General features: G+C 41.4%; 1 protein-coding gene across 1 annotated transcript; it reads right to left on the minus strand.

Annotated features, from left to right (window-relative positions):
- Positions 1 to 1,462: 1,462 nt before the first annotated feature.
- LOC106564246 (reticulon-4 receptor) lies at positions 1,463 to 37,019 on the minus strand. The gene is made up of 2 exons (XM_014130296.3): positions 36,232 to 37,019; positions 1,463 to 3,664 (listed from the first exon to the last, which is right to left on the minus strand). Exons 1-2 carry the CDS (start codon positions 36,251 to 36,253, stop codon positions 2,274 to 2,276), a joined length of 1,413 nt encoding a protein of 470 aa, XP_013985771.1. The 5' UTR covers positions 36,254 to 37,019; the 3' UTR covers positions 1,463 to 2,273.
- Positions 37,020 to 72,089: the final 35,070 nt, after the last annotated feature.

Here is a 72,089-nt window from a genome sequence, read left to right on the forward strand (position 1 = left end):
CCTGACTAGTCTCCCAGTCCCTGCCACTGCAAAACTTCCCCACAGCATGATGCTTTCACCACCATACTTAACCGTAGAGATGGTGTCAGGTTCCCTCCAGACGTGATGCTTGGCATTCAGGTCAGAGAGTTCAATCATGGTTTCATCAGACCAGGGAATCTTGTTTCTCATGGTCTGAGAGTCTTTTAGATGTCTTTTGGCAAACTCCAAGCTGGATTTCATGTGTCTTTTACTGTGGAGTGGCTTCTGTCTGGCCACTCTACAATAAAGGCCTGATTGGTGGAGTACTGCAGAAAGATGGTTGTCCTTCTGGAAGGTTCTCCCATCTCCACAGAGGAACTCTGGGGCTCTGCCAGAGTGACCATTGGGTTCTTGGTCACCTCCCTGACGAAGGCCCTTCACCCTCCGATTGCTCAGTTTTGCCTGGCTGCCAGCTCTAGGAAGAGTCTTGGTGGTTCCAGACTTCTTCCATTTAAGAATGATGGAGGCTACTGTGTTCTTGGGGACCTTCAATGCTGGAGAAATGTTTTGGTACCCTTCCCCACATCTGTGCCTCAACACAATCCTGTCTTGGAGCTCTACGGACAATTCCTTCTACCTCATGGCTTGGTTTTTGCTCTGACATGCACTGTCAACTGTGGGACCTTATATAGACAGGTGTGCCTTTCCAAATTATGTCCAATCAATTGAATTGATGACAGGATGCACATGAGCTCAATTTTGAGTGTCATACTTATGTAAATAAGTTATTTCTGTTTATTTTTTTTATAAATTAGCAAAAATTTTGAAAAAACTGTTTTCGGTATGTCATTATGGTGTATTGTGTGTAGATTGATGATCACTTAAAAAAATGTTTAGAGTAAGGCTGTAACGTAAAAAGGGTCTGAATACTTTCCGAATGCACTGTATATTGGCTAGTACTACTGGGAGTGGTGGGATTCAATTAAATTAGTTTGAAATCCCGCAACAATTGGACGAACAATATGAATTTGAACGTCTTTTCATTTAAATGAAAGGAGTCAGTCACACCCTTCTATGACCTATTAGATATTCAGTGGCAGGAAAGCATTATTACACTTAATAAATTGCCAATATCCCTCCGATTGGCCTTGAATTCACAGGGTGGCGGTGCATCGGCAACCCCACATTGATTTATGTCTGTTTCAATGTTGTTTTCAGCAGGTCTCCACTCTTGGGTTTCGCAATAATTACATCTTCATGATACATTCCAGCGCAATCAAGAAAAAATTGTGGTTTCTCAGGAGGTTAAACATGGTATTTATCCAAATAGAAAATATTATTACGTTACTAAGCTGCCAGAGACAAGACAATCACTACTGACAATGCTTTCCTCTCTGTGACTTGATAACCAGCAACAGAGGCTATTTGTCCTACTCATACAAAGCAAGCTGGTGATTAACTATACATTATTCATTTGCTTGAATAGATAACATAACAAATGTAAGAAAGAGAATACTTTATTTGTAATATATTTATACTTTTACACAAGTAAAATCAAATGCATATGAATGAATAGAGAATGAATAGACAGCATTCTTTTGAGAATGCTAACTGTAACCACAGCATGACAAGAAAACAAAACATAGAAATATCAAGGTCTCGATTCAATCTGTAGTGCTGAATATCAGCATAACAACTTGTTTGAAACTTAAAGGCAATGTTCCTACGTTCGAGGAGACTGCATTCACGGTAAACGCTGCATATGTCAGCTCAATCTTGCTAAGGCTGAACTTCGGCGAGACGGATTGAATCGAGACCAAAGTGTTTGTGCGTTTACACTTATAAACATACAAATAGCATTTAAATCAATGTTTCACTCTAAAAAAAAGATTAACAAAAATACATGGAGTCATAAGATCTGTCACATCTTTGGGGTTGTTATGAAGGAAACCTCAAAAGGTTCTTGATTTTAAACAGTAGTGCTGTTTCATTGTCTTTGTAATAACCAGTCACCACCATTGGCAGAGTAAGCTTAGAGATGATAAGACCTCCCAGAAGAAGTCATTTTCATAGCTGAGCAAAACATACAGTATCAACTGGGCACAAATCCATGAAATATTTACATTTGGAATTGACATACTGTAGAAAGGCATCCATTTGTTGATGTGTGTTTTTTTAGCTCTTCCATTTCTCTTCTCGGATTCATATCTTTAGATCTATGAAAGATTTTCCCCTTCCCACCCCTGGCACTTAGCAGGGCCTCCTGTACTGGCCTTACCCTGGCCCATATTATCCCTCTGTGATTGTCATTACTAACAGAAGTCTAAGGATAGCCATAACACAGGAAGAATGATAAGCCTCCATGCTCCGATTGTAGATCCGTGGGACTTGAGACACAGAGAGTCTGACATGTTATCCTTTGTACACATTTTCTTTTTTTCAGGGTCATTGGAGGGATCTAGATCCTCTGATGAATGGTCCAGATTGTTAGATAACGTTCCTCCTGGCCCATCATTCAGACTCTCTTTGTTCTGGGGTTCGTTGGGGTCAGCTTCCATAAGCTTCGTTTTGGAGATGTTTTCCTTCTCCTTTAGAGGATTGTTGGTGATTTGTCTGCTGTTGTAGGAGGACTGATCTGGAAGACCCTTACTGGAGATGATGGAGGACTTGTCGTTGTCTGAGAGGCAGCACCTAGGAATACCAGCCCTAAGTGGACTCTCCGTCGTGAGTTTTCCAGAGCGCGTCTTAGAACTGAACACACTGATCCAAGTATGTTGAGAGCTCTCATAACAACCCTCCAGGTCAGGGCTCTTTAGCCGTTTCAGGTCTTTCCCAGCCAGTCTAGCTGGAACATGGCACTCAAGCTCTGAGCTAGAGCCTTTGAAGCCCTTGAACCAGTCCCACAGGGTCCTGGCCCTGCAGTCACAGATCCACTGGTTCCCATTCAGACGCAGGTACTGGAGGGACACCAATGGGTCCATGGTCTCCCCTGTCAACACTGTTAAATTATTGAAGAACAGAAACAAAGTGGTCAGCTTGCGCAGGTCATGAAATGCCTTGCGCTGGACAAAGGTCACTAGATTCTGATGGAGAAGCAAGCGATCCAGGCTTACCAAGCCGCGCAGCATGTGATCCGTCACAGTCTTTATCTTGTTGTTGTGGAGGAACAGGTAGGTCAGGTTAGCCAGGTCCAGAAACGTATCGTCATGGAGAGTCAGTAAACTGTTGTCCTGGAGATAGAGGTGCTGCAGGGAAAAGAGTCCCCTAAACACACCCACAGGCAGCTCAGACAAGCCACACCTGTGCAGATGCAGGGTGTGCAGTCTGGAGAGGCCTCTGAAAGCTGTGGGGCTGATGATCCTTAGATCATTGTCCCCTATGTCCAGCTCCTCCAGCCTCTCCAGACCGTAAAAGGCCCCGGCCTCAATGTGGCTGATGTTGTTGGAGTAGAGCCAGAGGACGGTGAGGTTCCTGCAGGGGCTGAAGCTGGTGGAGCGCACCACGGTTAGCTTGTTGTTCTGGAGGAAGATTCGCTGGCTGTGGACAGGGATCTCTGTGGGGATGGAGTAGAGGCCCTGCTGCTGGCAGGCCAGGGTGGGCCGTGGCTCGCTGTGGCATATGCATGGCGCTGGGCAGCCCTCCACTCGACCCTCTATCGGAGGCACCAATTGAAGCCAGAGGATCAGAATGTAGAGTTCGCCAACTGCAAATGAGAAAGACACAAGTGGGTAATGAGAGTTTGTTGGGGTTCACAGAAAAAAAAACTATCTGCTGTAAATCATCCAAAATAAATAAGGTGCTATCATTTAGCATACTGTAGCACATTTAAACAGTCCCTTAAAATTACTCATAGTTGCAATATAGCTATAAAAGCTAGAACCTAAAAATAATACAAGTAGAAGTGTGGAATTAATTTTATGCGAGAATTTTAGATTTTACATATTCAAATGTAGTGTTCTTTAGATTTTATGACTTTCTGGAATGAGGCAGCAACACACTACCTTCTATAAAATGGCCTTGGCCATATTTGCAAACCTTGAAATAAATCAGTTTTGCAATTCTTAACAGAGTAGAAGATCCTGGTTTAGTTTTCGCTGGCTGTGCCACAACATCTCATCTCTGTTCAGACATCTAACTGCATAAGAACGGTGACATTCTCTTTTCTTCATGTATTTTAATGAAAAACTGAATTCAAAGACATCAGGGCAAACGCCAATGGGATTATACAGCCCCACGGAAACCTATATTTATTAAGTGAAATGGATATAATGCACTTATGACACTCAGTCAATTCACATCAAAAACTCTGTATTTCCCCCTATGAGTAAAGCACACTTTACTAATCTAAAAGTGGAGAGCAGCTGGATTACAAACCAGCTGGAGATTTATCTCAAATTGGGTAGCTTTTTACCAGTTCAATTTCAATCCTCTTCTGGAAGGACAGACCAGAGAGAGGAAGAGGAAGGAAAAGGATGGAGGGAGGAAACGAGAGAGTGGGGGTGGGGGTTGGACTATTTCACAAATTAATAAAACATTGGTGGGTTGAGCAAAAAATCCTCCACACTAACAGAGCAAATGGAACTAATCACATATGAGGACACCTGGGAATTGCCACTCGGCCTGTTCTAGAGATCTCAGAGTGGATTTGCATGCTTGAAAGGGCAATTGACACAGGTCTCTCATGCCAGTGCTGACAGCACATGTAACCTTGTGGAGTACCTACTGCAGATGAGATCAGACAGAACTCGTCTCCAGTGCAGGATGTGCTTTCCTCGTACGATTACTACACCGTAAGTCTCTCTTATCGTAAAAGGATACCCCAATTTGATAGAACCAACATATTTGCTTTCATTGCCTATAGAATGTGCCATTATGCTCAAAGGTTTTACATTGCATTACTATGTGCTTCACCAACACATTATATGGACTACAGGTATTTGCCTGTTGATATGTGCAGTTAATTCATGGAAACAAGAGGAATATAATATGGTTGTAATAATGGCTATGAACAATTTAGAATTTGTGAGTCTTGTGAAGGTTGTCAGAGCGGCAACAGTGAGACTAGAGTCTAATAGGGCACAGTTTATTAAAAAAACAGGAGTGATAATTTGTAGAGACAAAGCATCTTCAAACCAGATGGCTTATAAATAACAGAGGAATTATGACTCCAAAGCCAAAGAACCAACAACCGAATGACACATAGACGAATAGAGAGAGAGCGAGAGAATGATGCTTGTGAACGAAACAATAGATAACGCAAATTCACACAATATAATCTATTTGTATTCCAGTCATTTCATCAGAGCAATTCCAACTAGACAGTCATATTATTAGCATTGCCCGATATGTTCTGGGATGTGGGCATTGCCCACCGGACTCAGAAGCAGGCCTTAGTCACCTAAATTAAATAATCCCCTGGCACAGATGCTAGTTTTGGGACTCTTAGACCTCTCCAAAGAAATGCTCACAGTTCCAGCATTATTTTCTCTATCGTAAAAGTCCCCAAGGCTAATTATTATGTAAATAAAGCCATCATAATTTCAGGCACTGAACGGTGGTTCCCAAATGAATACTGTATTTGGACACTGTAAGAACTAAACAGAATGTGTGCATTTTCCGACCATAAATTGAAAGCTAAAACTGTACAATGCACTCAAAGATGTAGGTAAGTATTGACATAAGAGTCATTTCATGTCATTTCAGCAAGCCATGACAACCACCATCTCAGATTGTTCTGAAAATCGTTTCTGTAGTTAGAAACAGGTAAGATTGGCATTCCTGATTTCTGAGAAATTAAGATATTGAGTGCACCCAAATTGGCAATTTTAAATGAAATTGATAGGATTTAGACAATATTCAATAAATATTCTGTAGTACCCAACATCCGATCTGGACAAAACATCTTCCTACCAATGAGTAAGACATTAGGAATAAAAAAGGCCAAAAGCCACCCACAGACCCCCCATACCACACAACAGTCCCATCCCAACAACCAGTATACTGTATAAATTATTTTTGTTTATGTAGTATAAGCGGTTTGGAGCATTGCTTCGTCAAACTATGTAATGTATTCCCTGTGAATCTGGTGATGTTTTTTCCCCCCACTGTTCAGAGAAATTAGTCATTGAAGTCGCTTGCATAGACTACCATCAAGTAGTGTGGAAGTACCAGATTTGGAGCACTAGCTGCTGCTGTTCCTGCTATACCGCCTCACTCTTTTCTTCATTTTGCTTGTCTCTTGTGTTTATTAAATAGATCACAACATTTCCTTTGCAACTTTGGAAAGAAAACCAATAGATTTTGCTCATGATGAAAACATGAGTGTGGCAGGTATCCTAGTGGTTAGAGTGTTGGACTAGTAACTGAAAGGTTGCAAGATCGAATCCCCGAGCTGACAATCTGTTGTTCTGCCCCTGAACAAGGCAGTTAATTAACCCACTGTTCCTAGGCTGTCATTGAAAATAAGAATTTATTCTTAACTGACTTGCCTAGTAAAATAAAGATTAAATAGAAATTGTGTGGTCATCCTCATAGTTCAAGCCAGTCCTCCATGAAAGCAATTCAGTTTGTCCTTCCCTTAGAAACATAATGCTTCCACCCAACAATCCTTGAATGGTCCACAAGTGACAGCTTTCTGAAAGGGCTATCCCCATGGTGCAATTGTAATATGAAGACTTTTCCTACAAGCCCAAAACTTTGATGGAGAAATGGGCTAGGGGACTAAAATGTTGTGACAACACTAACAAAATAATATATTGCATGGCACTCTTGTGTTTGTCAACAACAACAAAAATATCAGGAAACATCTCTATATGATTGTGATTAGTGGCATTGACCAACCAACCCAACCCAATACCATTTCAAAACACTATACTGTGTGTGTTTGGGACTTTTACCATTGAAGACCATAAGACTGAATCTAGTAGAACTGCTGTAGCCTAATCGTTTGCTTGTTCAATTGGAATGGTTGAACAGTAACTAATCTAGAACTTTTGTGAAGGGAATAAACCATACACAAAGGAGCCGTTTCTTGGACACAGATTAAGCGTAAGAGAAGACCTGAATTGCTTTCATGGAGGACTTGAATTGTGAGGCTGACCACACAATGTATTTTTTTAATGAGCCAAATCGATTGGTTTTCTACCCAAAGTTGCAAAGGAAATGTTGTGATCTGTTTAATAAACACAAGAGACCAGCAAAGAGGATGAAATAGTGAGGCGGTATAGCAGGAACAGCAGCATCTAATGGTCAAAACACTACTTCATGGTAAACGATGTAAGCAACTTCAATGACTAATATCTCTGAACAGGGGGGAAAAAACATCACCAGATTCACAGGGAATACATTATATAGTATGGAAAAGCAATACTCCAAACTACAGCTTCATACTACTTGTCAAACATAGAGACCTGAAACTTATACTGGTTGTTGGGGCGGGATTGGCGTGGGGTGAGGGGGACAGTAGATTTTTTAGAGATGTTCCATGTTTTACTCATTAGTAGGAAGAAGTTTGGTCCAAATCAGATGTTGGGTACTATATTTATTGAATATTATCTGAGTCCTATAAATTAAAATGGCCAATTTGGGTGCAATCAATTAGCTACATTTCTCAGAAATCAAATGATATTTAAAAAAAATCATAATAAAGCTGCAGGAATGCTTATTGTAACTGTTACTAACTACATAACCAATTTCAGAACAATCTGAGATGGTGGGTGTTGAAATCCTCCTTCTTGTGCTTTTTGAGGTGGAACGACCCATAATGTGTTTACAGTAAATTCACAGCAACGTATCATCAAATGTCTTAACAGGGTGTAAAGATTTATAGGACCCCCATTATTTGAAAGTCAATGGAATCCAACCTTAGCCATTGTACAGATATCTTGCAATCACTTTGCACCATTGAGAAAGCACCCATAAAAATACAGCTACAGATGTAGGATCTTAATTTGATCACCCTGTTGCAGGTGCAAACATTTCTATTAATTATAATCCACATAATAATTAACATTTCCTTTTTGCTGCAAGATTATTTTCCTGCTGTAGCAAACTGGCTCAAATTAAGATCCTAGATCTCTATTAGATTGCCTCCTCCCAGTACAATTCTCAAGAGACAATGGACTATGACATACTTTTTCATATAAAACCAATCTTTGCACTGCTTGGGAGTCTATGGCTATTATATGTGGCAGCCATCCCAGTGGTACTTTTCAGAGGGAGAAAAAAGCATAGCTTTCAGCACCAAGCAATGCGAGAAGAAAAAGCTGATGCTTGCTAGACAGGATGCCACAGTACAGACAGTCACAACAAGCTATTAAAACTGCAGAGCGTTGAGGTCAGCTCAGGAAGAAGTGTTTGCAGTAAATATCCATGAAGTCAACTCGACAGGTTAAAACCACACAACCCAGCAAACTGTATCAGTAAAGATGAAGGATCTTCATTTGAGCCAATTTGCTACAGCAGGAAAATAATCCTCCAGCAACAGGAAATGCAAACTTTTATGTGGATTATATGTAATTAATGGATATTTTTCTGAAAACTTTAGAAACCGTTTTAAACCTAAAATACACCATAAGTTTGCATTTCGTTCTCAGCAACAAAAGAATGATCATATTGCGTTTAAGCAAAATATTTTGTTTCAGATTTGAATCAGATTTTTTAAATCAAATGAATCAGTTAGAATGAATTCCAGTATGAATGAATTCCAGATATAAACTAATACTCTAATTGCAGATCTGGCAGCATATTGCAAAATCAATATATCCTTGGTTAAACCAACTAGCAGGCATGTACAGAACATCACATCAGTTACAGATTATGCGAAGAATATACCGCAAGATTATTCCCAATGAATGAAAAGGTATTAAGTGCACCGGTGTGCATATGTGCATGGCAATAGGTGTATCCTTGTGCATCATCTACATTCATGACAGACTGGTGCTTTTTAAAAACCTCTTTAATGTGTCATGAAACAGTTTGACAATTGTTTCTCTGACTGTGACGTGCACGTCATCAGAAAAAAGCAAAGACATATTTTATTTATTTTGCACCAAGAGGCAAGAGAGATAGGGTGCTTCAACCCATCACAAAAAAAACTAAACTAAAGTTTGACGGTGTTCTAAAAGGTTTTCTTCATCCAGGCCTGTGTTGTGCTGAACATCCTATGGTGGAGGAAAAGGTCCTGCATTATTGACTAGCTGCTCCTGTTCGGGGGTGCCTGGGTACACTAAGCCCTCGTGGTGGAAAATGGATTCTGCAGTAACGAGGAGTGATAAGGCACGAGGCCACTGAACCCCGGTGCCTCTAGATCATCGCATGGCCAGGCACTGGAGTTTCTCATTGCACAGCTGATAAGAGATTCTCAGCCACAGCCCTTTATTGATCCATCACCTTTTCATTTAGTGAGCTGTCCAGTCTAAGCCCTGCCGTTCCCTACCCTCCACAGCACAGCGCCCCTGCTGGCCAGCCTAGCCAGGCATCCCTGTTGGTCTTGTTCCCTTTATTTTCTCATCCTCTTATCTCGCTTCTGCTGAACAACAACCAAAATGTAAGCTGACGTGAAATTAGTTTGTGTACCTCACTCGACTTGGCCCTGAATATAGGGGTAGGAGGTGTTGAGCAAGCGGAAGACAGCATTCTGATAAGAGGCTGTGTTTGACAGTGGGCAACTGTGATGGTGGAGGATCGCACAGCTGTAAGGGCCCCTATCTGCTGCCTCCACTGTTAATGCTGTCACAGAGTAGAAGAGAAGGAGAGACTGAGCCCACCGTCCTCTTGCCTGTCACTGACAGAGTCTGAGCTGCCTTGGTACTGCTGTACTCATACGGAAAAGAAAATATATAAAATATAGTTTTTTAATAAAAAAATGTAGGATACATGTGAAATATTTACAATTGGCCAACTAATGTATATACTGTATATGAAAAATATTTAATACATTTTAAATACATTCCAACATATATTATGAAATGTATTTCAAATGTACTGTATATATACACACATGTATGTAAAATGTATATCACAGTATTTGTGAAATGGATTGGAAAATGAATTAAACCTATTTCAAAAAAATTCTGAAAAACATTAAATAATGTATTTAGAATATGGTTTCACATATTTATCAATATTTGGTAAATATATTTAAAAAAATGCATTTGGAAATGTTTTGTAAAATATTTCCAAATACAACACCCATTTAAATGTACTTGTAATAACTATACATATTCACTACTGTTCAAAAGTTTGGGGTCACTTAGAAATGTTGTTTTTTAAAGAAAATCGACTTTTTTGTCCATTGAAATAACATCAAATTGATCAGAAATACAGTGAAGACATTGTTAATGTTGTAAATGCCTATCGTAGCTGGAAACGGCTGATTTTTTATGGAATATCTACATATGCGTACAGAGGCCCATTATCAGCAACCATCACTCCTGTGTTCCAGTGGCACCTTGTGTTAGCTAATCCAAGTTTATCATTTTAAAAGGCTAATTGATCATTAGAAAACCATTTAGAAATTATATTAGCACAGCTGAAAACTGTTGTTAAGGATTAAAGAAGCTATAAAACTGGACTTCTTTTGACATCAGTATTTGTGGGTTCAATTACAGGCTCAAAATGGCCAGAAACAAATAACTTTCTTCTGAAACTTGTCAGTCTGTTCTTGTTCTGAGAAATGAAGGCTATTCCATGCGAGAAATTTCCAAGAAACTGAAGATCTCGTACAACGCTGTGTACTACTCTCTACACAGAACAGAGCAAACTGGCTCTAACCAGAATAGAAAGAGGAGTGGGAGGCCCCGGTGCACAACTGAGCAAGAGGACAAGTACATTAGAGTGTCTATTTTGAGAAACAGACACCTCACAAGTCCTCAACTGTCAGCTTTATTAAATAGTACCCGCAAAACCCCAGTCTCAACGTCAACAGTGAAGAGGCGACTCCGGGGATGCTGGCTTCTAGGCAGAGTTGCAAAGGAAAAGCCATATCTCTGTCCAGTGTCTGTGTTCTTTTGCCCATCTTAATATTTTATTGAAGTTTGCCAATGAACATCTGAATGATTCAGAGGACAACTGGGTGAAAGTGTTGTGGTCAGATGAGACCAAAATTGAGCTCTTTGGCATCAACTCAACTCGCCGTGTTTGGAGGAGGAGGAATGCTGCCTATGACCCCAAGAACACCATTCCCACCATCAAACATGGAGGTGGAAACATTATGCTTTGGGGGTGTTTTTCTGCTAAGGGTACAGGACAACTTCACCGCATCAAAGGGACGATGGACGGGGCCATGTACCGTCAAATCTTGGGTGAGAACCTCCTTCCCTCAGCCAGGGCATTGAAAATGGGTCGTGGATGGGTATTCCAGCATGACAATGACCCAAAACACACGGCCAAGGCAACAAAGGAGTGGCTCAAGAAGAAGCACATTAAGGTCCTGGAGTGGCCTAGCCAGTCTCCAGACCTTAATCCCATTGAAAATCTGTGGAGGGAGCTGAAGGTTCGAGTTGCCAAACGTCAGCCTCGAAACCTTAATGACTTGGAGAAGATCTGCAAAGAGGAGTGGGACAAAATCCCTCCTGAGATGTGTGCAAACCTGGTGGCCAACTACAAGAAACGTCTGACCTCTGTGATTGCCAACAAGTGTTTTGCCACCAAGTACTAAGTCATGTTTTGCAGGGGGGTCAAATACTTCTTTCCCTCATTAAAATGCAAATCATTTTATAACATTTCTGACATGGGTTTTTTTAGATTTTTTTGTTGTTATTCTGTCTCTCACTGTTCAAATAAACCTACCATTAAAATTATAGACTGATCATTTCTTTGTCAGTGGGCAAACGTACAAAATCAGCAGGGGATCAAATACTTTTTTTTCCTCACTGAAGATGGGTTGGAAAGAAAATCTATTTAATCAATTTTTCATTCCGGCTGTAACAACAAAATAAGTTAAAGGGTATGAATACTTTCTGAAGACTGTACACACACATACACTTTCACACTCAACATATGCAGCTGCTACTCTGTTCTTTATTCTTACTGTTATTCTTATTTATTCTGATGCCGAGTCACTTTACCCTGCCTCTATGTACATATCTACCTCAAATACCTTGTACCTCTGCACATTGATCTGGTACTGGTACTCCCTGTATATAGCTCCACATTGATCTGGTATTGGTACTCCCTGTATATAGCTCCACATTGATCTGGTACTGGTACTCCCTGTACATAGCTTCGTTCTCGTGCATTTTATTCCTCTTATAGAGTGACTTTTATTATTTGTATTTTTTAAATCTGCATCAATGGGAAGGGCTCGTAAGCAAGAATTTCACAGTAAACCCCCTTGTATTGACGGCATGTGATAAATAAAATGTGATTTGATTTGGAGAATTCAATAAATCTGATTTTCAATAGGAATACAGACTTGGTAAAGTGCAAAAACGTAGCATTTTGACATGTCCCTCCATGACCCCTCTAAGAAGATATTAACCCATTAAACCCCCAAAACACTCCATGTTTCCACCATTATTGTAAAGCCCTAGTTATTTTTGTGACTTTGAGAAAGTTCTTTCTGAAGATGATTGTTTATTTCTTGTGATTCATGTACGTCTGTCCCTCATTTTAAGGTCAACCCTGTTACTTGAATTGAACTCTTGCTTTATTCCTTTTAAAATATTTCTTCCAAAATCAACATTGAACATCTAATACTCAAATTATAGTGTAAAATCAGGTGAGCTGGTTCTAATCTTTTTGGCCATTTTCGGGAGTTTAATACTCTGCCTACAGCATTATTAATCAGCTGCCTAAAACCTGCCATAGCAATGTTTATGTAGCAGCTTTTTTTTACAATAGTGTCAGTGCACACACTTGTTTTCTTCTGAAATATGGAATGTGTGACTCCTGTGCCTATACTCATACGTTCCATTTGGAATTAAGCCTATGATTATGTAAGCTCAACCTGGAATTTTGTTTGTTAAAAATAGGAGTCACCTTGAATTCATCCTATTTTGAATGTTTTCAATGGGTACACTCTCCAGCATGAATATCATGAAGACTTCAAAATGAGTCTGATTGTATTGGGTCCCATGTCCGTCTGCTTGAAAGCCAAACCAGTTATCTCACCTCACCATCCTCCCATTGATAACAGAACAAAGCGCACAATGTATATTTTTTTCATGGAGGCTGAAAGGTTGAGTTATACAGCACCAGTCTTCTTCACCTGTACTGCAAATAGTCTCACACTGCATCTATTATGCAGCAATGTTTTACAAGAAAATCCATCCACTGTGAAAAGCAGGTTCCTGCTCTGTAATCTTTGCCAATAAAAGAGAATATCTCAGATGTAACAAAGGATGAAAGCCCTGCCAAACCTGAGTAATTTCACAGAAACAGGCCAACATGGCAAATTATGCCAATTGAAGTAGAAACTGCGAAGCGATGGAGACACAAACGGTGACAGCAACAGCTCCTTCCCATATACCTATAATCATAAATGGGAGAAAAAAATCCCTATTACATCAGCTTTCTATTAAAGTGCTTTACAGTTCCAATGCAGCAGTTTTTATCTCAATATCAAATCATTTCTGGGTAACAATTAAGTACCTTACTGTGATTGTTTTCAATTAAATTGTTCAAAAAGAAACAAAAATAGCTTCTTAGCAAAGAGCAAAGAGCAATTTCTCATGCAAGAATTTAGCTAGGACTGTCTGAGAGTGGTCTGACTGGGAAGGGGAAAACTGAAAACTAGCTGTTATTGGCAGAGAGGTTCGGAACTCTCTTTCTTATTGGTCATTGATGTCACCAGGCAGGCCAAAACTCCATCCCACTACAACAGGCTGAAATTTCAGACGGTCTTTTCAAACAGCTCTTAAAGTAAAAGGGCATTACCATAATTTCATAGTATTATTCCAACCTCATAGTGTGGAAATACATTTTAGTCAATTACCAGACACTCTTATCCAGAGCAACTTACAGTAGTGAGTTCATTCACTTTCTTCATACTTGTCCGCCGTGGGAATCAAACCCACAACCATGGCATTGCAAGCCACATGCTCTACCAACTAAGCCACACAGGACCCTGAGTATGGAAAACATTTCCATGACATTGACCAGGTGAATCCAGGTAAAAGCTATGATCCCTTATTGATGTCACTTGTTAAATCCACTTAAATCGGGGTAGATGAAGGTGAGGAGACAGGTTAAATGAGGATTTTTAAGCCTTGAGACAATTGACACATGGATTGCGTATGTGTGCCATTCAGAGGGTGAATGGGCAAGACAAAAGTGCCTTTCCCAGTACAGTCAACTCAATATTAGGAAGGTGTTCCGAATTTTTGGTATACGCAGGAAATCATGTTTTTGAGTGCGCTGGGCCTTTAGCAACATGTTGTCATTACTAATAGAGTTAGATTTGTATGGGAGTCACACTTTGTTTCACTACTGCTTAGTTTCATGACTGTGTGGTGGTCCTTGAGTGGGCGAATGATGCGAAAAGCATTAGCATGCCCTCTGGTGTTAGCACAAGCCTCCCTGCTGGTGTGACTGGCTAGCACAGTGACCAGGCTGTCAAATGACAGCGGATATCCAACCTGACGTATTTAAGTGCCACAGCAAGCAGACCATGGAGACAGCACATGCCAAAGACAGCCAGGGAAAAGAAAAGGGCTGTGTGATGTCGCATCATAATGGCCTTCATAAAACCCCTGCATATCTGCCATAGATCCTCCATACAGTGTATTATATGGCTTAGCCTATTTGAATATCTCAAATATCTTGTGTGTTTTGTCACATATACACACACAAATATTAATGCCGGTATTAGATCGTACAGTTATACTGATCAAACAGCATTATTTTCAGATATGAATAAGCTGTCTGTCTGTACGCAATCCTTTATGTACTTTGGCAGCTTGAATTTAAATTGTATCAATGAATCAACTTAATAAGCATCACACTCTCCATTTCTCTCTGCTTCTCCCTATCCCTCTTTGTCTTTCACACCCTCTGTTTCTTACCTCTGTAAGTCCCCTCTATATTGCATCTCTCACGCTCGCTCTCTCATTCCCACCCACGTTGACCTAGCATCGATCATCTGCCCTATTCCCTCCTGATATACACTGCTCAAAAAAATAAAGGGAACACTAAAATAACACATCCTAGATCTGAATGAATGAAATAATCTTATTAAATACTTTTTTCTTTACATAGTTGAATGTGCTGACAACAAAATCACACAAAAAGAATCAATGGAAATCCGATTTATCAACCCATGGAGGTCTGGATTTGGAGTCACACTCAAAATTATAGTGGAAAACCACACTACAGGCTGATCCAACTTTGATGTAATGTCCTTAAAACAAGTCAAAATGAGGCTCAGTAGTGTGTGTGGCCTCCACGTGCCTGTATGACCTCCCTACAACGCCCGGGCATGCTCCTGATGAGGTGGCGGATGGTCTCCTGAGGGATCTCCTCCCAGACCTGGACTAAAGCATCCGCCAACTCCTGGACAGTCTGTGGTGCAACGTGGCGTTGGTGGATGGAGCGAGACATGATGTCCCAGATGTGCTCAATTGGATTCAGGTCTGGGGAACGGACGGGCCAGTCCATAGCATCAATGCCTTCCTCTTGCAGGAACTGCTGACACACTCCAGCCACATGAGGTCTAGCATTGTCTTGCATTAGGAGGAACCCAGGGCCAACCGCACCAGCATATGGTCTCACAAGGGGTCTGAGGATCTCAGCTCGGTACCTAATGGCAGTCAGGCTACCTCTGGCGAACACATGGAGGGCTGTGCGGCCCCCCAAAGAAATGCCCACCACACCATGACTGACCCACCGCCAAACTGGTCATGCTGGAGGATGTTGCAGGCAGCAGAACGTTCTCCACGGCATCTCCAGACTCTGTCACGTCTGTCACATGTGCTCAGTGTGAACCTGCTTTCATCTGTGAAGAGCACAGGGCGCCTGTGGCGAATTTGCCACTCTTGGTGTTCTCTGGCAAATGCCAAACGTCCTGCACAGTGTTGGGCTGCAAGCACAACCCCCACCTGTGGACGTCGGGCCCTCATACTACCCTCATGGAGTCTGTTTCTGACCGTTTGAGCAGACACATGCACATTTGTGGCCTGCTGGAGGTCATTTTGCAGGGCTCTGGCAGTGCTCCTCCTGCTCCTCCTTGCACAAAGGCGGAGGTAGCGGTCCTGCTGCTGAGTTGTTGCCCTCCTACGGCCTCCTCCACGTCTCCTGATGTACTGGCCTGTCTCCTGGTAGCGCCTCCATGCTCTGGACACTACGCTGATAGACACAGCAAACCTTCTTGCCACAGCTCGCATTGATGTGCCATCCTGGATGAGCTGCACTACCTGAGCCACTTGTGTGGGTTGTAGACTCCGTCTCATGCTACCACTAGAGTGAAAGCACCGCCCGCATTCAAAAGTGACCAAAACATCAGCCAGGAAGCATAGGAACTGAGAAGTGGTCTGTGGTCACCACCGGCTAATTGCCTATAATTTCCACCTGTTATCTATTCCATTTGCACAACAGCATGTGACATTTATTGTCAATCAGTGTTGCTTCCTAAGTGGACAGTTTGATTTCACAGAAGTGTGATTGACTTGGAGTAACATTGTGTTGTTTAAGTGTTCCCTTTATTTTTTTGAGCAGTGTATATCATTTTGGAATGAAACTCTTCAAATACAGTTGATCTGTCTCTCGCAAAGACTGAAATACAGAGGCTGAATTTCTAAACCATCGTATGGGAAACCATCAAAGTGAGCAGGTAATACTTTTGGAAAATAAAATCCCCAGAGAAGCTTTTGACTGTGGATAAGGGTAAATTGGATTAATAACACTATCTGCTTAAAGCTACACTATCATAATGTTTGATTCTGTTAATTTGTGTGTGACCTGGTGTCTTTGTTCCTCAAGTGATTTGTGAGCGGGACTTGAAACAACACTGACAGACCTGCCTGGCAGTTCAAACTCACTTAGTAATGCCATTGTGCTCCACTTGGCAGAGCAAATGGGTCATCCCACTAAAATGGAGATAGAAATAACAGTGTTTGTGAAGAGATACAGAGTTTGTAGTAAAAAAGCCACTTGAAACTACCAGGCTTAAAAAGCTAGCAGAGTACTGATGACATAATTGTCCAACAAAGGATGGGCTACATAACACAGTTATAACCATGACATAAACAGTCATTAATGACAGCTGATTTCAGATTAAGATTCAGTTAGTCAGCAAAAATAATTCTCAGTCAGCAAAACACAAAAAGTCCATAACTATCGAAAAGGAAAGCCAGGAAATAAATCCTCACAACACAGATGGACCCTACAAACTAAAGACAAGCATCTGACATTTACAGGTGATAATGCGTGTCCAAACTCTTATCAACCCTTTGTAGCTTTTGCACCTTTCTAAAAGACACTGAAGGGCAACTGCAAAAAAGAAGAATTTAGGAGATGAATGTCTATTTTTAAACTGAACCCAAAAGGAGGAAGGAGTAAACAAACAATGACTTGAAATTCTTTAGAAATGTATTCCTTTGTGTGGCATTAATCCACATGCAAAGCAGATTGGTTGTGTTTGGGTGACTTGTCCTTCCATGAGAAAGGATTTGCTGAAGATGGGGTTTGAGTCCTATAGGCAGTACGGATAAATAGAGGAGCAGAATGCAGCCAGAAAGACTAGTGAAAAACAGACAGCAGTTCCACTGTAAAGTGAAAATGATCTAGTTGCCAGTCATATATATCTTGACCGTATCCATGTGCTCCATACTGTGCTCCTCCCCATCAACACAGTCTATTGGATTACCAGGTAATTCATTAACTTTAAAAGTCATTGGAACTCCATTGGAAACTCAAATTCTTCCGCATCCATTCTCAGTGTTCCTGACTGAGAAGTGAGCAGCGATATCACTACCATGATATCACGTTTACCATAGGGCCTGCTAACATACAATAGAGTGCTTTGTGGGAAATTTCTTAATATCTGACCTTATCACAATTCCACAAAAATTAGCTTACGGAGCAGAGTGATATCGGAGAGGGCAGGAACAGTGATTCAGTGCAGCTTGCCGGATTTCATCTATGGAAAATGTTTTACTGAGGAAGATGAAGGTTAGAAAATCCAATGCTGGTTGGTTTACACATGTACACACTTTAGCAGGACTCTTGAGCATCCAGGCTTTTCATGCTCAATGGAAAAATGATGTACAGTGGCAAGGAAAAGTATGTGAACCTTTTGGAAATACCTGGATTTCTGCATTAATGTGTCATCAAATTTGATCTGATCTTCATCTTAGTCACAACAATAGACAAACACAGTGTGCTTAAACTAATAACACACAAATGATTATATTTGTCTTGTCTATATTGAATACATCATTTGGAAAACGTATGTGAACCCCTAGGCTAATGACTTCTCCAAAAGCTAATTGGTGTCAGGAGTCAGCTAACCTGGAGTGCAATCAATGAGACGAGATTGGAGATGTTGGTTAGAGCTGCCCTACTCACAAAATTTGAGTTTGTTATTCACAAGAAGCATTGCTTGATGTGAACCATGCCTCGAAAGAAAGAGATATCAGAAGACCTAAGATTATGAATTGTTGGCTTGCATAAAGCTGGACAGGGTTACAAAAGTATCTCTAAAAGCCTTGATGTTCATCAGTCCATGGTAAGACAAATTATCTATAAATGGAGAAAGTTCAGCACTGTTGCTATTCTCCCTAGGAGTGGCCATCCTGCAAAGATGACTGCAAGAGCACAGTGCAGAATGCTCAATGAAGTTAAGAAGAACCCTAGAGTGTCAGTTAAAGACTTACAGAAATATCTGGAAAATGCTAACATCTCTGTTGACGAGTCTACAATACATAAAACACTAAACAAGAATGGTGTTCATGGGAGGACACCACAGAAGAAGCCACTGCTGTCCAATAAAACCATTCCTGCACGTCTGAAGTTCACAAATGAGCACATGGATGTTCCACAGCACTTCTGGCAAAATATTCTGTGGACAGAATAAACTAAAGTTGAGCTGTTTGGAAGGAACACACAACACTATGTGTGGAGAAAAAAGGCACAGCACACCAACATCAAAACCTCATCCTAACTGTAAAGTATGGTGGAGGGAGCCTCATGGTTTGGGGCTGCTTTGCTGCCTTAGGGCCTGGACAGCTTGCTATCATCAAGTTTATCGAGTTTATCAAGACATTTTGCAGGAGAATGTAAGGCTATCTGTCTAAAAATTGAAGCTCAACAGAAGTTGGGTGATGCAACAGGACAACGACCCAAAACACAGAAGTAAATCAACAGCAGAATGGCTTCAACAGAAGAAAATACATCTTCTGGAGTGGCCCAGTCAGAGTCCTGACCTCAACCCGATTTAAAATGCTGTGACATGACCTTGAGAGTGGTTCACACCAGACATCCTAAGAATATTGCTGAACTGAAACATTTTTGTAAAGAGGAATGGTCCAAAATTCCTCCTGACAGTTGTGCAGGTCTGATCCGCAACTACAGAAAACTTGGGTTGAGTTTATTGCTGGCAAAGGAGGGTCAACCAGTTATTAAATCCAAGGGTTCACATACTTTTTCCACCCTACACTGTGAATGTTTACACTGTGTGTTCAATAAAGACATGAACACTTATAATTGTTAGTGTTATTAGTTTAAGCAGACTGTGTTTGTCTATTGTTGTGACATAGATGAAGATCAGATCAAATTTTATGACCAATTTATGCAGAAATCCAGGTAATTCCAATGGGTTCACATACTTTTTCTTGCCACTGTACGCTGCTGCTGTTTATTACCTACCCTGTTGCATAGTCACTTTATTCCTAGATATATGTACATACAGTATCTACCTCAATTACCTCGTACCTCTGCACATCGACTCAGTACTGGTACCCCGTGCAAAAAGCCAAGTTATGGTTACTCAATGTGTATTTATTCCTTGTGTTATTTTTCTACATTTTTCTCTCTGCATAATTGGGAAGGGCCCATAAGTTAGCATTTCACTATTAGTCCACATCTGTTGTTTACGAAGCATGTAACAAATACAATTTGATTTGATTCAAACCGCAATCAGACCATAGAGAGGACATCACAAAGACCTAATACGCTGTCGTCCCTGCTAGACCTGCTGAGCCTAATCTAGGCAGGTATGATAGACAGGGACACAACCCTGGCCTGTATAGCGGCCAGCATTTAAGGGATAGATATCACTGAAACTATGCTATTATAAAGGCGAGCTGAAATCTCGAGATGTTTCCATTCTGTCCTCTAAACCGTCATGGTAAGTTGCAGCTTTTGTTAAGGCCAGGCTAAAAGTGTGGGCTGCATGAAGAGAGGGGCATCAATATTCTATTACCTTTCTTCTTCTTCAGAATTTCCCTTTGAGAGAGGGCTTTAGAGAATCCTCTGTTCTCTAGTCGTCCAAATTTCCCTGTCTTCCCGAGAGGCCTGAGACGTCCCACTGCTCTCTCAGGCGATGTGCGTTTGTGCAGTATCTTTAAGGGGGAATTCATTAAATGGAAAAACAAATGCTCTGGCATTATTTATAACATGCACTGTCAGAACTCTCTGGTAGGGCTCCTTCTGCATGGGGTTGGGAAATGAATAGGGTTGGAAAAAGGAGAACCGATTCAGTTCCAGGGGAGAAGTCCAGTAGAAGTTATTACATTAATGGAGATAAAATAAAAATATTACTAACCTTTTCTTTTCCACAAGACATTCTGTAGTTTCCGTATACTAGCATTAACAACATTGTCCATACCAAACATTGCTCATTGATAGAGTACTCTGCATGAAAATCCTGGGTAGCTTATTGGTGTGCTAACGAATCATCACGGCGTAGGAATGAACCATGTTTGTGGCCTTACTGCTCTATTGTGTTTAGCCAGTTAGGCCATCAATGTATTATCAGGAGCAGTAGCATAGCCAGCAGTAGCATAGCCAGCAGTAGCGTAGCCAGAGATTCGTTGGCAGGTGGGCCAGCAGAAATTCGGGTAGGCCAAAAAAATAAAAACAAACACATATTTTGCCATGGGGCAGAGAGGAAAATGTGCCGTTTTATAGCTAATCTCATGCTATTCTACACATTTTGCCATGAGGCTGAGAAAAAATGTTAAAGCTAAATGTTAAAGCTAAATATTTAGCTAATTAAAGCTAAAATATACTGTAGGTGCGTTAACTGTGATAAAGGCAATGGATTATGAGCTGTCTTGTTTGCTAAATGAACATATTAAGTAGGCAGTGGCATGGTGCATATAGCCATAGAATCACAATATGCCTCAATCGGTCATATTTGTGGTTTATTGGGGGTGTGGCTTTCAGTTTGTTATTTTTGGCCACCAATCCCATGAGAGTGAATGTCATTCCAGTGCACTGCTTGCTATGAATTCTATCTGATGGTGTTTGCATGTTTAGGTAAAAATACAAATAATGTCCCGTTTGGAACAATGACAAGTAGAGAGCGTATTATGTTTTGCTCAATCTGATTGGGTGGGCCTGGCTCCCCAGTGGGTGGGTGGGTAGGTGGGCCCACCCGTGCCTATGCGGCTGTTCAGGAAAGGCTAAGTCTGAGGGCTACGCATTCTTCTTTCATGCCTCGATACAGTACAATCTCACTACCTGACTGTCCATGTGCAGGCTTTTCTCAGACTCACTTCTCTCGCTGAATTAATGTATTCACTTGTTATTATTCAAAGAAACTCAACACTTTATTGCACTTGTTTAAAAGTGCATGTTTAATGGTGTGAAGCTGATAGCAATAAACCTTTGTTTTTATTCTCTTTTTAAGTTAATCAAATAAAGGTTACTTTTCTACCATAGTGAGTGGGTATGCAATGGTTGGTGCACTCTGACTGGATCCATGTCAGTAAAACTGTTAACTGTTCTTAGCTCTGTTCCTTTCCTCATCTGATTCTCACTTGCTTCTTCCTTCTCTCCATATGTTGTAAAGGACTGCAGCATATAATGATGAGACCAGTGGGATGGTCATCATTTTTTATCTTTGAAAGATTTAGGAGCACTTTCTTTGGACATAATATCTCAACATAAGAGTTCTGGCTCCAGTCTCCTTGCTTGTACTCACATTGTCCACCAACAGCATGGGCGCCATCTGTTCATATGGAAGTAGGAGGCAAACTATGCCAATGCGCCCATAATGTGTGATGGATTAGTGCAATCTGTTAATACAGCAATAAGGCACTCGAGGGTGTGTGTTTTGATTATGATGATTGTCGGTTGTGCTCCAATCACTGAATACTGTCAAATTGCACAGCCAGGACAATAATCACGATAACATACAAGCTCCAGTTTCTTATTATTTTTATAATAACTTTTCTATTGTGTCTTTTTTTCTCACACCTAGTCAATAGTTATTGGCTTTATTTAAAAAAGCTCATGATTGCTTTAAAGTGACAATCTGCAGTTCAATCAATAACACCCCGCCACTGTTTTGGTTAAAAGCTGAGGGATGGGGCGGGAGGAATGTAACCAATTTCATAGACAGAGCCATGGATGCAAGTACTGACCACCAACATTCTAGTTTTAACCATGTTTTGAGGCTATACACTGTCTATAAAATATCTGTCTACACAAGCCTATATTTTGGATTCTGACAGTTGAACTAAGCTCTTGCAGCATTTATAAGTTACATTATTTAATAATAAATGGCTATATACAATTTATTTAAAAGTTTTAAAAATGTATGTATCAATCACAGATTTCCCCTTTAACTACAGGTTTGACTTGCTGAGGGTGTTATGAACTAGACTGGGGAAAAAAACACTGAAATATTGCTGAATCTCTGCATTGTCTCTATGTCGATTCAATGGAATGTCTACAGAGTCACGCCTACAGGATCCTCATTTTCTTAATGCTTGTAGTCTACAGTACTGCTTGCAATTATTGAACAAGAATTGCACTTTGTTTGCATCAATCGCACCATCATTGTAATGTGGACTGTTAAGCGAAAATTCTGAGAGTAGTTGTCATTCATGTTAAATACATTGGAAATATGTGGGAGATATTTTTGGTGAGAATGCATGTATGGATGCTGGTCGATGCAACTGAGTGTTCTTACTGGCATGAGTAAGAACACATGGCATGTATGATACATGTAGTACTGCAGTGGGATGTTTCAGGCGATGCATTTATGATGCCCAAGGAGAGGTATGAACCATCACCTTCAAGCTGTTCTCAAAATCCCATCACTGTCAGAAAAACAATGTAGATAGTAGTGTTGCAACCTATGAGTCTGTGCCTTTCCTCAGAAAATAAAATATTCTCAGCTGACATTACAACGTATCTTACCTGGGAAAGTATTGCATTCTTTTATTCCATATGTTAATTGGCATAAAAATGAATTTGTTAAAATGCTCCGTCTTTCCCTTTACCCAGTCAGGAAGCTCAAACCTGGGGTATCAGGGCCTGCTATCAGCAAGGATACAGTGCCTTACGAAAGTATTCATCCCCTTTGGCGTTTTTCCTATTTTGTTGCATCACAACCTGTAATTTAAACTGATTTTTTTATTTGGATTTCATGTAATGGACATAAACAAAATAGTCCAAATTGGTGAAGTGAAATTAAAAAAATAACTTGTTTCAAAAAATGTAAAAACAATATTTACGTAAAAGTGGTGCGTGCATATGTATTCACCCCCTTTGCTATGAAGCCCCTAAATAAGATCTGGTGCAACCAATTACCTTCAGAAGTCACATAATTAGTTAAATAAATTCCACCTGTGCAATCTAAGTGTCACATGATCTTTCACATGATCTCAGTATATACCTGTTCTGAAAGGCCCCAGAGTCTGCAACACCACTAAGCAAGCGGCACCACCAAGGAAGCGTCACCATGAAGACCAGGGAGCTCTCCAAACAGGTCAAGGACAAAGTTGTGGAGAAATACAGATCAGGGTTGGGTTATAAAAAAATATCCGAAACTTTGAACATCCCACGGAGCACCATCATTAAAAAAAATTGAAAAAATATGGCACCACAACAAACCTGCCAAGAGAAGGCCGCCCACGAAAACTCACGCACCAGGCAAGGAGGGCATTAATCAGAGAGGCAACAAAGAGACCAAAGATAACACTGAGAGAGCTGCAAAGCTCCACAGCTGAGATTGGAGTATCTGTCCATAGGACCACTTTAAGCCATACACTCCACAGAGCTGGGCTTTATGGAAGAATGGCCAGAAAAAATCCATTGCTTAAAGAAAGAAATAAGCAAACACATTTGTATTTGCTAAAAAGCATGTGAGAGACTCCCCAAACATATGGAAGAAGGTATTCTGGTTAGATGAGGCAAAAATTTAGCTTTTTGGCCATCAAAGAAAATGCTATGTCTGGCGCAAACCCAACACCTCCCATTACCCCGAGAACACCATCCCCACAGTGAAGCATGGTGGTGGCAGCATCATGCTGTGGGTATGTTTTTCATCGGCAGGGAGTGGGAAACTGGTCAGAATTGAAGGAATGATGGATGGTGCTAAATACAGGGAAATTCTTGAGGGAAATCTGTTTCAGTCTTCAAGAGATTTGAGACTGGGACAGAGGTTCAACTTCCAGCAGGACAATGACCCTAAGCATACTGCTAAAACAACACTTGAGTGGTTTAAAGGGAAACAGTTAAATGTTTTGGAATGGCCTAGTCAAAGCCTAGACCTCAATCCAATTGAGAATCTGTGGTATGACTTAAAGATTGCTGTGCACCAGTGGAACCCATCCAACTTGAAGGAGCTGGAGCAGTTTTGCCTTGAAGAATGGGCAAAAATCCCAGTGGCTAGATGTGCCAAGCTTGTAGAGACATACCCCTTGAGACTTGCAGCTGTAATTGCTGCAAAAGGTGGCTCTACAAAGTATTGACTTTGGGGGGGTGAATAGTTATGCATGCTCAAGCTTTCTTTTTTTTGTCTTATTTCTTGTTTGTTTAATAACAAGAAAAAATATTTTGCATCTCCAAAGTGGTAGGCATGTTCTGTAAATCAAACTATACAAACCCTCAAAAAATCCATTTTAATTCCAGGTTGAAAGGCAACAAAATAAGAAAAATGCCAAGGGGGTGCATATTTTCGCAAGCCACTGTAGATAGCACTTACAAGTTTAAAAGCTAGTCTCAATGCTGCATTACTTATTTATTGAAACACTGATCATTGGCTTACTGGCACATGCTTCTATGTCTTCATCATCATCATGTCATAATCATCATAACACTCTCATAGACCAGTTTACTATCCCAAAATGCCTCATTGCATCACAGAGCTCTGCCTGTATTAACATGGATGTACCATGAACCAATATGAGTTCTAACCTCAGTAAATCCCATCAGTGTCATTCAATCTCCATTGATCCACACTGTTCAGTGTATGAGGAAACCATTTACAGCACAGACAATGATCTGTGGCTTTACGCTACAATATCCAAGCAAAGGAAAATACAGGTTTATCCATGCAGGTCTGTGTGATCTAGTTGAAGATGCACATCTGCCACACACTTTTCCTCTCTAAAATGGCTGCCTCCATCTGGCTCAATTATCAATCAACCAAGCCATAGTTCCCATCCTCTACAACATGCAGAATAATGAGCAGCACATGCCTTCCACCAATAAACCACCACCTAACCATCCACCTTCCCACCCCCTTTAATGGTAGATCCCGCCCCCTCCATGTCCACAACTAATTGAACCATAAAGTCTCCAGCGAGCTAATGAAAGGGGCCCACCCACACCATGCTCACACACAGGAATGGATCTAACCCTTCTTCAATTACGTCTTAGCTGAGGCCAAAGGCATAGCTAATGGATTTCAATAAATGAGGCTGGCTGCCCTAGACAATTTGGATGTTGATTTATGTGTGCTGAGCTGTAGAGGGAGAGTGGTTGATGTACAGGAGCACTATAGCAGGAGGATCTGTGAATGTATCCGTAGGTGTTTCTCCTATAGGAATATCATGCTCTGCAGAGTGTTATGACCACCGGCTCAACCTTTTAGAGGTGATAGGTTTAGGGATGGATTTACCTTTAAGCTGCTGGCTAAATTCCTGGTGTTAAAACACTGATGTTTCCACTCAACATCACAAATCGTAAGAGCATCTGACTGATCTTTAAAGCTGAACAAACACAGCAGAGCCGTAACAAAGGAATTAGGATTATTTTCTTGGATAGGAAAGGATTCATGCTTTGTTCTCATTAGCAAAAAATGCTATATTTACAGTGCAGACTGTTCTCAAGGTCTTCCCTCCAATAGATAAGAATGAACAAGACTACTTATACGATTTAAAACAATTGTCAGTGGAGACCAGATAATTACTCTCTCTCTTCCTACAGACCAAAGTGTAACTGTGCACACTATAGGGAACTAAGACTAGCTATACCTGTCATGCTTGTCATATTGCAAAATGCCTCACACACATTTTATACACAAACTCTAGATAACTCCAGATATCCATTCTTCCTCAATCCTCTGTCTCTTACTTTATAACATGGTTTTCAATATCTGCTCTCAAGTATTCTCCATGCCTCGAAACCCAACACTCTGTAAGCAATCTCTCACATTGTCTCTCACATTCTCTCTCTCTTTCTCTCTCTCTCACATTCTCTCTCTCTTACATTCTATCTCTCTCTCTCTCTCTCTCTCTCTCTCTCTCTCTCTCTCTCTCTCTCTCTCTCTCTCTCTCTCTGTGAAGATGGTGACGTACTGTATGGTTGTAAGCTCTGACCCAATTTAGCTATTTTGTTATCCTTTTGGTGTTTATCTTTACTGTTTTTGCACAAAATGTGTCCGCTATCATTTTTTATGATCGACAATAACCTTTTAACATCAGATCGGCAGTTACTAATCTCAATTCCGGCTTCAACTTCGACTCATCTGCCCTGGGCTCTTTGTGTACCTTCGACCCAATCTTTGGACTAACCAATAGAAAATGCAGAGGCAGGAGAGTGGGCATCCTGATGAGAATGAGGTTAAGGTATAACCGGCTACCACTTTTCTCTATTCTATTGGCCAGTCACTTGATAAAAAGATGGATGACCTCCAATCATGGATTTGCTATCAACAAGACTCTCATAACTGCAATATTCTCTGTTTTTCTGAACGGACAAGACATTGGATTCAGGGAAATCCAGCGGGGAATGAGGATGTCTCTTAACGAGACACGGGTGGTGTGGTCAGCATGTAAGACACATAATGCCCAATTTCCATCAACACGTCTCCTTTGCCACTAGGGGCGAAAGAGTCCTAGACCACTGTTACTCAACCCACAAGCAAGCATACAATAATTATAATAAAAATAATAACACACTACATTACCAAAAGTATGTGGACACCTGCTCGTCGAACATCTCATTCCAAAATCATGGGGTTTAATATGTAGTTGGCCCCCCCTTGCTGTAATAACTTTCCACTCTTCTGGGAAGGCATTCCACTAGATGTTGGAACATTGCTTCAGGGACTCAATTCCATTGAGCCATGTGCAGGCCAGTCAAGTTCTTCCACACCGATCTCGACAAAGCATTTCTGTATGGACCTCGCTTTGTGCAAGGGGGCATTGTCATGCTGAAACAGGAAAGGGCCTTCCCCAAACTGTTACCACAAAGTTGGAAACAAAGAATCATCTAGAATGTCATTTTATGCTGTAGCATTAAGATTTCCCTTCACTGGAACTAAGGGACCTAGCACAAACCATGAAAAACAGACGCAGACAATTATTCCTCCTCTACCAAACTTTACAATTGGCACTCTGCATTGAGGCAGGTAGCATTCTCATGGCATCTGCCAAACCCAGCTTTGTTCATTGAACTGCCAAACTGTGAAGTGTGATTCAGCACTCCAGATAACGCGTTTCCATTGCTCCAGAGTCCAATGGCGGTGAGCTTTACAGCACTCCAGCCGACGCTTGGTATTGCGCATGGTGATCTTAGGCTTGAGTGCGGACGCTCGGCCATGGAAACCCATTTCATGAAGCTCCCAAAGAACAGCTCTTGTGCTGACATTGCTTCCAGAGGCATTGTGGAACTCGGTAGTGAGTATTGCAACCGAGGACAGATGATCTTTACATGGTTCAGCACTCGGCGGTCCCGTTCTGTGAGCTTGTGTGGCCTACCACTTCTCGGCTGAGCCGTTGTTGCTCCTAGAAATTTCCACTTCACAATAACAGCACTTACCGTTGACCAGGGCAGTTCTAGCGGGGCAGAAATTTGACGAACTGACTTTATGGAAAGGTGGCATCCTATGCTCTTCAGTATGGCCATTCTACAGCCAATGTTTGGCTATGGAGATTACATGAGTGTGTACTTGATTTTATAAAATATCATATTTACATAAGTATTCAGATCCTTTACTCTGTACTTTGTTGAGCACCTTTGGCAGTCATTACAGCCTCGATTATTCTTGGGTATGATGCTAAAAGCTTGGCACACCTGTATTTGGGTAGTTTCTCCCGTTGTTCTCTGCAGATCGTCTCTAGCTCTGTCAGGTTGGATGGGGAGGGTTGCTGCACAGCTATTTTTTGGTCTCTCCAGAGATGTTCGATCGGGTTTAAGTCCGGGATCTGGCTGGGCCACTCAAGGACATTGAGACTCGTCCCCAAGCAACTCCTGCATTGTCTTGGCTGTGTGCTTAGGATTGTTGTCCTGTTGGAAGGTGAACCTTCGCCCCAGTCTGAGGTCCTGAGTGCTCTGAAGTAGATTTTCATCAAGGATCTTTCTGTACTTTGCGCCGTTCATCTTTCGCTAGTCTTTCCTTAGTTCCCTAGTCTCCCAGTCCCTGACGCTGAAAAACATCCCTACAGCATCATGCTGCCACCACCATACTTCGCCTTAGGGATGGTGCCACGTTTCCTCCAGACGTGATGCTTGGCATTCAGGCAAAATAGTTCAATCTTGGTTTCATCAGACCAGATAACTTGTTTCTTATGGTCTGAGAGTCTTTAGGTGCCTTTTGGCAAACTCCAAGCGGGATTATCATGTGTCTTTTACTGAAGAGTAGCTTCCGTCTGGCCACTCTACCATGAAGGCCTGATTGGTGGAGTGCTGCAGAGATGGTTGTCCTTCTGGAAGGTTCTCCCATCTCCACAGAGGAACTTTGCGTTGGGAGACAGGGAGCTAGTGCAGTTCACGGAGGACAAGGGTGATGTGCTGTCAGGACTAAGTGTGGGTGAGGAGTCGGGCTGCAGAGTTTTGAACCATCTGGCGCTTATGGAGGGAGCTTGAGTTAATGCTGGAGAGTAGTGAATTGCAGTAGTCAAGACGGGAGGAGATGAATGCATGTATGAGGATTTCAGCGGCAGGACAGGAGAGGGAGGACCTGACTTTGGCAATGTTGCGGTGGTGGAAAAATTATGATTTGTCCAAGATGACGGCAAGATTGCATGCATGGAGGGAGGGAGAAACAGTGGTGTCTTCAATGGGAGGGTGAGGTTGCCAGCTTTGGTGAGGGTGGATTTGGGAAAAGTTCCGTTGAGCTTAAGTAAGTTTTGTTGCATCCATGTTTTTATTGCAGAGAGGCAGGATTCAATGTGGGTCATAGGCGGGTTGAGGAGGGATTTGGTGCTGAGGTAGATCTGGGTGTCATCGGCATAGCAGTGGAAGTCAAGGTTAAAGTGATGGGGGATCTGACCAAGAGGGAGGATGTAGATAATGAAGAGTAAGGGACCCAGCACAAGCCCTGAGGGACACCCTGTATAACTGCAGCTGAGTCTGAGGTGTGGCCATTGAGGGAGATGTAGTGGGTCCAGTTTGTGAGGTATGATTGTTGCCAGGAGAGTGCAGTTCTTTCAACACCCAAGCCCTCCAGCCTGCGGAAGAGGATCTGATGGCTCACTGTGTCCAAAGCGGCACTCAGGTCCAGGAGAATCAGGATGTTGAGGGCACCTGCATCAGCATAGGTGAGGATGTCATTGATAACATTGAGGAGTGCCGTTTCAGTACTGTGGAGGGGGTGGAAACCAAACTGTAGGGGCTCGGACAGGTTGTTGATTAGCAGGTGGGTTTGTAATTGGGGAGGCAACAGTACGTTCCAGAGTCTTGGCAAGGAAGGTTAGGGTGGAAATGGGGCGGAAGTTATTGAGGATGGTGGTGTCCAGTTCTTTTAAAATGGGGGTGACTGCAGCTGTTTTGTAGTTGGAGGGGACAGTTCCGTGGTCGAGGGAGAGGTTGACAATGTTTGTGATGGACAAAGAGCAGGCAGGAAGGCAGGCAGGCTTTGATGAGAAGACTGGGGAAAGGACCCAGGGAGCAAGTTGTAGTCTGGATAACATGATGAGTTTTGACATATACTGCAGGGAGAGTCAATGGGGACAAATTCGGAGAGCTGGGATTCAGGTGTGATGGTTGGGAGGTTGACAGGGGGAGGGGCAGCTGAGGGAGATTGATCAGTCAGTAATGAGTTTATTTTGGTGAGCATGTCCTTGAAAAAATGAAGAAATTAGTTGCAGAGCTGTGGAGGGAGTAGAGAAGGTGTCATCACGGGGCTGAACTATTTTGCTGACAGTGGAGAAGAGAGTTCGGGAGTTCTTACTGGGGCAGTCAATGTTATTAGAGAAGTAAGTGGACCTTGCAGCACAGCTGTATGTGCTAAGCTAAAGGGCAGAGCTACCGCACACATCGCAGCCAACCACAAGGTTACAACTGAGGAGACAAACGCGTGCAAGAAGTCCCGCTACGACCTCCGCAGAGCCATCAAACAGGCAAAAGGACAATATAGGAACAAGGTGGAATCCTATTACAGCGGCTCTGACGCTCGACGCATGTGGCAGGAGCTACAGTCCATTACGGATTACAAAGGAAGACTTAGCCGTGATCTGCCCAATGATGAATGCTTCTCTACCAGACAAACTCAATGCATTTTATGCACACTTCAACAAAAACAACACTGAGCCATGCATGAGGGCCTCTACCGTCCCAGAGGACTGAGTGATCTCGCTCTCTGAGGCGAATGTGAGTAAGGCTTTAAATTTGGTCAACACCCGCAAGGCCGCAGGGGCCAGTAATATTCCAGGGTGTACTCTCAGATCATGTGCAGACCAGCTGGCAGGCATCTTCAATGTCATTTTCAACCTCTCATTGTCCCAGTCTGTAATCCCCACATGTCTCAAGATGACCACCATCCTGTTCCCAAGAATGTTAAGGCTACCTGCCATAATGACTACTGCCCTATAGCACTCATATCTGTAATCATGAAGTGCTTTGAAAGACTGGTCATGGCACACATCAACGACATTATCACAGACACCCTAGACCCACTCCAATTTGCATACTGCCCCAACAGATCTACAGACGATGCAATCTCAATTGCACTCAACATTGCCCTCTCCCACCTGGACAAGAGGAATACCTATGTGAGAATGCTGTTCATTGATTACAGCTCAGCGCTCAACACCATAGTGCCCTCCAAGCTTGTCACCAACCTCAGGACCCTGGAACAGAACACCTCCCTCTGCAACTGGATCCTGAACTTCCTGACGGGCCGACCCCAGGTGGTGAGAGTAGGCAACAATACCTTTGCCATGCTGACCCTCAACACAGGGCCCCCCAGGGGAGAGTGCTTAACCCCCTCCTGTACTCCATGTTTACCCAAAACTGTGTAGCCATGCACAACTTCAACTCCATCATAAAGTTTGCTGACGACACGACGGTGCTAGGACTGACCACCAATGGCGATGAGACAGCCTAAAGGGAGGAGGTCAGAGACATGGCAATATCAGGACAGTGCCAGGACAACAACCGCTCCCTCAATGTTAACAAGACCAAAGAGCTGATAATGGACTACAGGAAACAGGGTTGGTGGCTTCAAGTTCCTCGGTGTCCACATCATTGAGGACTTAACATGGTCCTCTCAAACCAGAACAGTCATAAAGAAGGCATGACAGCACCTCTTCTCCCTCAGGAGGCTGAAATTATTTGGTATGGTCCCTCAGATCCTCAGGAACTTTTACAGCTGCACCATCGAAAGCATCCTGACTAGTTGTATCACCGTCTGGTATGGCAACTGCAACGCCCTCGACGGGAAAGCCCTACAATGGGTGGTGCAAACGGCCCAACCCATTACTGGGGGCAAGCTCCCAGCCATCTAGGATGTACATGCCAGGCAGTGTCCGAGAAAGCCTTGAAAAATTGCCAAGACTCCAGCCACTCGAGACATGGACAGTTCTCCATGCTGCTGTCCGACATGTGGTACCGTTGCTTCAAGGCTCAGACTCCTAAACAGCTTCTATCCCCTGGCCATGACACTGTTAAAAACGACTATTCTCCCTCTCCCACAGACTATCCACACTAACACTTTGCCAATCCACAGGACTCTACCAACTCAGACACACACACCTTCACTGTCACTCTTACTCATACACACACACACGTACTCACATACACACACTCACTCACACACTCATTAATGACGCCACACACTTAAACCCACACGCACACAGCTCGTCAAACCTACGCTGCTGTTCATTGATTATTGATTGCAATTACCATGAGTATCTACTGTATTTGGGTCATGGGAAGGGTTAGCTAAAATATATGACATGTATATATTACCATTAGTATGCCATTGCTATGCTATGTGGTTGTCATAGGTCTCTCTTTATGTAGTGTTGTGGTGTCTCTCTTGTTGTGATGTGTGTTTTGTCCTATATTTTATGTATTTATTTATTTTTAATCCCCCGTCCCCGCAGGAGGCCTTTTGCCTTTTGGTAGGCCGTCATTGTAAATAAGAATGTGTTCTTAACTGACTTGCCTAGTTAAATAAAGGTTAAATAAAAACAAAAGTATATTACCATAAATATTGATATATTCCTGCTACCCGTCACTTTTCAGCCCTGTTTACATGTATACTGTATCCTACTACCAGTCACTTTGTATATATAAACCTTAAGGTGCCCTTAAGGTACTGGCACTGACCTGTATTTACTTGCATTTTCTTGTTTCTTGAAGTTATAGTGTACTTCTTGTGCATTTTTTTTTGTTCTATGCTATTATTATATAGATGTTTTATTCTGTGCATGTGGCGAATAAACTTTAAATGTCTCTCTCTCACACTCACACACACTTTGCACCCTGGTTTCTCGCTGCCTAGATTTCTAGCACACACTTAGATACTTCCAACCTCTGCTCTCTCCCTCTCTCTCTGCTGTCCTTCTCTCTCTCTCTCCCTCTCTCTGCTCTCCCTCTCTCCCTGCTCTATCTCTGCTTCCTTTGAGCTATGGATCGTTTGATGTATTTTCAGCACACTGGGCATTTGGTTGGGATTATTATTAATTATTCAGGGCTGTTCTTCTCTACTCTTCTACCTGGTGTGATAGACAGGGGTCCAGCCTCACTCCCTGGGCCTGGTGGTGAATCATACTTTATATATAATCATACTTATAATATATATATATATATTATAAGTATGATTATATATAAAGTATGATTCACCACCAGGCCCAGGGAGTGAGGCTGGACCCCTGCCTACCTGGTTAAATAAAGGTGAAATAAAAAATTTAATAAATAAAAAATACTTCATGTATATTAAATTAATACTTTGGAGGCATACAGTGGCATCACAGATGCACAGACATGGTAAAAGTAGGCATGTAATCACTCATACAAAACAAGCAAAACAACCTGGTCTCATAAAGTAAATGTAACATTGTAAACATAAACCCAAGACACTCAAATTAGTATATGTTGGCATGGTTACATAAGACAGATGGTTAATTAAGGCAAAAATGAAAGTTGGGTGATTGGTCGGGGTGGATGGGTAGACATATAAAACAAATGTCTGGCAACCCAAATGTTGAGAGTTCAAATCTCATCACGGACAACTTTAGCATTATAGCTAATTAGCAACTTTACAACTAATTACTACTTTTTAGCTACTTTGCAACTACTTAAAATGTTAGTTAACCCTTCACCTAACCCTCATCTTAACCCTTTTAGCTAAACCTTCACCTAACCCTCACATTAACCCTTTTAGCTAATCCTTCCCCTAACCCTTACCCTTTTAGCTAACCCTTCCCATAACATTAACCCTTTTAGCTAACCCTTCACCTAACCTTAAGCCTTTTAGCTAACCCTTCACCTAACCCTCACATTAACCCTTTTAGCTAACCCTTCACCTAACATTAACCATTTTAGCTAACCCTTCACCTAACCTTAAGCCTTTTAGCTAACCCTTCCCATAACATTAACCCTTTTAGCTAACATTAACCCTTTTAGCTAACCCTTCACCTAACCCTCACCTTAAACCTTTTAGCTAGCCCTTCACCTAACGTTAACCCTTTTAGCTAACCCTTCACCTAACCCTCACCTTAACCCTTTTAGCTAACCCTTCACCTAACCATCACATTAACCCTTTTAGCTAACCCTTCAGCAAACCTTATTAAGCCTTTTAGCTAACCCTTCCCCTAACATTAACTCTTTTAGCTAACCCTTCCCCTAACATGAACTATTTTAGCTAACCCTTCACTTAACCCTCACCTTAACCCTTTTAGTTAACCCTTCCCCTAACATTAACTATTTTAGCTAACCCTTCACCTAACCCTCACCTTAACCCTTTTAGCTAACCCTTCACCTAACCCTCACATTAACCCTTTTAGCTAACCCTTCACCAAACCTTAAGCCTTTTAGCTAACCCTTCCCATAACATTAACTATTTTAGCTAACCCTTCACCTAACCCTCACCTTAGCCCTTTTAGCTAACCCTTCACCTAACATTAACCCTTTTAGCTAACCCTTCACCTAACCCTCACCTTAACCCTTTTAGCTAACCCTTCACCTAACCTTAAGCCTTTTAGCTAAGCCTTCACCTAACCCTCACATTAACCCTTTTAGCTAACCCTTCACCTAACCCTCAGCTTAACCCTTTTAGCTAACCCTTCACCTAACCCTCACATTAACCCTCACATTAACCCTTTTAGCTAACCCTTCACCTAACTTTAAGCCTTTTAGCTAACCCTTCACCAAACCCTCACATTAACCCTTTTAGCTAACCCTTCACCTAACCTTAAGCCTTTTAGCTAACCCTTCACCTAACTGTTAGCCTTTTAGGTAACCCTTCCCATAACATTAACCCTTTTAGCTTACCCTTCCCTTAACATTAACCCTTTTAGCTAACCCTTCCCCTAACATTAACCCTTTTAGCTAACCCTTCACCTAACTCTCACATTAACCCTTTTAGCTAACCCTTCCCCTAACATTAACCCTTTTATCTAAGCCTTCCCTAACCTTAAGCCTTTTAGCTAACCCTTCACCTAACCCTCACCTTAACCCTTTTAGCTAACCCTTCACCTAACCCTAACCCTTTTAGCTAACCCTTCCCCAAATTCTTATAATATAATAAGAATTGTAATTTGTAACATATCATACGAAATGGGTGATGGACATCCACAAATTAATACATACAGTACCATACGAAACATAGCATATCATACTAAATGGAGTGTCTTGGATTAACATACATAATAATACAAAATGCTCTGAGACCAGGTTGTGCTATCAGGTAATACACATGCCCTGCCCAATCCCCAACTCCCCATTGCGTGACTAGATCCAATTTGACTTACAACATGAGCAGTGAACAGTGCAGTGGATAAATACATTTCATGAGCTCTGGTGGTCTTCATCAAAACCGCTTAGCATGACAAGGGTGATTGCTCATGGTGGACAATATTCTTAAAGTTTCTGGCAAAGAGAGGGAAAAAAACGTTGCGCAGAACCCCTTTTTGAGAAATCTGAGAATTTGAGCCCTTGGAACGTTACATGAGTAAACTGGAATAACTCAGGCTTTACCTATAAAACAAAATTACATGTTTACCATGCATGTTTTATGTGTTCCAAGTAACTATTATGTAACATTACAAGATAATATAAGCCTATTTAAAAGATCAATGTAAAAAAAAAAATGACTTTGGCATGTTAAAGTACGGCGCCTAATTTAAAACACATTGAACAAGAAAACTGTAAATCAAGTAGATGTATACACATCAGTAAATTGGCTCAGTTGGTAGAGGATGGCACCGCCAGGGTCGTGGGTTCGATTTCCAGGGCCACCCATACGTAAAATGTATGCATGCATGACTTTAAAATGCGTTGGATTAAAGCATCTGCTAAATGGTACATATTATATTATTACAGTAGTAAACACTGACAGGTATATAATAGTTTTCTCCAAATAACCATAAATACTGTGCAAATGGAATCACATTATGTAAAATCATTATGTAAAAGACAAACAAGCAAGCAAACACACAAACAACACATTTGGATCTGATGTAAACGTAGCCCATACATACATACCTCGGATAAAAACGGACTTCATTTTGGAAATAGAATCCAAAAGGCACCCCTTGTGTGCGTGGTAAAATACTCGTTCTCTGCTTGAAAAACAAAGACCCCGGTCAGAGAGATGGCAGTGGAAAATCCAGGGCACCGTCCATGAAAACTTTAGCCCAAGGTTTTAACATAGAACGGAGGTGGAGAACGCGGTCTCCTCTTCACGCCGCGCTCAGTCATTTGAGAGATGCGCGGGAAACAAAACCTTCGTTTTTTTACATTCGAATACAGGCAACCCAAAGGAACGTCTCCAAATGGACCACATAAACGCACGGGTGGCAGCAATCCAATCGGCAATAGGCTACAGAATTAAAACCATCAGCAGTCACAACGCAATCCACGATTAGGAAAAGGCATATATCCAAACGTCCTTCGTTTGGTTTCCAACGTAGAGTTATCCTAGATGAGTGCACTGCCGGTTGGCTTGTGAGGGTGAGGATCCAAAGATATGCGCCTCTCTAGCAGCATAGAACAAGACAGGGCAGGGGGAGCTGCAGGCGCGCACGGTCGTGTTCTTAGTGAATGTGAGAAGGTAACTGAGATCATAGTGCTCCTGAACTTCTCTGCACTCTTTGGTCAGAGCCCATATCATGGGACAACAACCACATAGGCTACAAGCAGAACGGATGATCCCAACAAACGATAATGCGCAGTTCAGGCACGTTATGTGATGAACAGCAGAACATATTGTTTCTGATTATTTAGTGATAGGTGTTGGCAGTGTGCTCTTGATTTATCTCGACCCATTTCATTGATTTTAACATAACAAAGAAAATGACATAGAAAACGAACGTCTTATATGATATTGGTAATATGTGGTTCGTGGTTGAGATCTCCCTGTCAGACTATTCTAAATGAAGATAAAGACGCCTCCCAGCGGCTGTGTGTGAACACCTCCCCGATTATATAAACCTATATTCAATTCCGAACAGAAAATTGCTGTAAAAAGCAAATAGAAACCAATGTCGCTGCTTCATGCAATGTTTGCCACAGAGACGACGAACATATACTTTTCTCTGAATGTCGGTGACACACTTCAACAGAGATTGATGTTTGAGCTTTTCCAACGAGCCTCGTGTTTATGCGAATCAGCACCATGGACAGCGCACGTAGCCGCAGCACTCTTTCCTCAGACGGGTAAACTTGAGTCGGCTAGGCTGTAGTAGCCTGGAGTTCAGATGACTACGGGTTGTAATTACTGGTCATGTTTCCATGATCGATGGTTGTTTTGGCTCCATGTGTTTAATGACCATTGTGTGCGAATAATAGCTGGCCTAGTTCATGCAATGCATATTAACACATTGTTTGCTAGATTGGAAACGATTTTGTTTCGTAGAGAACATATACAGGGGAGTAAACAAAATATGAAAGGAGAGGCACAACCCCTTTGTATTTTATATCTTCACTTAATTAAGCAAACGTATGTAATCCAGAAAGACAGTGCTGATGTTACAGTAGAATGTTTCAGTGATGGCCCTGGACAACATACAGCTCAAAGAAAACAAGAGCAGAAATCTGTTTGGATGACTCATTTGTGAAAATCTCTGCATGCATTATTTGTATTTATTTAACCAGGCAAGTCAGTAAAGAACAAATTCTTGTTGACAATGACGGCCTGGGAACAGTGGGTTAACTGCTTTGTTGAGGGGCAGAACAACAGATTTTTACTTTGTCAGCTCGAGGAATCGATCTAGCAAACGTTCGGTTACTGGCCTAACTCTCTAACCACTAGGCTATCGGCCTCTCTATGTCACATTTGGCATCTATTCACATGACACAGACATTCTTTATTCCATATTGGCTGGGACCTCTCGCCCCTTCTTATGAGATGTGGCTAATTTGCCTCTCCAAGCTGAGAAAATGCTGCACCCCACTGCATTGTCTTTCAGCGCGAAAGCCAAACCTCATTAACATCTTGGAATCAGGACAATGTCAAATAGCTTATGTTAAGCTCTTTTTACTCATACTCACATTTCAGCATTTAATTGGATTGTCTAACACTTCCTGCTGTCTGCAAGCTGCAGGATGGGGGGTGTTAGTATGTAAATGTGGTGACTTCTGTAAAATGCATGTCTAAACCTGCCTACCCTAACAATGTGTAAACAGTACATAAGAACATATGGCAGACACCAAGCAACTCAATATAGTGTAGAAGTAACTCTACATGGTAATATGAAGGACCTCTCTCTTTCCCTTACAGTAGGTCCGTTCAAGGTTGACAATCTGCATATCAACCAAGACCTTTTAACTGGAGTAATCAGTGTATCAAATTGACTCTCTTGCCATACAGTACAGCTATGACTAGGCTGTAAAGCATTCATTCACATTGCAACTAGACAGCAAGCACAATGATGTAACATGCTCTGCTGCCTCTTGCAAACAGAAGTTTATATGAAGTTATTATTAGCTTATTATTCGTTTATTAACTGCATACTCTAGTTTTCGTCTGTACTGTATTTGTCCCATCCCTGTGACACATGTTCCACCCTTGTGTTGTGCATTAGCGAACAGCTTTTGCCAGGTCAATTTTACTGAGGCAGGAATTAATGATGCAGTCATAAATTAGGTATGTTCCCTCATCTGCTTATGGAATTGTCATAACGAAGCCAGCCTTTCTGATATATGAATGTCAGCTTTTGTAACATGCACTTATTTATTTACAGACATATAATAAAGAATCATGTCTGGCTTTAGGCATTTATCAAAAAACAAACACTTTATTCACACCACTTTTAAAATGCATACATTTATGCTGTTGATATTGCTATGTTCAGAAACATGCTAAAAAAATATTCCACACTTACTGTATCTTATATCAATGTTCTATGCACTGTCTTTTGGTATTAGGCTTACTGTGAGCTTGGAGGCACAGACAGTTCTATATTTCTCTAAATTGGTTGGTTTGTAGTAGAAAAACTCTGTTTACCGTGTTTAGTGTGTCTCAGAAAAGTCATATTTTTCAGCAAAATGCATGAAATTACACATTGACACAAGGAAGGTAATATAATTGTTACAAGTTTTACCCTCAGGCATGCAGACTTTATGGATTTTGACTCAGCTTGTATGTCTAGATGAGAATTCTCCTCTGCGTCACAAAAACACGTTTTCTTTATGTACGATCTATCCACAGCATTTCCAGAACTCGACCCGTCTCCCACTCACTCCCAATTATATATGGAGCCTGTGATTGAGCAATGCAAACTACTGTGGGTGTTTCAACCGTTAGGGGAGCGGGTGAAACAGGAAGGGCTTTGTGATTCAGACTTTCTGAAGTGCCTATGACACACTGTTTGTAGTGTTATTCATTCTACTTTCAGAAAGCTTTCCTGGTTTATTTAAAGACATCTCCAAAAACACTTTACATTTCCCCAAGATGCATTGGGGTGCAGCTTCAGCAATACTATCAGGAAATAGGCACAGACATGTACTGTAAGAGAAGGTTCCAACAACAACATTTTATTTAGAACCACAAATCATCCTACGCTCTTAGAAAAAAAAAGGCTTCTGAAAGGTTTCTTTGGCTGTCCCCATAGGAAAAGCCTTTTTTGTTCCAGGTAGAACCATGTTGGGTTCCATGTAAAACCCTTTGTGGAAAGGGTTTAATATGGAACCCAAAACAGTTCGACTTGGAACCAAAAGGGTTCTACCTGGAAGCAACAAGGATTTTAGATTATAGATATCACTTTTTTTCTAGGAGTGTAGTACCGTCTTGGTACTGTTAGAAAGAGCTCTGAGCAGCTGCAGCAAAGGTCTCTAAGGACAGGCAATTTTCTGTACCGTAAACTTGAGCAAGAGCCATATGATGGACCCTCCAGCACCACATTCTAATATTCTTGAGACAGTGTTCGGAAGCAGAAACCCAAAGCTTCTTATCTGGGGGATGAAAAAGTCAATAGGAACATGAATTAATAATTCCTAAGCTCATCAGCAGCGCATAGCTCACCAAAGCAGACATTTTGTGTACCGTCATGAATTACTTCTGTGCATACATCAGGCAGGAAAGAACACATTTGTGTTTAACATTGTGGGACTTCCAATATGGGTGGAAGACACTGATGGGCCCATGTCCAAACAGGAGAAAGCTTGCCATCTGCCAATGACAGAGTGTCAAAGACGGTCACATCTGCTCTTTTCACCAGTTTGGCATTAGCATCAGACATCCATGCAGGAGACTCATAGACACAAAACATTTAGCAAAATGACTGAAAACTAGTAGTCAAGTCACACACTTTTATTATGCAATCCTTCCAGCACATTATTAGTCATCTATGAGCAATTATACTTTTTAAATACGCTGAAAATTCCTTGTGCAGATGCCTGGATCGATCCCCCTCATTGTGGTCCTCTGGAGCTCAGTTGGTAGAGCATGACATTTGCAATGCCAAGATAGTGGGTTTGATTCCTGGGACCACCCATAAATAAAATGTATGAACTGTAATTCACTTTGGATAAAGCGTCTGCTAAATGACTCGTATTATGTTATGAACAAAACCTACAGGAGCTCAAGATCCAGAATCATTCATGAAGTGACCGGTAAGAACCAATTTCTGTCTCCAATGGAAAATAAGAAGGAAGAGGGTAATTCCACTGTAACAGATTTGCCCTGAGACTCACATTTTTCACTTAAAATGTATGCCAAACAAAACCCATTGATTTCAAAGTTTAACAAACCAACTCTGTCCACAAGGACTTCTTTTAACAATTGACACAGACATTTTTAGCAAAACACAATTACTGAAAGAACTGTGCAGATGCAAAGTTTGGTAACAGAATTTTTGTAAAATCTCCCTCCGTTTGTTTATGTGACTACATTTTCCAAAATCTCTGTTAAAAATCTCGGGTGTTGTCCAGAGTTTTTAGGCTTGCTTTGATCACCAGACAACAGAAAGAGAAAGAAAACCATTAACAGCTGAACATACAAGTGGAAGGGAGGACATTAGCAGGTGACCTAACTGGGGTTTGTGCTTACTGTGATGCCTTCATTTCTCAAAAATATAGACTCTTAGCTTTCATTTGAGACCCAATTAGAGATGTTTATATGAACTTCACATGTTGGTGCTCATGGGTCCTTTTACATGGAAATGACCTATTATACAGGAGTGCATTTCTAATTAAACTTCAAATGTAATGAAAAAGGAAACTCAGAGAGATGCGTCAACCTCAAATTGCCACATTTATACAGCGGTGGTTCAACATAATTACCCTTGTGAATTATCCTCAGCTACAAAGCAAAATAAAACATTTTGTGCTGATTGCTACTCAAAATGTGTACATGACAATGACAATATGCCAGTGATGTGTTTGCAGTGAGTTCTTCCTACAAGGGCTAGAACAGCCAAGGTTGTGTAAAGTTCAGCTACTTCTCAACCCTAATATAGAAGGGACATATGTATGGCTTAGTGGTAGGGTTGCAAGGGGAGGGTATATTACTGGAAACCTTCGATGTTTACCAGTAAACTACCAGAATGTTGGTATCTTTTAAGGATTTTATATAATCAATCACAAGACATCTAGTGGCTCTTTTGGGTACTACAGATTATTACAGGTGTCTGTAAGTATCTCTGGCCCTCTGTGTGGCCTTATCACATGTAAAATATGTGACATAATTCAATAAGATAAAGATTTTAAATTAAAAAAACTGAATGATAAAGCTGTAAAACATTACCCTAAATAAAAACAATCAACTTAGTGAATTCTATTTGTGTTTAATAGGAGGCATTTCAGCATATTATGCCAAAATGTATTTTGTTTTCAATGTTTTGGTGTCAAACTGGTGGCAGTTGTGAAGGAAAGTTAATAGTTGGAAGAGTTGCAGAGTAAATAGAAAATAATGCTTAGATTATTTTTTCATTAATTAGGATATTTTCTCTTGAACCATGTGGTCTATCTGCTAGACACTCATGGACAATATGGACACAGATATAATGAATTAATACTATATATGAATACATGTTTTAAAAGTTATTAAAGTATACATTTCCAAAGTTACGATAGATTTACCAAAATAGATTCCGGTGAACTTTGGTAAGTTACCGTTAGCTTTGCCACTGTACCTAGTGGGCACCTTTCTCACAGTGCATTATCTTTGTCAAGGTGCATTGTCTATATTTGTTGCAAAGGGATGGTGTTCTCTGACAAGGTACCAGCATATTGCATCGCCATATATAATACTCAACTGTATAATGATATGAAGACTTATGACTAATCTCTTCCATTGCTACAGTATTGTGTTTTACATGTATTAGACAGTGTAAATACCCCAGGTACAACAACTGAAATCATATATTGTAACAGCATGATTACGGTCTCTGTTGGTTACTAGAAAGAACAGAAAGAAGAGAGGCAGAAAAGCCATTTCCTTGTCCTGAAGCGGGCTCTCTCTGGATGCTTAGCTGACTTCTGATGAACAATTACATCCTCAGGATTCTTCTCTGCTGGTGATGTAGATAGAAGACGAATGGGGAGGAAGAGAGGGAAATGCTAGCTTCTGGATCATTATGTTCATAGATCAACAGCAGCTTGGATTTCACATTTTCAGTCAAGTCTCATCTACTTATTCAAATAGCTGGCTCTTTGGGGTGGTCAAGACCCGAGTTTCTGCAGTTGTAATATATGATGATACAGATGCACAATCTAACTAAATCAAATCATAACTTTGCCTAATTCAAATCTGGGCCACTTAGCTTTGTATTCATGGAATTTGCTCTGTGTGTTATAAATGAATAGGCCTTCATTCAATCCACATGGCATTTGGTGATAAAAATGCATTTCAGCCTTATGATTATAATAAGCTTCAAGCTCCTCGGCGTACACATCACTGACAAACTGAAATGGTCCACCCACACAGACAGTGTGGTGAAGAAGGCACCAACAGCGCCTCTTCAACCTCAGGAGGCTGAAAAAATGTGTCTTGGCACCTAAAACCCTCACAAACTTTTACAGATGCACAATTGAGAGCATCCTGTTGGGCTGTATCACCGCCTGGTACGGCAACTGCGCCGCCTGCAACCAAAGGACACCCCAGAGGGTGGTGTGGTCTGCCCAAAGCATTATCGGGGGCAAACTACCTGCCCTCCAGGACACCTACAGCACCCGAGGTCACAAGAAGGCCAAAAAGATCATCAAGGACAACAACCACTCGAGCCACTGCCTGTTCACCCCGCTATCATCCAGAAGGCGAGGTCAGTACAGGTGCATAAAAGCTGGGACCGAGAGACTGAAAACAGCTTCTATCTCATGGCCATCAGTCTGTTAAATACTGTTAAATAGCCATCACTAGCACATTAGAGGCTGCTACCCTATATACATACACTTGGAATCACTGGCCACTTTAATCATGGAACAATAGTCACTTTAATAATGTTTACATTTTGCATTACTCACCTCATATGTATATACTGTATTCTATCCTATTCTACTGTACCTTAGTCTATGCCACTCTGACATTGCACGTCCAAATATTTATATATTCTTAATTCCATTACTTTACTTTAGATTTGTGTGTATTGTTGAGAAATTGTTAGATATTACTGTTAGATATTACTGCACTGTTAGAGCTAGAAACACAAGCATTTCGCTACACCCGCAATAACATCTGCTAAACACGTATACGTGACAAATACAATTTGATTTGATTTGATTTGAAGAAGTCACATCTCACCACCAATCTGACATTCCTCAGAATTCACACCATCTAAAGCAAGCAGACCTGTAACGACATGTGAAGAAGGGAGAAGGCCACAGACAATAGAGCCACCTCTGTGTGCCTTCTCCAACCTGTGCCTGAGGCGTCCTACACCCCAACACCCCCATATTATTTATGTCATCCTATATCTTGTGTTATATAGGGATGACTGCACCTTGGAAACTGGAACGTGACTGCCATTGTTTTGCGAACAAGCGTCTCAAAGGTCTGACAGCTATTGTGAGATCTGGAAATGATGCCGTTCACCCCTCGGCTCTAAGTGTTACATAGAAACACAGTCTCGGTGTTGCTCTCTGTGAAATGGAGACCAGTGATGTTCTATTAATATTCCACAGGGCGAAAGTCAAGGCTAAGCTCCGGGTACTAATATACACAACCGGGGAAAATAGTGTTTGTGGAAGCCAATGTCTGCAGAACACAGAGAATACGCTATTGTGCTTCTACACCTGCATTGCTTGCTGTTTGGGGTTTTAGGCTGGGTTTCTGTACAGCACTTTGAGATATCAGCTGATGTAAGAAGGGCTATATAAAAACATTTGATTTGATTTTGATGAATAATGACATTTTAAACCATATAAGAAGAAAAAAATATTATGTACAACAAACAGGTGCCCCTACAGTAAACCACTCACTGCCTGGTAAAGAGCCTATGTGAAACTAACCCCACTGTCTTTATCCAAGACAAATTAGCCAGGCCATTTTAGTAACTGCACACATATACATCTCCAAATAATGTGTCAGTGTTCTGTCAGCAGAGTCTGACTGTCTCACCAGCAGCAGCAGCTTGTCTGGTGAGAGAGTCTTCATACAGCAGGAACATTTGATCCCATCTGTAATTGATATTCATGTAATCCCTCCTCCAATTCCAGGTGGTTAGACATGCTAAAATCAGTGCAATCCCTTCTGCTCATGCTGTAAAGCCTTCTCCTGCTTTGGCAAATTGATGTGTGTCCCGGAGGGCCTCGATGCACATTAATCTGCTTAATCCAAATGTAATTGCTGCCTGCTTCATCTCCCCAGAATGGCTCTGACAGGTATACTGAGTGGTGTTTTATCATCACACAGGGCAGTATTTCCTTGTCTGTTCTGTTGTAGAAAAGAAGAGACTCATTGTCATCTTCACACCTTAACTGCTGGTCAAGTAAACATTCAAGGGCATTGCATAAGGCTTACATACATTTATACTACAGAGTGTACTAGGGGTGTTGACTGCTCTGCCTGAAAAAATATATCAAATAAGTAAAAAGGGCAAACACAATGTTCTGTCATTGTGTGCTGAGTATATTTAAAGGCCAAACATTTCTCTCCCTGTTTTTGGAATCTCTCAGAATTATTAATGGCCCAAATTCAGACTTGAGAAGGAGAGCACACACATTCACCCCTCTTTTGCTGACTCTAGCAGAAATGATAAAACTCCTAAAGTGCAAAGTTTACTTTTGATAAAGTGGTACTGAAGAAAGCCGTTGTTTTTGTGTTTAATCCTGCTTAAGACCGAGGTTGTCCCATGATCGATTACAGGTCAGCCGATGATGGATGGCATAATGTTTTCAAATGTTTACTTCAAGACAATTTATTCTTCTGAGCTGACCTAGTTGCAGGTCCACATACCATACATGGTGGTGCTGCCAACTTGGCCCTTTTTGTTCCCAATCAAGTTCTCTACTCAGATTTTCATTCACCTCAAGTATAATGTACTTAACAACAAAAATCAACACAGACAGCTAGCTTGCTGGATATGCAATACTTGTTATTTACATCTGTTTGGAATCCTATCTTGCATCATTCCTATAATTTTGTGAGATTCAAATGCACCCACGGTCATAATCATAACCAATGTCAACCTTCATCAATTATGTTACATAGCTAGCTAGTAAAATGTTACACATTTGCTAACAAGTTACAAATGTAAGGCGTGGCGCATAACAAGTTAGCGCCAAGTCTAGGTCCAAGAGGCTTCTAAACAGCTTCTACCCGGAAGCCATAAGACTCCTGAACATCTAATCAAATGGCTACCCAGAGTATTTGCATTGACCCCCCTCCCCCTTCTACGCTGCTGCTACTCTCTGTTATTATCTATGCATAGTCACTTTAATAACTCTACCTACATGTACATATTACCTCAATTACCTCGACTAACCGGTGCCCCCGCACATTGACTCTGTACCGGTATCTCCTGTATATGGCCTCGCTACTGTTATTTTACTGCTGCTCTTTAATTATTTATTTACATTTTTTACTTAACACTTATTTTTCTTAAAACTGCATTGTTGGTTAAGGGCTTGTAAGTAAGTATTTCACGGTCTACATGCACGTGACAAATAATTGGATTTGATTTGTTCATTCATCAAAACCCATCTCTTTCACACCAGCTACTGCACCCATAATTCCACTTGTGAAAATAGCTCAAATATTTCTGACACACCCCTGTACCTATAAGTTACCGCCAATGCTAAGATGTACCATTACATTAGGTTTATTAAAATAGAACCCCAGAGCTGTTACAGTGCCTTCAGAAAGTATTCATACCCCTTGACTTCTTACACATTTTGTGTTACAGCCTGAATTCGGGGTTCTATGGATTAGAATAGATTAAATGTATTTATTTTTCTCACCCATCTACACACACAATACTCCATAACAAAGCTAATTTTTATTGAAATGAAATACAGAAATATCTAATTTACATAAGTATTCAACCCCCTGAGTCAATACATGTTAGAATCACTTTTGGCAGTGATAAGAACTTTGCGCACCTGGATTGTACAATATTTAAACATTATTCTTTAAAAAATGATTCAAGCTCTGTCAAGTTGGTTGTTGATCATCGCTAGACAGCCATTTAAGCCTTACCCTAGATTTTCAAGCCAATACTTTAACTAGGCCACTCAAGAACATTCAATGTCATCTTGGTAAGCAACTCCAGTGTATATTTGGCCTTATGTTTTAAGTTATTGTCCTGCTGAAAAGTGAATTCATCTCCCATTGTCTGTTGGATCGCAGACTAAACCAGATGTTGCCTGTGCTTAGCTCTATTCCATTTTTTTGTATCTTAAAAAAACTCCCCTGCAAATGACAAGCATACCCATAACATGATGCAGCCACCACCATGCTTGAAAATATGAAGAGTGATACTCAGTGATGTGTTGGATTTGCCCCAAACATAAGGCTTTGTATTTCTTTGCAGTTTTACTTGAATGCCTTACTGCAAGCAGGATTCATGTTGTGGAATATTTTTATTCTTTACAGGGTTCCGTCTTTTAACTAAGTCAATTAAGTTAGTATAGAGCCCCACAGTGGTGGTGTCATAATACTCATAAAACCTAGCAGTCAAACAGGGAAATGGTTCCAATAGTTTTTAGAAACACTTAAAATAAGTGTCACAAGTTTAGAGAGGGTTAGGCAGTCGCAGATTTAGAACTACTGAATTTAATAAAGCGGGACGAATCCCAAGGTGCAAAATAAAGTACTCAGGAAAACAAGGAGAGAGCGAGAGAGAGTGAGAGCGAGAGCGAGATTTGGAGCCTGGTGTGTGTAATGATGACAAGACAAGTCCGGGGTTGATGAGTGAAGGGCGTTTGCCAGCATAGGTTCGGCAGCAGCGAGAAGGCCGGCGACGCCGAACGCCTGAGCTTGACTAAAGGGGGAGCCAAAGCGAAGGCTGGTGTGACAGTACACCCCCCCTCCCCCGAGAACAGTCCAGGACGTCCCGCGCCAGAACCCAGCACTCCTCTATGGGACCGTACCCCTCCAAGTTGACCAGGTACTGAAGAGACCCCCACGATGCCGGGAGTCCAACAGGTTGAGAATAGAGTACGCCGGGGCCCCCTCGACGTCCAAGTACTTGATGGGGAGCTGTACGTCACCTCATTGACTCTCCTCAGGACTTTGAATTGCCCCACAAACCACGGGCTCAGCTTCTGGCAGGGCAGGTGGAGGGGCAGGTTGTTCGTAGAAAGCCATACCCGGTCACCGGGGTGAAAGACCGAGGCCACACTGCGGTGACAATCAGCCTGCACCTTCTTCCGGAGGGCGACGCGCTGGAGACGGGTGTGCGCTGTGTGTTCCAAACCTCCTCGGCGTGCCGGAACCAATCATCCACCGCAGGAGCCTCGATCTGACTCCGGTGCCAGGGTCGGCTGATAGCCTAGAACACACAAAGGGTGTGAGGTTAGTGGAGGAGTGACGGAGGGAGTTGTGTGTACTCTTCTCAAGGCAGAAACGCAGCCCACTCCCCCGAACATTTCTGACAGTAACTACGAAGGTACCTATCCAGTTCCTGATTTACCCTTTCACCTGCTCATTTGATTAGGGACGTTACCCAGAGGAGAGACTGACCGTAACCCCCAGTCGTTCCATGAAGGCCTTCCAGACACGGGAGGTGAACTGAGGACCACAGTCAGACACGATGTCATCTGGGATACCGTAGTGCCGGAAGACGTGAGAGAAGAAAGCCTCTGCTCCAGAGCCCAGTCTGTCAGCACCAAGATCACAAAGGCCACCTTGTCCCTCTCGGAGGCCGTCCCGGCATGACGGACAAGGTGGAGTTCACACTGCAGGAGAAACCCCCTACAGTGAGCTGGAGTGCTATCAAACCGCTCCGGGAGGGGCAGGTGGATGTTGTTGATCGGACTGGGTGATGCAGATGGTGATGGGGTGGTTGGAACGACCGCGGAAAGCTGGGAAGGTGGTGGTATAGCATGCAGCTGGCGTACGTGCCGTAGCACCTCATCCATGGCGGTCCCGAGGTGCTCCAGGCACAAGTCGTGGTATAGGAGCTTTGCTACTATAGTGGAGAGGTCGGGATGTCCTGCTGCTTCCTGTTCTCTTGGGTCGGTCATTCTGTCGCAAGTGTAGAGAGGAGTAGGCAGGAGGCAGTCGCAGGTTTAGAACTACTGAATTTATTAAAGCGCTATATATATAAAGGGAACACTTAAACAACACAATGTAACTCCAAGTCAATCACACTTCTGTGAAATCAAACTGTCCACTTAGGAAGCAACACTGATTGACAATAAATTTCACATGCTGTTGTGCAAATGGAAAAGACAACAGGTGGAAATTATAGGCAATTAGCAAGACACCCCCAATAAAGGAGTGGTTCTGCAGGTGGTGACCACAGACCACTTCTCAGTTCCTATGCTTCCTGGCTGATGTTTTGGTCACTTTTGAATGCTGGCGGTGCTTTCACTCTAGTGGTAGCATGAGACGGAGTCTACAACCCACACAAGTGGCTCAGGTGGTATGAGGGCCCGACGTCCACAGGTGGGGGTTGTGCTTACAGCCCAACACCGTGCAGGACGTTTGGCATTTGCCAGAGAACACCAAGATTGGCAAATTCGCCACTGGCGCCCTGTGCTCTTCACAGATGAAAGCAGGTTCACACTGAGCACATGTGACAGACGTGACAGAGTCTGGCGACGCCGTGGAGAACGTTCTGCTGCCTGCAACATCCTCCAGCATGACCGGTTTGGCGGTGGGTCAGTCATGGTGTGGGGTGGCATTTCTTTGGGGGGCCGCACAGCCCTCCATGTGCTCGCCAGAGGTAGCCTGACTGCCATTAGGTACCGAGCTGAGATCCTCAGACCCCTTGTGAGACCATATGCTGGTGCGGTTGGCCCTGGGTTCCTCCTAATGCAAGACAATGCTAGACCTCATGTGGCTGGAGTGTATCAGCAGTTCCTGCAAGAGGAAGGCATTGATGCTATGGACTGGCCCACCCGTTGCCCAGACCTGAATCCAATTGAGCACATCTGGGACATCATGTCTCGCTCCATCCACCAACGCCACGTTGCACCACAGACTGTCCAGGAGTTGGCGGATGCTTTAGTCCAGGTCTGGGAGGAGATCCCTCAGGAGACCAGCCGCCACCTCATCAGGAGCATGCCCAGGCGTTGTAGGGAGGTCATACAGGCACGTGGAGGCCACACACACTACTGAGCCTCATTTTGACTTGTTTTAAGGACATTACATCAAAGTTGGATCAGCCTGTAGTGTGGTTTTCCACTTTACTTTTGAGTGTGACTCCAAATCCAGACCTCCATGGGTTGATAAATTGGATTTCCATTTATTATTTTTGTGTGATTTTGTTGTCAGCACATTCAACTATGTAAAGAAAAAAGTATTTAATAAGATTATTTCATTCATTCAGATCTAGGATGTGTTATTTTAGTGTTCCCTTTATTTTTTTGAGCAGTGTATAAAAGCGGGACAAAATCCAAGGTGCAAAATAATATAGTACTTAGGAAATAGTAAGCTAGATTCCTCTCAGGAAAACAAGCAACATTTACAATGACCGACAAAGACAACTGACAGAGGGAGTATATATACAGTGATTGAGTGGGGACTGGAACCAGATCTGTGTAATGATGACGAGACAAGTCCGGGGTTGATGAGTGAAGGGCATTTGCCAGCAGCAGGTTTGGCAGCAGCTGGAAGGCCAGCGATGCCGAACACCTGAGTTGGACAGGAGGGGGAGCCAAAGCGAAGGCTGTTGTGATGATAAGGGCTGTATTTTGTGTTGGCTTACCCTGGTGTGATGTTTTGATGACCATTTAAATCTCTCTTGGACAAGGTGACTTTTATAAATGTATTGTGTGTAGGCCAGTGACAAAAAATCTAAATGTAATCCATTTTAAAATCAGGCCGTAACACAACAAAATGTAGAAAAAGTCAAGTGGTGTGAATACTTTAAAATCTATTAAAATAGTAATTCAATTTACACAAATTACATTTAGGTTCAGTATACAATTTAGTTCTTTAATATAGTCATGAATTTACAATACCGGTCAAAAGTTTTAGAACACCTACTCATTCAAGGGTAATCTTTATTTTCACTATTTTCTACATTGTAGAATAATAGTGAAGACATCAAAACTATGGAAAAACACATATGGAATCATGTAGTAACCAAAAACGTGTTAACTTGTTATGAATAGGGGGCAGTATTTTCACGGCCGGATAAAAACGTACCCGATTTAATCTGGTTATTACTCCTGCCCAGAAACTAGAATATGCATATAATTATTAGCTTTGGATAAAAAAAACACTCCAAAGTTTCTAAAACTGTTTGAATGGTGTCTGTGAGTATAACAGAACTCAAATGGCAGGCCAAAACCTGAGGAGATTCTGTACAGGAAGTACCCTGTCTGACCATTTCTTGGCCTTCTTTGCCATCTCTATCCAAAACAAAGGATCTCTGCTGTAACGTGACATTTTCTACGGCTCCCATAGGCTCTCAGAAGGCGCCAGAACATTGAATGATGATTTTGCAGTCTCTGGCTGAAAAACAGTAGCGCATTTGGTAAGTGGTCGATCTGAGAACAATGAGACGGGGGCGCGCGTGCACGAGACGACTCCATGTTTACATTTTCAGTCTTTGAACGAAAACAACGACTCCCGGTCGGAATATTATCGCTATTTTACGAGACAAATCGCATAAAAATTGATTTTAAACAGCGTTTGACATGCTTCGAAGTACGGTAATGGAATATTTTGAAATCTTTTGTCACCCTTCGTTACCATTCGGATAGTGTCTTGAACGCACAACAAAACGCCGCTATTTGGATATAACTATGGATTATTTGGAACCAAAACAACATTGGGTGATGAAGTAGAAGTCCTGGGAGTGCATTCTGACAAAGAAGAGCAAAGGTAATCCAATTTTTCTTATAGTAAATCTGAGTTTGGTGAGTACCAAACTTGGTGGATGTCAAAATAGCTAGCCATGATGGCCGGGCTATCTACTCAGAATATTGCAAAATGTGCTTTCACTGAAAAGCTATTTTAAAATCGGACATAGCGATTGCATAAAGGAGTTCTGTATCTATAATTCTTAAAATAATTGTTATATTTTTTTGTGAACGTTTATCATGAGTAATTTAGTAAATTCACCGGAAGTGTTCGGTGGGAATGCTAGTTCTGAACGTCACATGCTAATGTAAAAAGCTGGTTTTTGATATAAATATGAACTTGATTGAACAAAACATGCATGTATTGTATAACATAATGTCCTAGGAGTGTCATCTGATGAAGATCATCAAAGGTTAGTGCTGCATTTAGCTGTGGTTTTGTTTTTTGTGACATTATATGCTAGCTTGAAAAATGGGTGTCTGATTATTTCTGGCTGGGTACTCTGCTGACATAATCTAATGTTTTTCTTTCGCTGTAAAGCCTTTTTGAAATCGGACAGTGTGGTTAGATAAAGGAGAGTCTTGTCTTTAAAATGGTGTAAAATAGTCATATGTTTGAAAAATGGAAGTTTTCGGATTTTCGAGGAGTTTGTATTTCGCGCCACGCCCATCATTGGATATTGGAGCAGGTGTTCCGCTAGCGGAACGTCTAGATGTAAGAGGTTAAACAAATTCTACTTTGAGATTCTTCAAAGTAGCCACCCTTTGCCTTGATGACAGCTTTGCGCACTCTTGGCATTCTCTCAACAAGTTTCATGAGGTAGTCACCTGGAATGCATTTCAATTAACAGGTGTGCCTTCTTAAAAGTTAATTTGTGGAATTTCTTTCCTTTTTATGTGTTTGAGCCAATGTTCTGTTGTGATAAGTTAGGGGGGGTAAACAGAAGATAGGCATATTTGGTAAAAGACCAAGTCCATATTATGGCAAGAACAGCTCAAATAAGCAAAGAGAAACGACAGTCCATTATTACTTTAAGACATGAAGGTCAGTCAATGTTATGAAGGTCAGTCAAAATTTCAGTGCAGTCGCAAAAACCATATGATGAAATTGGCTCTCATGAGGACCGCCACAGGAATGGAAGACCCAGAGTTACCTCTGCTGCAGAGGATAAGTTCATTAGAGTTACCAGCCTCAGAAATGAATGCTCAAATAAATGCTTCACAGAGTTCAAATAACAGACACATCTCAACTTCAACTGTTCACAGTGTACATCAGGGCTTCATGGTCGAATTGCTGCAAAGAAACCACTACCAAAGGACACCAATAATAAGAAGAGACTTGCTTAGGCCAAGAAATACAAGCAATGGACATTAGACCGGTGGAAATTTGTTGTTTGATCTGGAGTCCAAATTAGAGATTTTTGGTTCCAATCGCTGTGTCTTTGTGAGACGTGGTGTGGGTGAACACATGATCTCCGCATGTGTATTTCCCACCGTAAAGCGAGGAGGAGGTGTTATGGTGTGGGGTGCTTTGCTGGTGACACTGTATGTGATTAACTAGCATGGTTACCACAGCATTCTGCAGCAATACGCCATCCCATCTGGTTTGGGCTTAGTGGGACTATCATTTATTTTTTAACAGGACAATGACCCAACACACCTCCAGCCTGTGTAAGGGCTATTTTACCAAGAAGGAGAGTGATGGAGTGCTGCATCAGATGACCTGGCCTCCACAATTCCCCGACCTCAACCAAATTGAGATGGTTTGGGATGAGTCGGAACGCAGAGTTAAGGAAAAGCAGCCAACAAATGCTCAGCATATGTGGGAACTCCTTAAAGACTGTTGGAAAAGTATTCCAGGTGAAGCTGGTTGAGAGAATGCCAAGCATGTGCAAAGCTGTCATCAAGGCAAAGGGTGGCTATTTGAAGAATCTCAAATATAATCAATATTTGGATTTGTTTAATACTTTTTTGGTTACTACATGATTCCATATGGGTTATTTCATAGTTTTGATGTCTTCACTATTATTCTACAATGTAGAAAATAGTCAAAATAAAGAAAAACCCATGAATGAGTAGGTGTTCTAAAACTTTTTACCAGTAGAGAACATAATCACATACAATAATAACAAAGTAAACACATTTCTTTTTCTTATACAGAGTTCAATTATTCTCCATTTGTTAATTTACTTTTGCTTTGTATTCACAAAAAACGATTCTACATTCCCCCTATATGTAAACAATTAAAAATGTATGTTGGGATTGGCATAGTTATTATTGTAGTTCCCTTGAGAAAGAGAGAGAAAGCAAATGAGAGCTGAAATGGCGCCACCCTGACTCCCCCCAGCCTCTTCAGGTCAGCTCAAGGAGCCTACAGACAGGGGTCTTTATCCCTGTGGAGGCTGCCGTGATAAACTTGAACCCTGAGCTCCACCCAGGCACCAGCACAGGGAAGTGACAACGGATCAATAGTCTTGATTAATTAACTTCTAATGAGCTCCTGTGTGTGTGGAGGCCCGGGGAGACAGGAGTTGTCCTCTACTCTTAGCCCAGCTGCACGGGCCAATGGTGATATATATCTCACATCCCCAACCCAAGACACACTTTCATCACATATCAATCATATTCCGTAGTGTATCTCTAAGCCTGGCAAGGCCTTTCCTTATTGCTGTTGTTCACAAGTCTCACCCTCTATCTTGTTTTCCTAATACATTTTATTCTCAGATTTTGACTAATTTGACTAATGAGTGTACAACATTTTAAGAACATCTTCCTAATATTGAGTTACCATGATGCTGGCCCATGTTGACTCCAATGCTTCCCACAGTTGTGTCAATTTGTCTGGATGTCCTTTGAGTGGTGGACCATTCTTGATACACATGGGAAACTGTTGAGCATGAAAAACAGTGGGCAGTATTTTCACGGCCGGATAAAAAACGTACCCGATTTAATCTGGTTACTACTCCTGCCCAGGAACTAGAATATGCATATAATTAGTAGATTTGGATAGAAAACACTCTAAAGTTTCTAAAACTGTTTGAATGGTGTCTGTGAGTATAACAGAACTCATATGGCAGGCCAAAACCTGAGAAGATTCCATACAGGAAGTGCCCTGTCTGACAATTTGTTGTCCTTCTGTTGCATCTCTATCGACATTACAGCATCTGCGCTGTAACGTGACACTTTCTAAGGCTTCCATTGGCTCTCTAAAGCCGCCAGAAAGTGGAATGGGGTGTCTGCTGTCTCTGGGCAAAGTACAGCAGCAGTGTTTGTAAGTGGTCAGCCTGGGGACAGTGAGACTGTGATGCGCGTTCACGAGACTTCTCAATTTTTTTCTTTCAGCCTTTGAATGAATACATCGTTGGCCGGTTGGAATATTATCGCTATTTTATGAGAAAAATAGCATAAAAATTGATTTTAAACAGCGTTTGACATGCTTCTAAGTACGGTAATGAAATATTTTGCATTTTTTTGTCACCAAATGCGCTCGCGCGTTACCCTTCGGATAGTGACCTGAACGCACAAACAAAACGCAGGTATTTGGATATAACTATGGATTATTTGGAACCAAAACAACATTTGTTGTTGAAGTAGAAGTCCTGGGAGTGCATTCTGACAAAGACCAGCAAAGGTAATCCAATTTTTCTAATGGTAATTCTGAGTTTAGTGAGTCCCAAACTTGGTGGGTGTCAAATTAGCTAGCCTGTGATGGCTGAGCTATGTACTCAGAATATTGTAAAATGTGCTGAGGTTTAGCTGTGGTTTGGGTTTATGTGACATATATGCTTGCTTGGAAAATGGCTGTGTGATTATTTGTGTCTATGTACTCTCCTAACATAATCTAATGTTTTGCTTTCACTGTAAAGCCTTTTTGAAATCGGACAATGTGGTTAGATTAACGAGAGTCTTAACTTTAAAATGGTGTAAAATAGTTGATTGTTTGAGAAAATTGAATTGTGGTATTTTAGTTGGTTTTGTATTTCACGCCAAGCGATGCCATTGGCTGTTGGCTAGGGGTTCCGCTAGCGGAACGTCTGTCCTCAACAGATTAATTTGCTTTGTTTTTTTGTCTTAGAGACAATACCGTGTGTTGCCTGGGATTCTCCCTGGAATGGATTCTAGATACAGAAATACAATTCCTTTGCCTGTATGTGTAGCAAAACCTTATCCCTTGAACTGTATCCCTATCGAGCGATTAGACATTATGCCCGATTTCAAGCAGATGACTCATGAGGAACTGAATGTCAGTTTGATCATGACAACACTCCTCCCACAGCTTTTACAAGTATTCCCTGAATGTACAGTATGTTTCATTGGAATGGCAATTTCATCATGACCACCTCTCCCATCATCTGCCTATTGCCGGTTCTCTTAGCTACAGATTGTTACACCAGATAATGTGATTTAACCAAAGATTTTGGGTATACATTAATGGTTGTTAGAAGATAAGTACTGTTTAGCACAGCGAATTTGACCAACCTTAGCAATGCCATCTTCATTCTCGAATCTGGGAAACAAGAGTCTCATAAAATGTCTCTGTCCAGTTGCAGTGGGTCAGTTTGAATTTAGAAAATGCTCCGTTATAAAAAATAAAAAATTTTTTTGCTCCATAAAGTAATCCAACAATATGTGCACCACCATCGTGTTTATTTCAAGTCTTCTCACTTGTTGATCGGGACAGGTCTATGTCATCATGTCATGCAGCACTTTGGGGTGGACACCCACCTGTCTCGATCAATGAAAGAAGACTTGAAATAGACAAGATGTCGGCAAATCTTTGGGTAAATCACATTATCTGGTGTAACAATCTGAAGCCACAGTTCTCTGCACTTGTGTGTGTCTACATCTGAGACACACTCAGACACACTGAACTGTACTACACCATTCATACACTTTTTTGCATGTTACTTTTACCATATATCATTCTTGTTGAATACCCAGTTCTCTTGAGTAAGCATTAAATAGTGTACCGTAATTTCCGGACTATTGAGCGCACCTGAATATAAGCCGCACCCACTGAATTTGAAAAAAAGTTTTATTTTGAACATAAATAAGCCGCACGTCTATAAGCCGCAGCTGCCTATCGGTACATTGAAACAAATGAACTGTACACAGGCTTTAACGAAACACGGCTTGTAACAAAAATGAATAGGCTTTAACGAAACACGGCTTGTAACAAAAATAAATAGGCTTTAACGAAACACGGCTTGTAACAAAAATAAATAGGCTTTAACAAAACACGGCTTGTAACAAAAAATAAAAAATTAGCAGTAAACAGTAGCCTACCAAGAAAGTCATTGCTCTAGACCAAGCTCCCGTGCAGCAGCTCTATTTCCTTTTCCAACACCCAGATCAATCGCCTTCAACTTGAAAGCGGCATCATATGCATTTCTCCGTGTCTTTGCCATGATGATGGTGACAAAATGACTACCGTAATCAGAATGATGGGAAGTTTGAGAGCGCTCGATTTAATCTAAACAGTAAACAAAAAAGTTGTTTGACCTTAACCCGTTCGGCAATTTCATTGGTCTAATGAAAGCTTCATGCCACCAAAAAACAGAGCACGTCACAGAATGTGTTTTTATTTGTAAATTTTTTGAAAGCGGGAAAAATCCATATATTAGCCGCGTCATTGTTTAAGCCGCGAGGTTCAAAGCCTGGGAAAAAAGTAGAGGCTTATAGTCTGGAAATTATGGTACACTCCCCTGTATTATAGATTCTGAGAAATAAACAAACATTCTTTGGATATCTGAATGTCTAGCATCTGTTTGATGCTACAGAGCCATGTACAGTCGTGGCCAAAAGTTTTGAGAACGACACAAATATTAATTTTCACAAAGTTTGCTGCTTCAGTGTCTTTAGATATTTTTGTCACATGTTACTATGGAAAACTGAAGTATAATTACAAGCATTTCATAAGTGTCAAAGGCTTTTATTGACAATTACAGGAAGTTGATGCAGAGTCAATATTTGCAGTGCTGACCCTTCTTTTTCAAGACCTCTGCAATCCGCCCTGGCATGCTGTCAATTAACTTCTGGGCCACATCCTGACTGATGGCAGCCCATTCTTGCATAATCAATGCTTGGAGTTTGTCAAAATTTGTGGGTTTTTGTTTGTCCACCCGCCTCTTGAGGATTGACCACAAGTTCTCAATGGAGTTAAGGTCTGGGGAGTTTCCTGGCCATGGACCCAAAATATCGATGTTTTGTTCCCCGAGCCACTTAGATATCACTTTTGCCTTATGGCAAGGTGCTCCATCATGCTGGAAAAGGCATTGTTCATCACCAAACTGTTCCTGGATGGTTGGGAGAAGTTGCTCTCGGAGAATGTGTTGGTACCATTCTTTATTCATGGCTGTGTTCTTAGGCAAAATTGTGAGTGAGCCCACTCCCTTGGCTGAGAAGCAACCCCACACATGAATGGTCTCAGGATGCTTTACTGTTGGCATGACACAGGACTGATGGTAGCGCTCACCTTGTCTTCTCCGGACAAGCTTTTTTCCGGATGCCCCAAACAATCGGAAAGGGGATTCATCAGAGAAAATGACTTTACCCCAGTCCTCAGCAATCCAATCCCTGTACCTTTTGCAGAATATCAGTCTATCCCTGATGTTTTTCCTAGAGAGAAGTGGCTTCTTTGCTGCCCTTCTTGACACCAGGCCATCCTCCAAAAGTCTTCGCCTCACTGTGTGTGCAAATGCACTCACACCTGCCTGCTGCCATTCCTGAGCAAGCTCTGTACTGTTGGGGGCCCTGACCCCGCAGCTGAATTAACTTTAGGAGACGGTCCTGGCGCTTGCTGGACTTTCTTGGGCGCCCTGAAGCCTTCTTTACAACAATTGAACCGCTCTCCTTGAAGTTCTTGATGATCTGATAAATGGTTGATTTAGGTGCAATCTTACTGGCAGCAATATCCTGCCTGTGAAGCTCTTTTTGTGCAAAGCAATGATGACGGCACGTGTTTCCTTGCAGGTAACCATGGTTGACAGAGGAAGAACAATGATTCCAAGCACCACCCTCCTTTTGAAGCTTCCAGTCTGTTATTCAAACTCAATCAGCATGACAGAGTGATCTCCAGCCTTGTCCTCGTCAACACTCACACCTGTGTTAACGAGAGAATCACTAACATGATACCAGCTGGTCCTTTTGTGGCAGGGCTGAAATGCAGTGGAAATGTTTTTGGGGGATTCAGTTAACTGAATTAACTTTGATTCAGTTAACTTTGCAATGAATTGCAATTCATCTGATCACTCTTCATAACATTCTGGAGTATATGCAAATTGCCGTTATACAAACTGAGGCAGCAGACTTTGTGAAAATTTATATTTGTGTCATTCTCAAAACTTTTGGCCACGACTGTACAGTTTATATAAATATCTTCTGTGAATCAATAAGGGCAGACAAATTTCAAAGATTGAAAATATCCAGATTTATTTTATGGTGGTTCTACATCAGGGCTCTCCAACCCTGTTCCTGGAGAGCTACCATCCTGTAGGTTTTCACTCCAATCCTAATCTAGCCCACCTGATTCTAATAATTATCTAGTTGATAGGATTAACCAGCTTAGTTACAACTGGGGTTGGAGCGAAAACCTACAGGAGGGTAGGTATCTAAAAACAGGGTTGGAGACATGGTCTTATGCTGAGCCACACTGGCTGCGTTTACACAGGCAGCCCAATTCTGATCTTTTTTCTACTAATTGGTCTGAATCACATAAGATCTTTTTCAGAACTGATCTGATTGTTCAAAAGACCAATTAGTGAAAAGAAATGTCAGAATTGGGCTGCCTTTGTAAACACAGCTATAGTCCTTCATCCGGCTTCGATACACTGGCAATGGTGTTCAGCATGGTGGGTTGGGGAAGCTGAGACTCTTTGTGCTTATGGCGATGGGCTTGTCCTGTCTGCGGTGAATGGCCAGCTGGATAAGACTCTGCCAAAAGTGGTGTACCACCAACTGTTTGGTCCTCTAGCAGAAGATTTGCTGGTACTGCACGTCTCCTGGAAAGACATGGTTGTGGTGTTAGCATTTTACACTTTTTGCGAAAGGGACATAGGGCAAAACACCTTTGTTAGTAAAGGTATCAATCAAATGGGTCCGGCTAGCGTATTGTTTCAGGACAATGAGGGGATATTGTGAGATGCTTTTGAGAGGAACGATCAGTCAACAAAGTGAATGGGCTGAGGGACTAAAGAAGGTATAACAAGTCTTAGGAAGGCAGTTCTTACATAGTATGAATTGTTGTATATGGGAGATTGAGGAGAAATGGCACCTTAATCGCTCTCATACACAACAATGCATTTACTGTCTAAGCACAACACTGCACAACCAAAACCCCCTTCCTCATCTCAAAGAACTGTCTGTAAACCTCCCCCAGCCCATTGACTTTGACAGGTCATTCTTGTCAATAGTGGCCCTTTGCAGGGCAATTTTGTAGTCTTTGTTTTATGTCTTGAGAATCTGCAGAGAGAAGAATGAGCTGGTTCTGTCATTACTGTTGAAGTCTTGATTTATAACTTTCAGTGTCCCTTGCTGATTTCTGTCCTACAATCTTGTTGTGCTCCATAACTGCAAGGTTTGTCCGATCCCTCACGCTACCCAAAATTCTCCTGCTTTGGGGTATTTTTCATCAGGCCACTGTGGAATGATCTCCAAATAACCTGAGTTTTACAAAAGGAAAAGGTAAAAAGAGAAGCAGGGTAGACTAAATTGATTACATGGTCTGTAAGGTACTCTTTGGTCCTCAGGCCACCTCTAACCACCTGTAACCTCATAACACAAACACAAACAATACAAACACTACCCAATTCATGTTTATACCATGCTTACTGTAAATTGAGCTATCTTAGCCATCAGCTTGTAAATATTTTGGCCAACTGACCTTCACCTTGTGCAGAGCTAGGGGTTGGAAGCGCATGTTGGTGGAATCAGATTCTGTACCATCTACAACAAAACACAACAATACACAATTTAACCACCCCACAAATTGTATTGATCTGTAACAGTGACTAACCCCATTCCGTACAAATTTGCACAACCGCAGCATTCAAACGAGCCTGCAATGAAAACTAAATGGGGCTGTAGCGACGGTGTTACATCAAAATCAGGGGTGTGAACTAAGTTTCGATTCAGCGTTGATTGACATGGTAATGGACTAACAGTATTCGAGAAAATATGAAAAAACGGACACCTCTGACGCGGTGCGTTACATCGTAATGTGTCACTACGTAACGTACGGCACATGTCACTACGTAACGTTCGGCATGCATTGAGCAACTCACCAGGGGTAGCCCTTCTCTTGCATATTGAAAACAAGAAAGGGGGCAGGGTAAGGGGGATACCTAGTCAATTGTGCAACTGAATGCATACATTTTTTGCGCCATCACTGCAAACCATCGTGACTCTCAAAAGCCGCTGTTTACTTCTGAAGATAACTTTAGCCTCGCCCTAAAAAAACAGATTGAAATTCGACACAAAACTTCAAATAGGTATGTAATGACACATTATATCAACTCTTTATAGTGTTTTATTTACATTTTACAGGTAATACGTTGGACAGATCGGATGAAAAAAAGCTGTTTCCCCACACGACATATCTCCCCCTTCACTATCACGCGGTAGGTTTCGCTTGCCCACCCTCCATTTTTAAAAAGACCCGACAGTGCTCATTGCCTTCTTCAATCATGCAGAGATGGGCATCATGAAGGTCTCGTCATGGATTTTTCTGGAAAGGGGATAAATTGTGCTTTACAATGGTATTGATATTACAGTTGATCTGGAAGTATTACGTTTTTTTGGGCACTAAAATAAGGTCAATTGTATGGACCAGCACGATGTACAAAAGTGAGTTAGTTACCGTTATTAGACTGGCTAGCCAAGCATATCTAACATGGACATTTCAATATTGTCCGTTTTCTGTTAGCTAACTAGTGTCACTAAATTGGCAGCAAGATTGCAAGCCAGCTGAGACTGGCTGAGAACCAACTAACCAACCAGATGATTTATACACATTCATCACGTTACATTTCCTCAAATAAAAACAACCAAGACTACAACACAAACCATGGCCAAGAAAACAAATTGCTTTGTTAAGAAACTAGTTAGCTAGTTATGAACCGCATATAGCTATAGTCAATGTTTGATCCCCAAACACACATGTAAACAGACCCTCAGTTCAGTTGTGCACTGCAAGTGTGCAAGTGCATGCTCCCATTAGATTTACCACATTCGACGGACAGCATCGCTGTTTCAAACATGTAGAATACATTCTAGCTCCTACCGTCATATGCTCCTTCTCCTGCCTTGACATGATTATAAACCACATTTGTGCTAACTGAGTAACACAGTGTTAAGTTACATTTCAGGGTGTTCCTAGAAAATCTGAAGTTGCCATTAACAAGTAAAAAGTAGTCAGGGGTTGCAGGTGCTGCAGCTAGGTGCACCTAGGTAAAACAACATCAGAATCATTGAGGGGTTTGATTAATCTCATCCGGGTGCCCATGTAGGTGTGTTTAACACCGGCTGAAAGTTGATCATATTCGATTTGGAACCGGACTGCCTCCCAAATGTGATCCAGGTGCCCACTCTGTCCGACAGCGAAGTCATCTCAAAACAAAAGTGATGTAATTAAGCATGTGTAGTAATGAGTAGGATTCTGTGTTTTCACATGCAAAAGTGATTGCTTTTGATAAAAACATTTTATCTGCCTTCCATCCCCGCTTTCGCCCAACAATGTGACAGGCCATAGAACTGTGTTCCCTGGGCCAGATTAATCTAACAGCCTCTCTGCTTGCTTAAATTGTGTGCCATGCTGTGCGCAGTCAATAGAAAATGACATTCTTGCTAACTTTGTTAGCTACATGATTAAATTAGTCTGTTTTTAACAAATCAACTGTTTTAGACTATTGTATTTTAACCAAGCAAGAGAAATAAACGAACAAAATAGTTTTGGAACGAACGCTTCAATGCTGTTCATTTAAATGTTCTGTCGAAATCAGTTTTAACTGCAGGGTTTGTACTGTAATGGCTAGAGGTACCGCCTGTATATCTGAAGATTGTGGGTTAGTCTCCTGGAGGATACATTTGGACAATTATTTTGTTTATAGTTTTGACAGCCCCCTACCAACACACACACACATACTAACACTTAGTTTAATGTATTAGGTGGCTCTTAAACGCCTTTGGGTTTGTGGAGTGGCAGGCAAGTGGCAATGAGTGTGGTGGTGTGTACTACTGAGTGCGTCTTGTTAGAACGGAGGAGACACCAGCTCCCATACTCTCAAGGAAGAGGTCAGTGGCCTCATCCGTGAGATGCACACCATCCCTACAGTACTGTCTAGGGACACAGTGCATTATGGCAGAGTGGCAGATTGTGGGAATGCACCTGTGATGGAGAAATGCAAGCTGGCCCATGTGGAACTGACAAACGACTTATGCCAATTCAAATGCACGCAGTTAACTTGGTACTTTGCACACTATCAATACTTAAAATGCATGGTCTTTTCCAAATCTGTGCGTTCTCCCTTCTGTTTTCATATTTCCATTTATAAATGAGGACACATGTGCTCTTTTATTGGAGTTGGAAAGCTGTGTACAATTCAAATCAAAATCAAACTTTATTGGTCTCATACACATATTTAGCAGATGCTATTGCGGGTGTAGCGAAATGATTGTGTTCCTAGCTCCAACGGTGCAGTAATATCTAACAATACACCACAATACAAACAAATCTAAAAGTAAAATAATGGAATTAAGAAATATATAAATATTAGGACGAGCAATGTTGGAGTCTGGAGTATATATATAAATATAATGAGATGTATAGACATTATGAACAGTATGTGGATTGAAAATGTAATCTATCTGAAGAATACGTAGGATAGAATAGTAAATGTACAGCAATAGTTGAATAGTGTCGTGTCTTTGGCTATGCCGGATTAAGTGATATGACATGCTATCCTATAAAATCCTTTCTCTGTAATTAATATCACCTGATTAGCTAATCATGTAAATGTAATTAACTAGAAAGTCGGGACACCACGGAAGAGTGTTTATAGAGCCGTTATCTTCCGAATAACTCTTAAAAACGTAGTATTATTTTACATCGATAGCAGTCAATATTAATCGTCACCTTATTTCAGTCTCATAATGAAAGTTGTAAAATTCTTGGTTATCTTCACGAACCCTAGCTAACAAGTTGAATCAGCAATACAAAATTGGGTTTAAATATTTCTTTACTAAATACCTAACTAATCACACAGAATTACATATACACAGAATACAAATTATGTCATACAGAAAACGTCCCTGGTGGACGGAGCCGACATGGCGGCTTGTTACACAAAGAAAGGGGGTTGGGCTTGAATGAAAGAGCGGGAAGACTGTGGAACACAGAAACAGCTTTGCTATCGTAAATACATTATCTTATGCATTCTAAATTACCGCCCATTTGGAAAAGGAAAATGCAATAAATATTTACTCTGAGCTGCGCTTCGGTAGGTTGGTCGTAGATGCTGGCGGTGTTGGCCAACAGGGATCTTCCTGTCCTCGGAAGAATGTCTCTTTTGGTAAATTGGATACGTTGTAGTATCTTCGTCGTGTGTTTTCCGTGCTTCTACACCTGCATTGCTTGCTGTTTGGGGTTCTAGGCTGGGTTTCTGTACAGCACTTTGAGATATCAGCTGATGTAAGAAGGGCTATATAAATAAATTTGATTTGATTTGATTTGTTAGACTGGATCCATCGTCCGTCCTTTCCTAGCCCACGTCTACAGCGGCCGCTGCTAACTCAACGGCTAGGAAGTATCACTTCTGTAGTGAATAAGTTCAAAGTTCATACCATTCACAACCAAAGCTCACACCGAGGTTGGCTTAGTTCTGTACTTGACATGTGTGTTCTTGTAACGTAGAGGCTGCAGACCTCACGTAGTGGAACTCCTGGTTACATTGTGTCATTGTCTTATATAGTGGCGAAGGGAGGAGGGTGTGTTTCATCGTTTATAACCCCTGTCTCTTCACAGGGGCGGGCCACTGATCAAGCAGGGCACTTTCCTTATGAAAACCCAATTCTCTCAATTGGAAGCTAAAATTACATTTAATCTCCTAACAAACAATTTCAATATCAAACATTTCAATTGCATAACAATTCCATGTGACTCTGATAACTAGAGGGTGTATACTTTCCCAGGTACAGTTTATGTCGTCCTGTCATCAGTCATAATGTCTCAGATGACAACCGAACTGACATCCATACTCATTAAGTTCCAAAGCATATTTCCAACTGGTTTTATTACCAAAATACGGTTCCTTTTCCCCATTTGTTTGATGTTCCCAGACTCTCTATATTTAACAAAGGCTATTCAACAGTCCTTCAGTAGGGTCAGAAAGAGTGGGGAAGGGAGAAAGGTATTTATGGGGGGGTCATAAACCTTACCCACGGGTCAACGTCATGACAATAGGATGGCCTTGACTAGAATACAGTATATACGGTACATATGAAATGGGTAAAACAGTATGAAAACATTATTAAAGTGACCAGTTTTCCATTATTAAAGTGACCAGTGTTCTATGTCTACAGTACATAGGGAAGCAGCCTCTAAGGTGCATGGTTGAGTAACCGGGTGGTAGACGGCATTACTTAGGACATTTGTAGCTAAAGATTTGTTTTCAAGGGTTTAGAGCACCTATCCAATTTCAGATTTGTAAACATGTCTGTCATTTCTCTTAAGCATTTTGTACTCTAATAACTTTGTATTTTGCAGGTGTTTCTCAGCAGTTTGTCATTTGTTACAGTGTTTGTATCAGGAGGTAAAAATTGCCCTTGACAATCCACAAGGTTATGCAGTTGTTTTGTTCAAGCCTGGTGCCATAAACCTTCTCAAACAGCATAATACATACTCTTCAGAGGAATAATTGACTTAACAGTGTCCTGCTATTAAAATGATGCATACCGGTATAAAGTATATATATATATATAATTTGGCTGTATGCATTTTTAGATATAGGCCTATTGTAAATGTGTATTATTGTTGCATCACCATCACTATTGCAAAAATAAAATCAAGTGCAAACATAACTTTAACATTTGATTTTGACAGAGGTAATGAACTGTTCATTGATCAGCACAGCAATTGATAAAACAGGACCATGTTTTTGAGCTTATGTCAATATTACACAGGTAAGCTAACAGTTACAGAAATCAGGAACATGTCCAACACACCACCACCTTTTGTTATGTTGGGCACCTACTGACCCAAAAAGTGTTATTATGATAAAAAAATTTCAATGACATGTATTGCTAAAATAAAGGTTTAAGGAAATACATGCATGCACCACATTATTACAAGACAAAACAGCTAAATCAAGCCTGATGGTCTTTTAAGTATAAAAGCAAAGCTTGCTTTTATTTAATTTAAAAAAGCCTGAAAAGGTAGTGAAATGGGATAATACACTACATGACAAAAGTAGGTGGACACCTGCTCGTCGAATATCTCATTCCAAAATCATGGACATTAATATGGAGTTGGTCCCCCGTTTGCTGCTATAACAGCCTCAACTCTTCTGATAAGGCTTTCCACTAGATGTTGAAACATTGCTGCGGGAACTTGCTTCCATTCAACCACAAGAGCATTAGTGAGGTCGGCACTGATGTTGGGCGATTAGGCCGGGCTCGCAATCGGCGTTCCAAATCATCCTAAAGATGTTCAAAGGGGTTGAGGTCAGGGCTCTGTGCAGGCTAGTCAAGTTCTTCCACACTGATCTCGACAAACCATTTCTGTATGGACCTTGCTTTGCACACTGGGGCATTGTCATGATGAAACAGGAAAGGGCCTTCCCCAAACTGTTGCCACAAAGTTAGAAGCACAGAATAATATAGAATGTCATTGTATAACGTAACATTAACATTTCGCTTCACTGGAACTAAGGGGACTAGCCCGAACCATGAAAAACAGCCGCAGACAATTATTCCTCCTTCACCAAACTTTACAGTTGGCACTTTGCATTCGGGCAGGTAGCGTTCTACTGGCATCTGCCAAATCCACCAGGTGGTGATGCGTAAAACATCACACCAAAGAACACGTTTCCACTGCTCCAGAGTCCAATGGCGGCGAGCTTTACACCACTCCAGCATTGCACATGGTGATCTTAGGCTTGTGTGCGGCTACTCGGCCATGGAAACCCATTTCATGAAGCTCCTGACGAACAGTTATTGTGCTGAAGGTGCTTCCAGAGGCAGTTTAGAACTCGGTAGTGAGTGTTGCAACCGATTTTTACTCACTTCAGCGTGTGGTGATCCCATCCTGTGTGCTTCTGTGGTCTATCACTTCAACAGCTGAACTGTTGTTGCCCTTTGACATTTCCACTTCACAATAACAGTACTTACAGTTGACTGGGGCAGCTCTAGCAGGGCAGAAATTTGCCAAACTTACTTGTTGGAAAGGTGGCATCCTATTATGGTGCCATGTTGAAAATCACAGAGCTCTTCGGTAAGGCCATTCTTCTGCCATTCTTTGTTTATGGAGATTGTATGGCTGTGTGCTCGATTTTATACACCTTTCAGCAACGGGTGTCCCTAAAATAGCCAAATCCACTAATTTGAAAGGCAGTCCACATGTTTTTTATATTTAGTGTATCTTACTGTGGTGTGTGAAGAGTCTAATACTTTAATTGGTCAATCAAATCAAATTTTATTAGTCACATACACATGGTTAGCAGATTTTAATGCGAGTGTAACAAAATGCTTGTGCTTCTAGTTCCGACCATGCAGTAATATCTAACAAGTAATCTAACAATTTCACAACAACTACCTTATACACACAAGGGTAAAGGAATGAATAAGAATGTGTACATAAAAATGCATACGGATGAGCGATGGCTGAACGGCATAGGCAAGATGCAGTAGATGGTATAGAGTACAGTATATACATATGAGATGAGTAGTGTAGGGTATTAACTAGGCAAGTCAATTAAGAACAAATTCTTATTTTCAATGACGGTCTAGTGGGTTAACTGCCTTGTTCAGGGGCAGAACGACAGATTTGTACCTTGTCAGCTGGCATAGTTTAAAGTGACTAGTGATACATTTATTACATTGATCAATAATATAATAATACTTTTAGTAAAAACATTTCTTTTCAATTTGCAATCTGTAGAACGAATGAGAATAGAAAGGTTCAGAACTTTTGTGAAACAGCACAGTTGAAAGATATATGGCAAATAGAAATCTAATATGGATGGTGTTAAGAGATAGATGGGAGGGGTTGAATGGACCTGAAGGTTGGGACTAATAACAACGAATAACAACGAGATAACTAATGTAAAACATACTGTGACAGTAAAACGTATATAGGTTAAGAACTTTTGTGAAGGAGCACAGCTTGAAAGATATGGCAAATAGAAGGACCGGAAGGACATCCGAAATAGATGTGAGAGGTTGAGGAAGGACAGGAGTAAAAACAAACAAAATAGAACTACTGTCAAATTGACTGTGTCTATAAAATGTATATTATATGTATAAGCTGGAAATACAGGCCTAAGCGTTGTTGTTCACTAGTTTGCTCCAATTGGGGGAGGGTGGTAGGGTTGGAGGGTAATAAAGGAAATATATATTTTTTCAAAGATATGTATATTTATGTATGTACACTATGGTTCAAAAGTTTGTGGTCACTTAGAAATTGTACTTGTTTTTGAAAGAAAAGCGATTTTTTTGTGCATTAAAATAACATAAAATGTATCAGAAATACAGTGTAGACATTGTTAATGTTGGAAATGACTATTGTAGCTGGAAACGGCAGATTTTTAATGCAATATCTACATAGGCATACAGAGGCCCATTATCAGCAACCAACACTCCTGTGTTCCGATGGCACTTTGTGTTAGCTAATCCAAGTTTATCATTTTAAAAGGCTAATTGATCATTAGAAAACCCTTTTGCAATTATGTTAGCAAAGCTGAAAACTGTTGTCCTGATTAAAGAAGCAATAAAACTGGACTTCTTTTGACTAGTTGAGTATCTGGAGCATCAGCATTTGTGGGTTCGATTACAGGCTCAAAATGGCCAGAAACAAAGAACTGTCTTCTGAAACTTGCCAGTCTATTCTTGTTCTGAGAAATGAAGGCTATTCCATGTGAGAAATTGCCAAGAAACTGAAGATCTCGTACAAAGCTGTGTACTACTCCCTTCACAGAACAGCGCAAACTGTCTCTAACCCGAATAGAAAGAGGAGTGGGAGGCCCCGGTGCACAACTGAGCAAGAGGACAAGTACATTTAGAGTGTCCAGATTGCGAAACAGACACCTCACAAGTCCTCAACTGGCAGCTTCATTAAATAGTACCTGCAAAACACCAGTCTCAATGTCAACGGTGAAGAGGCGACTCCGGGATGCTGGCCTTCTAGGCAGAGTTCCTCGGTCCAGTGCCTGTGTTCTTTTGCCCATCTTCATCTTTTATTTTTATTGGCCAGTCTGAGGTATGGCTTTTTCTTTGCAAATCTGCCTAGAAGGCCAGCATCCCAGAGTCGCCTCTTCACTGTTGACGTTGAGACTGGTGTTTTGCGGGTACTTTTTAGTGAAGCTGCCAGTTGAGGACTTGTGTGGCATCTGTTTCTCAAAGTAGACACTCTAATGTACTTGTACTCTTGCTCAGTTGTGCACCGGGGCCTCCCACTTTCTTTTCTGGTATAATGGTCAGTTAGCACTAAACTCAACGTCGCTAATAGAAATACAAGAGAGGGCACAAATGTGATAAACATCACCAGACAACTCCTTTTTCTATATTTACAGCTTAGGTTAGCTATACTGGCCTATGGAGTCCCTTGGGAAACCCAACTACCGAACTATCCAAAACATTGTCAAAGACTCTTGTCACCCAAGTCATAGATTGTTCTCTCTGCTACCACATGGCAAGCAGTACCAGAGCGCCAAGTCTAGGTCCAAAAGGCTCCTTAACAGCTTCTACCCCAAAGCCATAAGACTGCTGAACAATTAATCAAATGGCCATCCGGACTATTTACATTGACACCCCCCACCTTTTAATTTACACTGCTGCTACTCACAGTTTATTATCTATGCATAGTCACTTTACCCCAACCTACATGTACAAATTACCTCGACTAACCTGTACGCCCTGTATATAACCTCGTTACTTTTTCTTTTCTTTTTTACTTAATTTAATTAGAAAATATTTTCTTAACTCTATTTCTTGAACTGCATTTTTCTTTAAGGGCTTGTAAGTAAGCATTTCCCGCTAAGGTCTACACCTGTTGTTTTCAGCGCATGTGACAAATAAAAATATATTTGATTAGAAGCAGTAGACAAGGTGATCCATTTTCGCCTTTGCTATTCTTATTATCCATGGAACCCCCTGGCCCAGGCAATTCGTCAATCGGAAAAATCACCAATTTCTCTAAAATCTCCCGACAATTTTATTTCATTATACGCAGATGATATTTTACTATATCTCAATCGCTCCCAAATGCATTGAAGATCATCGATCAATTCAGCTTAATCTCAAGTTATAAAATGTATCTAGCCCTGATGGAGGACTTCATCTCTATTTATGAAATCCTAATAATTTCCCATTTTAAATATTTGGGAGTAGATATATTTCCTTCCTTAGATAAAACCATTGCCAGAAACTTTAACAGAGTGATCAAATCAATTCAATCTGACTCAGTAGATGGAATAATATCTCAGCTGCTTTAACTGGCAGAATATCTATTGTCAAAATTAATATATTTGCACACCTGTATTTTTGTAGTTGAATGCTTCCTATGGCTCCCCTTTCTGGCTATTGGGATAAAATTCATAGTGACGTTTCAAAAATGTATATGACAAAGTATCCCGGACAAATTATCACATTCACAAAGAGGGAAAGACATAGGACTATCCGTACCAAACTTTAAATTGTATTTCCAGGTACTAGCATTTCGCCCCATCCCAATTTGGTATAGTATAGAAATAAATATGGTATGTCCTATTTCCCTGGAAGAGGTGGTCTTCACTGATATATCCCTTAAACAATGTAAACTACACTTTGGTCCTATTATTGCTCACACAATTTATATTTGGCGCAACATTTAAAAGAATGGCACGCCCATACTCCAATATTACACAATAATGTCTTGCAATCTGGAGGGCGGCCTTTTACATCACCCATTGGTCCAAATTGTGGAATCCGTACCCTTACCAATATCATGGACAGCATTAGCTTGAGAACATTCTAAGATTTGAAAGACAAATACACATTATGAGAACTCCTTTTTTCTATATTTACAGCATATGTCAGCTATGCGGCCTACGAAGTCCCTTGGGAAACCCAACTACCGAACCATCAAATTATGGGATTTATAAATAAATAATCTGGACTCCCGAAAAGACTGATCTCTATATTATACAAACAACTTTTGGAATGCTCATATTCTGAGCTAGTCATTAAAAAGGTATTCAATTGAATCTGAACAACCCTTTAACTGGAACAGAATATGAAAAAATATGACCTTGGCAACCCAGAATCCGAACCATCAATTTATACATTTTAAGTTTGTTCACAGACTGTATGTAACACTAAGGTTGTCACGCCCTGATCTGTTTCACCTGTCCTTGTGCTTGTCTCTACCCCCTCCAGGTGTCGCTTATTATCCCCAGTGTATTTATCCCAGTGTTTCCTGTCTCTCTGTGCCAGTTTGTCAAGTCAACCAGCGTTTTTGTGTCTTAGCTCCTGCTTTTCCCAGTCTCTCTTTTCTCGCCCTCCTGGTTTTGACCCTTGCCTGTCCTGACTCTGAGCTCGCCTGCCTGACCACTCTGCCTGCCCCTGACTTCGAGCCTGCCTATCGTCTTGTACCATTTGGACTCTGACCTGGTTTATGAACTCTCGCCTGTACCCGACCTGCCTTTTGCCTACCCCTTTTGTTATAATAAATATCGGAGCTCAACCATCTGCCTCCTGTGTCTGCATTTGGGTCTCGCCTTGTGCCCTTATAAAGGCGGGGTGGGAGGATGCGGCTGGGTAGATTGGGACTGGGGGGTTATATTTGTGTGTAAATGCAGGCCAGACTGTGTAAATGCAGCCTATGTCCTCCAATGAAAGTACATTTTCAATTAAATTCAGTCCCAAAATCCTAAAATAAGCAAAGATCCAATTAATCCAGTGAAAGATCTCACTTATATCAGGTGTGAAAACAAGTTTTTTAACTTCTTATGGATGGTGGCAGTATTGAGTAGCTTGGATGACTGACGTGCCCAGAGTAAACTGCCTGCTACTCACTCCCAGAAACTAAGATATGCATAGTATTAGTAGATTTGGATAGAAAACACTCTGAAGTTTCTAAAACTGTTTGAATGATGTCTGTGAGTATAGCAGAACTCATATGGCAGGCAAAAACCTGAGAAAAAATCCAAAACAGGAAGTGGTCTGAAGTATTTCAATTAATTCCCTATCCAAACTACAGTGTCTGTGGGGTTATTTTGCACATCCTAAGGCTTCCACTAGAT

This window comes from Salmo salar, chromosome 01 (assembly GCF_965601325.2).
Source record: "Salmo salar chromosome 01, fSalSal1, whole genome shotgun sequence".
Classification (NCBI taxonomy): Eukaryota; Metazoa; Chordata; class Actinopteri; order Salmoniformes; family Salmonidae; genus Salmo; species Salmo salar.

Coding starts and splice junctions, on each gene's coding strand:
- LOC106564246 (XM_014130296.3), bottom strand. CDS start 36,253: ATGAAGTCCGTTTTTATCCGAG. Junction 3,665..36,231: donor GAAGTCCGTTTTTATCCGAG/GTATGTATGTAT, acceptor TCTCATTTGCAG/TTGGCGAACTCTACATTCTG.